This window comes from Coptis chinensis, chromosome 1 (genome assembly GCF_015680905.1).
Source record: "Coptis chinensis isolate HL-2020 chromosome 1, ASM1568090v1, whole genome shotgun sequence".
Lineage (NCBI taxonomy): Eukaryota > Viridiplantae > Streptophyta > Magnoliopsida > Ranunculales > Ranunculaceae > Coptis > Coptis chinensis.
Genome location: NC_141456.1, coordinates 78,407,930 through 78,480,018, shown reverse-complemented (window position 1 = coordinate 78,480,018; position 72,089 = coordinate 78,407,930). Strand labels below are relative to the sequence as shown.

General features: G+C 36.3%; 2 protein-coding genes, 1 long non-coding RNA gene and 1 pseudogene across 4 annotated transcripts; 3 read left to right on the top strand and 1 right to left on the bottom strand.

The window, feature by feature from the left end:
* Window positions 1-28,413: 28,413 nt before the first annotated feature.
* Window positions 28,414-33,521, top strand: LOC147525290 (putative methyltransferase PMT21). Of its 2 annotated transcripts, none has more exons than XM_086606046.1 (8): window positions 28,414-28,615; window positions 29,607-29,904; window positions 29,994-30,142; window positions 30,266-30,461; window positions 31,013-31,223; window positions 31,624-32,299; window positions 32,449-32,526; window positions 32,889-33,521. In XM_086606046.1, the coding sequence occupies exons 2-8, from the start codon at window positions 29,629-29,631 to the stop codon at window positions 33,103-33,105; spliced, it is 1,803 nt and encodes a 600-aa protein (XP_086462172.1). In that variant the 5' UTR covers window positions 28,414-28,615; window positions 29,607-29,628; the 3' UTR covers window positions 33,106-33,521. The 2 variants fall into 2 exon arrangements, with proteins under 2 accessions (XP_086462172.1, XP_086462180.1); XM_086606054.1 differs by lacking the exon at window positions 28,414-28,615 and adding an exon at window positions 29,098-29,202.
* Window positions 33,522-35,464: 1,943 nt separating this feature from the next.
* On the top strand, window positions 35,465-35,617 carry LOC147525289 (U2 spliceosomal RNA; annotated as a pseudogene).
* Window positions 35,618-35,827: 210 nt separating this feature from the next.
* Window positions 35,828-38,054, top strand: LOC147525288 (uncharacterized). Its single transcript, XR_015197924.1, has 3 exons — window positions 35,828-36,214; window positions 36,963-37,127; window positions 37,634-38,054. It is a non-coding gene; the product is annotated as an uncharacterized LOC147525288 (long non-coding RNA).
* A 582-nt stretch (window positions 38,055-38,636) lies between these two features.
* Window positions 38,637-43,241, bottom strand: LOC147525287 (uncharacterized). The gene is made up of 3 exons (XM_086578959.1): window positions 43,235-43,241; window positions 39,494-39,564; window positions 38,637-39,281 (listed from the first exon to the last, which is right to left on the bottom strand). Exons 1-3 carry the CDS (start codon window positions 43,239-43,241, stop codon window positions 38,637-38,639), a joined length of 723 nt encoding a protein of 240 aa, XP_086435085.1.
* Window positions 43,242-72,089: the final 28,848 nt, after the last annotated feature.

Sequence of the window (72,089 nt, the reverse complement as noted above, 5' to 3'; positions counted from 1 at the left end):
ATCGAGCGAGTGCCGATGCCCTCTTGGACGAAACATCGTTAACAATTAACTCTACTTAAGGTTGTTCCTATGTTTATGCTATTAATATATTCTTTTCCTTTTATGTAAGCTCGGGCAGCCATTCAATGTATTACCGAGAGCAACATCAAGGAGTACTTCCTAATAGGGCAGCCATTCAATGAATCACCACTTAAGGCAAACACAAAAAATACTTCCCCTAGGCAGCCACTCCTTGAGCTACCCCTTCTAAGGCAACACAAAGAATACTTCCCTAACTCTAAAGAACTATACTACTAGAAGAAAAGTAAAGAACACTAGCATGATATTAATATTGCAAAACATAAACCCTATTCTATACTTCCATCCCCTGGTGTGGGCAATGAAACTAATAACTAAAAACATAAAGAACTAACCTGATTGAAGAACACCATGAACCAGAAGAATCATTAAATCTTAAGCACCGGCTTCATCTCCTCCCTTGAAGGAGAAGATTAGCCTTCCATAAAGAAGGAAGAACACGAAGAACGAGAAGAAGAAGAGTCGAAGAACATAAGACTAGAAAGACTAATTTATTAATACTCGGCTAGTTAAAACCGAATATTTTATTATTAATCTCTCTCTGCCTCAAGTTCTGGAGACAAGAATATAAGTGAATTGGCAAATTACATGAGGCACTTAGGTCCTCTATTTATAAGGGTTACAATAAGTTCTAGAAGCATTCCAAACCGCCATTTGTTTCCTAATACAAATCAACTTCTTTCAGAGTCCAACTTCGTCTCCAAAACTGAGAAGGAAGTGGCTACAGTGTCATTTCATGCGTTTGGACGCACGATCTATGCGTCTCAGATGTGAGAAATGCGTCTGGACTCACGATCCATGCGTCCCAGACGCTGAAGTCTATTTTCCCTCTTTTGCTCTATCCTTCTATCCTCTTTTGTGAGCTTTGGTCCAAGCAACGAATCATTTTGCCTTGGGCTTCTAAATAGGCTTTAAAACAGGTTCAAGTCGCATCTTTAATAGCTTCAATTCCTTGACCTTCTCCATGATTGTCCACGGGATTCCCATGTGATCTTTAATGCTCCGAATTGCTCCGTTTTACCCCTTTTTTTCTAATATTCCACAAAACTCTCTTTTTCACCTGTAGAATCATAAAACATAACTTACAAACATTATTAGTCCACTAAGATGGCTAAACAAGAGGCATAATCGAGGGTTAAATTGTACTTTTTGAGCACTTATCAGTCATGTAGAACCAAAATTTTCATAAGGTAGTGTAAATAGGTTTTCACAATCCCCATACCTAATTTGGGACTAAAGGTACACTTTTGCATCTCTTTTTCACAATACAATAAGAATTCCTAGGACTCTTCTAAAAAAAGCTAGGAAAAAAAATCTATGAATTATAGAATTCTTATGGTATTTGAAATCGATACCATTTTCGAATCAACTAGGAACAAAAAATAGTTACTGTACTACAGACTTTTTGAGATTTGACAAAGTTGATGGCTAGGAACAAAGACAACACTATTGTTGATGGCTAGATGAGTTTTTATAAGTACTTTCAAATAGTGGAATTTTCACTAAGCTGAATCGACTTGATCGAGCTTAAAGTCGAGTGATGTTAAATTGCTCTTTTTTTTCCTGATAATCCTAGATGAGAAATTTAGCCTCCTAAAGTCTAACATTATTTTTTCCCACAGGACTGCAACACCTACCTATTGCATATATTGGAATGGGTATTCGCCCAGTTGCATCAAACACACGTCTCAATCAAGAATGCCCAAAAGAAATTAGTATAAGGTGTTTGCATTGGCTCGACAACAGGGTACCACCAACCTTATAGTCCATCGAATACAAGTGGATTGTGGAAATTAATGAACCTCCCAAAATAAATTGAGAAGTACGAGTAAGAGTTGACATTTTTTGGAAGATCATCACTGAAGTTTGACCTTATGGGTGGTTGAACCTTGCATGAGTTTAACTTAATGCATATTTCGTTAATACTATATTGTTGTGTATTTTATTTTCTCAAAGTTTTTTACTTTATCTGTACAAAGAGTACTAAAGTATCTAAATAAAAATATGTACTGTGTTGACCATAAGAGCTCATATTAATATAATTAAAAATTATTCAATTAAGTAAAAAACTGCAACTACATGTTAAAGTTAACATGTCTTAGGAATATATTTTTTTTTTTTTTTGTGAACATTAAACAAATGATATTGAGTAATTATATATATTAACTTTCTTTTCCTAAGAAACATAAAGACAACTGTGCCGAAGACGTACACGGGTTATACCTAGTCTATATAATAAAGCAGCTTGGTTTTTTATGCATTTATATCAAGCGGTCAAGGAGAAAGTAGTTTTGGGAAATCTAACGGTGAAATAATCTAATCATAATTATGGGCATTAAAGTCAATTTATGTTTTAGGAGTTTTAATTTTCTTAAACTATTACTAATCACTCAAAAAAGTAGTTAAAAGGAGATTGACTTTTGTTAATCTTTTCGTAGCTTTTTTGTCTTCTCTCCCTTTCTCTATCCCGAAACATCCTCTCATCTCATCTATAAAGCAAAAGGTTCTTTCTTCCCAAGCAGCAAGGGTCTATTAGTTAGTTCATCTCCAGAAAATAATATATAGATGACCACTACCGCACCCTTAAAATTTTCACAACTATAATCAACAAAAAAAAAAAATAGTATGAAAAAAAGACTAATAAAAAACATTCCAATAAACCAATGTTTTTTTTTACTTATCTTTTTGCCCTTACAAAATTATAATTTATCATTTATTTTGAGTCCAAAACCATTAAAGAGGGACAAATGTGTTTTTGAATGTTTGATGAGTTAATGAGACTAAAACAAATAGCCAAAGGATCAAAGCTCAACTATCAGTTTGTATAATTCTAATCACTCATAACAAACCCGTAAGCTTTCTCTCCTTTCTTTCACTCTCAAGCGTTAGACCTCAACCTAAAAAACAAAAAAAAAAAACAAATTCAGAAAGGACTTGCGGCGCAGCTTGTTGCATACTTGTCCTAATTATTTATAAAACTCGTTATCCTTATTAATAAACTTTCCACTTTAAAAAAAAAATAATAATAAGGTAATTTTTTACTTTCAATATTAATCTTTTATAGTTTTCTCCACATGATAGTAGAGTTATATATACTTATAATATTATAGGAAGTTAACAATTTGTTGAATTGTTGTAGATTTTTGGACTAGATTATATAGATATATATAGACATAGTAGTATAAATATAAAGTATTACCTATGAATGCACATTGTACTTTCTTAACATCCTAATTACATTTATGAATGCTATATTATGTGGATAATCAGGATCGCCACCTATTTCTTTGCTAAAAAATCTTTCAACAGGCAAAGCTTTACCAAACTTCGACAAGGCAAGAGCAGGAGTTCCTAATACAGTATCTATAAGAAAATGGGCATTGTAAGCAAAAGTCTCAATTACAGCCCGCCATCATTCCATTGGTCCCAAAAACCAAATGTGGTGATAGGGTAACCTAATTTTGTGAATAAGAAAATATAATATTAGTAACCTAATAATTTATTATTATATAGAAATGTACTGATATGAAAATATGAAAATGAACATACTAAAAAGAAATTATGACTCTAGTACACTCCATTCACCATATATATTTTTTATATATGTACAAAATGAATTATAAAAGAAAAAATCTTACTCAAAGGATCTCATAGTACATACAACATCTTCAAGCTCAACATCAAATTTTACAAAACTTGGACTAAGCTTAGACATGCTAAATATATCTTTAGTTAATTTGGCGAGACGGAGATTGTACGGTACGTTCTCTGCAACATAAAATCAATAAAATTTTATCACGTACAACACTATTAGAACATGGTACAAAAATGTCATCATTTTCAACTAGTGGGCCCAAATTAGTATTATACGTAAAAGGCGCTAGCTGTTAGTTGAGTATGGGGATGTTTATGAGAACAAAATTTTAAAATGGCTTTATACAACTTAAAAAAGAGAAGAAAAAACAAACTAGCCATAACGTACTGGAACCGTAGAAAAAATCACGATTACGGTTCCTATTTTTAGGAACCATTTAAAAATGGGTACTAAAAAACCGGACCATATAGAACAGAAACCAAATGGTTTTTTAAAAAAAAAAAAAACGGACCAGAATCGGAATCGAATGTTATCTTACTTTTAACATAAAAAATATCAAAATAAAGTATATAAAAATTCAAAATGTTTATTTTGTATATTACTAATTAATTCTATTTATTAAAGTAACATGTAGTTTTCATGGTATTTATTATTATAAATAATATAAAAATATAGTTTATAACTTTTAAATATATGGCTGTATTTAACTTATCATTGAATGACATAGTTATTTATATCAATATTTTAAAAGCAACTCATTCGTGTAGTACGTTTGTGTTTTTAGTACACATTTTTTTCATAAGACTAATAAAAAATGTGTGCAAATAATGACTCTTAAAACTGAAATGAAGAACTAGAACCGGAAATACCCGCTGACAACCGGTGGTTATGGGTAAGGTTTCCCCACATTTTTAAGAACCGCGAAGAACCGGAACCATAACCACAAAATTAAACACTTCTTGGTTCTTACAACACTAAGAACTGGACTAGAACCAGACCGTTGACACCCCTACACGCAACCTCTCCTTATAACCAATAGGATAGAATTGGTTTTGCAAGGCTATAGCAAAGTGGTTTTAAGTAGTCATAGGAGGTTCATGGTTTAGAGCAAAACCAGATGTGTGCGCTTCCCTCCAAGTGAGGGCATGACCACCAAGCTTCAGTCGTGCAAAACTTACTGTTAGTAACAATTGCTGCAACAAGAACAAACTGTGAATATAAAGAAGGCTGGCTGAAGCAAGGATCAAACGCTTTCTTGAAGGTTGTTTCACATATGTTCCTCTTTATGCAGACAAAGCGCGTCAACCTCCAGGATACAACAGCCAGTTATACTCTCATTTGTTTACTGCAGATAAACCAAAGAAGAAAAGGAAGAACCATGATACTGATCTTATGATAGCCCAAAATGTAGTATAGAAAATAGTTTTTTCGCACATACTATAGGCTGCTGATATAGGAGTATTTATAGAGGAAAAACGTGGAGCACTTAGTAGATCCGGATTGTAGGGAACTGCTCCAGTTTCCCGATAAAGATTGGATTCTACAAGTCTATCACATTTTTGTTTCCCAATCCATATCCAATTTTGTTTCCAAACTTATCCTAAAACAGTTTAAGGAAAATGGTTTACCAAAAAGAAGATAAGGGATCAAAGAAAGCCCAATCCCAAGCCAAGCCACAAGCCCAAGCCTGAGCTAGCCCGGTTCGGCGCGCGCACGCGTGTGGCTTTGTGTGAGTCTTCCCTCCTAACCCAAAAGCCTTTGTACTCTAAGGGCACGCCCTTAGTATGGGACTTTCACTTATAAACACTATTCACTAGTGTTTCCTCTCCTATGTGGGACTAAAGTTCTCTACTTAAACCACTATCCCATAAAGAGGTCAAGGGATCAAACCACCACAAAGTCACTTCAAATATAACCACTTGTTTTATTGAAAATAACTCAACAATTCCCCATTTATTTTTGATAAAAACAAAATAGAAAATATACTTAAGGGCAATCAATATCAGTATCAACATGTTATGCATATATGTAGGTGTCCAAGACTTAACCCTTTGCGTACTGAAAATTACTCAAAGTATAAGAACCATAAGTGACTAAGTGTTAAACTTAGGTCTTGAGTATACAATAAGTTATAATCACGCACAACATATCCAGTGTTCTCCTTTTATGTTCTGCACATTATAGGCCCTGTGCTATCTTTTTGGATTCGTGAAGGATCTAGAGAATCAGCCCTCATTCTCATAGAAAGCGGCCTCTACTTTCACATTCACTAGGTGAGTCTATCAAGAGTGCTCCTGTAGCTATGCACTCCGCCCATAAGGACCATATAACTCCATTAAGAGTTTTTCTCATAAAACCTCAACCTTTATTTATCGCTGCAGGATTTCATACATTTTACTATCCAATTACGGGACAGATAAGTAACAATGCATGCATGTCTCACAACCAACATTCTATGACTTGTTCTTCCCTTTAAACTTGGTTCTTGGGATCTCCATTCCCTAGGTTGGGTTACCATTATAGATGTTCATCTTTCAATTGGCTTCAGTCCCATGTTTCTAGCAGTAGTCCACAATTTTTCTTTGGCCACAACTTTGGTAAATGGATCTGCTAGATTATCATCAGATCTCACAAAATCAATAGTCACTGCACCTTTAGATATAAAATCCCTGACAGTACTATGTTTACAACAAATCTGTCATGATTTACCATTATAAAACTTATTGTGGACACGCCCGATAGCAGCAGTGCTATCACAATGTATCAAAGTGGCTGGTACCGGTTTATGCCAAATCGGAATATGAGTGGGAAGATCTCGTAACCAACCAGCCTCCTCACTTGCACTAGCCAAAGCAATCAGTTCAAACTCCATGGTAGACTATGCTATAATGGTCTGCTTCTTGGACTTCCAAGATACAACACCTCCACCAATGATAAACATATAGCCACTGATGGCCTTAGAGTCTTCTGAGAGAGTGTTGTTCAACAAGATCTCAGATACCCCTCAAGAAACGAGGATATATCTCGATAATGAATACCCAAATTAATGGTTCCCTTTAGGTATCTCATTAACCTGCCAATTGCTCGCCAATGCTCAGCGTCAGGATTACTAGTATACCTACAAAGAACACCTACTGCATAGGCAATGTCAAGTCTAGTACAATCTGTAGCATATCTCAAACTACCAATGATACTTGCATATTCATTCTGGCTCACAAGTTCACCATTATTCACAAATAATTTAACACAGTGATCAAAAGGAATACCAACAGCCACATAATCGAAGTAGTGATACTTCTTCAACATTTTCTTACTGTAATGTGAATGATCCAGCCATATGCCATTAGACGATCTTTTAATTTTGATTCCCAACATTACATCAGCCTCACCTAAGTCCTTCATATCAAAGTTAGAAGACAACAAGTTCTTGGTTTCTTTTGCAACATGTAAATTAGAACAAAAAATTAGTAGATCATCAATATATAAGCATATAATAACACATATCCCATCAGAGTATTTATAATAAATGCACTTGTCACTTTCATTTATCTTGAACCCACTAGTAATAATAAAGTTATCAAATTTCTCATGCCACTGTTTAGGTGCCTGTTTCAACCCATAACGTGACTTAAGTAATTTGCATACCTTTTTACCCTTATCTGGTTCCACGTAACCTGTTGGCTGGTCCATGTAAATCTCCTCTTCTAAATCCCCGTTTAGAAAGGATGTCTTAACATCCATCTGATGAATAACAAGATTATGAACAACAATAATAACAGAAAATAAGACTCTAATGGATGTTATCCTCGTAACAGGTGAATATGTGTCAAAGAAATCAAAGTTCTCTCTCTGTTAAAAAACCCTTGATAGCAAGCCTTGCTTTAAACTTGTCCACTGAACCATTGGTTTTAAACTTCCTTCTTAAAACCAATTTGTTTCCTATATTCTTGTAATTAAGAGGCAAATCAACAAGCTCCCAAGTTTTGTTATCCACGAGAGAATCAAGCTCACTCTGTATGGCTTCTCTCCAAAACTCAGAGTCAGAAGGTGCGAGAGCTTCTTTAATGGAGGGATCTCCTTCCAAAGCAAAAGTGACAAAATCGAGTCCCAGTTCCTTAACAACCCTTGCTCTCTTACCTCTTCTTGGTTCAGATTCTGTAACAGTGTCTTTGTCATGTAATCTAGGTATATAAGTGTCAGAAACATCAGAAGTAGGTGCCTTGGAGGAAGACGCACCCCCACTATTTCTAGATAGGTATGGAAACCTGTCTTCAAGAAATTCAACATCAGATGATTCAAACAAGACATTAGTCTTCATATCTAGAAACCTGTAGGCCTTACTGTTCATAGTATAGCCGAGAAAGACACACTCATAAGCTTTGCTCTCAAGCTTTGAGATCTTGGGATCATGCTTCCTTACAAAAGCCAAACATTCCCATGTTATGAAGTAACTCAAATTAGGCTTCCTGTTCTTCCATAGCTGATAAGGTGTAACCTTTGTCTTAGAATTAGTAATTCTATTCAGCACATAACATACAGTCTAAACAATTTCACCCCATAAATTTGAGGGTGCTCCAGAACTAAGTAACATAGCAACAGTTAATTCCTTAAGAGTTCTATTCTTACGTTCAACTACTCCATTCATTTCAGGTGAATAAGGAGATGTTGTCTCATGGATTATACCATGTGATTGTAAGAAAATGTCAAAATCAGCAGAACCATATTCAATACCTCTATCACTTCGAATTACTTTAATGTTCATGTCATGCTGATTTTGAACCTCAAGTATATAAGCTTTAAAAACATCAAACACATCACTTTTATTCTTTAGCAAATAAACATATGTAAACTTCGAGCAATCATCAATAAAAGTAATAAAATATCTTTTACCACCTCTAGTCAGAACTCCTTCAAGCTCACAGATATCAGTATGTACCAAGTTTAACATACTTGTACTTTTCTCAACTGATTTGTGAGGTTTCTTTGTGATTTTCGCCTTAGTGCAAGATTCACAGTGTGCAAAATCATCATCCAAGTTAGGAATTAAACCAAGTATGCTCATGTTCTTAACATACTTCCTATTAATATGACATAATCTTCCATGCCAAATATTAACAGAACAAGAGATCATGTAAGCAGAAGTAAAAGTTTTATTCATATCAGCTACATTCAACTTAAACATCCCATTACATGCATAACCCTTACCAATAAAAACCCCAGACTTAGTGATCACATACTGATCACTACCTATGACTTGCTGAAACCTAGGCTTGTTCAAAATAAAACCAGAAACTAAATTCTTCCTACTCTCAGGAGTATGAAGCACATCCTGTAACAGCAGTTTCTTCCCAGAAGTGAATTGTAGCTCAACATCACCAGTACCCAGAACCTCGATCGTATGATTATCACCAAGTAGGACTTCCTGATTTGTAGTTGTGGTATAACTCTTGAACCAGTTCCTATTATAGCAAACGTGCCTAGAAGCACCAGTATTATCCCACCATCCCTCACAAACATTAACAGAATTTACCTCAGTTATCATAGCAACAAAAGGTTCCTTTGTAACATTAGCCTCACTGACTTTATGAAACTTATAGTTCCTAGCATAATGCCCCTTCTTCTTGCAAGTATAACAGACAACTTTTGACATGTCAACGGGTGGTTTCTGATTTATATGCACCTGATTCTGGTTTTGATTTTGTGGAGCCTTCTTGTTAACATGTTTGTTCTTCATGGCCTTCTTATTATCTTTCAAATTAGATTTAGTCTTACTGGTTTGTTGGTTTATCACATTAACCTTAGCCTTAGCAGATGACATGATAACTTCCTCATTAAGGTCTTGTTTTCGTGATTCCTCTTCTATACGGAGTGTCATAATAAGACTCTCCATCGAAAACTCTTTAGACTTATGCCTAAGTATGTTCTTGAAATCCTTCCAAGAGGGAGGAAGCTTATCAATGACGACAGCAACCTGAAATTACCCGTCAATTTTCATCCCTTCTGAAAGTATCTCATGAACAATAATCTGTAGGTCATGGCATTGAGACACAACAAATTTGTCATCTACTATCTGAAACTTAAGATAACGACTTACTGTGTATTTTTTGGAACCAGCTTCCTCAGTATCATACTTCTTTTGAAGGGTTTCCTAAACATCAGAAGCAGATGGAAGTTCAGAGTATAAGTCGTATAGATCATCTACATCGATCCACTTATCAACAACAACAGATAGAGCAGGTTATAGCAAAACATCTTCATTTGGAATCGGTTCACTTAGAACGGTTTCCACTTTCACCAGGGTCAGATAGAACATCATCTTCACCTTCCACCGCTTGAAGTGCTCACCAGCAAATTTGAACGGTCGATTATGGCTATTGTCGTTGTGGGACCTAGACTGGTTACCTTCTTCATGTTCCATTGTTAAACAACATTAAAATTGTTAGTAATAATTGCTGCAACAAGAACAAACTGTGAATATAAAGAAGGCTGGCTGAAGCACGGATCAAACGCTTTCTTGAAGGTTGTTTCACATATGTTCCTCTTTATGCAGACAAAGTGCGTCAACCTCCAGGATACAACAACCAGTTATACTCTCATTTGTTTACTGCAGATAAACCAAATAAGAAAAGGAAGAACCACGATACTGATTTTATGATAGCCCAAAACGTAGTATAGAAAATAGTTTTTTCGCACATACTATAGGCTGCTGATATAGGAGTATTTATAGAGGAAAAACGTGGAGCACTTAGTAGATTCGGATTATAGGGAACTGCTCCAGTTTCCCTATAAGGATTGGATTCTACAAGTCTATCACGTTTCGTTTCTATTTCCCAATCCATATCCAATTTTGTTTCCAAACTTATCCGAAAACAGTTTAAGGAATTGAAAATGGTTTACCAAAAAGAAGATAAAAGATCAAAGAAAGCCCAAGCCTCAATCCCGGCCCAGTTCAGTTCGGCGCACGCGTGTGGTTTTATGTGAGTCCTCCCTCCTAACCCAAAAGCCTTTGTACCCTAAGGGTACGCCCTTAGTATGGGACTTTCACTTATAAACACTATTAACTAGTGTTTCCTCTCCTATGTGGGACTAAAGTTCTCCACTTAAACCACTATCCCACAAAGTGGTCAAGGGATCAAACCCCACAAAGTCACTCCAAACATAACCACTTGTTTTATTGAAAATAACTTAACGTTTACTTTCTAAGCTTCGGTGTAGAAGTAAACTTGTAAGGATTTCAGCCAACCATCAAGTTTCTTTGGATCTAGTTTTCTCCATTGTAAGCTGGTATTTCAATCCGAGCTTCCTACTTAAATGGAGAATTGTCCTGAAAATTAGCTTGAACATGCACGAAGTTCCTTCTGTTGGACAGCTAGTTGAAGCGAACAAGTTCAATCCTGTGATGATCTCCAAAAGTGTCGTCATGTTCTGCCTCATCTTTTTTTTTTATTAGCAAAACAATATTCAATTAATAATAATAATAATAGTGAAATAGTGTGAGAGATTCACACTACCCCAGATATAAGCATACAAAAGCTAAGCCCCAATCATGGCATCCCATCTAAATACAAGATATTTTGATTTTAATCCCCTACACATTAGTAAATACAACACCTAATCCCACATAAGTAACTTGTATTTGACTATGAGATGTTGGACATCCCTCGACTGGTCATTGAAAGTTCTGCGATTTCACTCCAACCATAACGACCAAGTAACTGCATGAGCAACAATCATAGAAAAGAGATGACTCGTCCTTGAAATCTGACCATGTGGCTGACAATTGAACCTAACCATAAGCCCTTGTGATAGATCATCATCACACTTGAGAGACTGCATGAAGTAATCCCATACCACGCGCCACTTCACAATCTAAAAATAAATGCTGAATTGTTTCCTCATCCTTCATACACATTATACACCTATTAACAAGAATCTTACCCCTCTTTCTTAGATTATCCAAAGTTAGTGTCCTACTCCAACATAGAGCCCAAACAAATAAACAAACCTTTGTAGGGACTATTTTGTTCCATACTTTTTTCCATAGGAAGCTCAGACCACTCAAATGCAATGCTTGAATTCTCCTCTCCTCAATCAGTTCATACAAAGACTTTGACGTGAACGATTGCACATTTCCCAACCACTTCCATGTATCTTTTTCTGTGTTTACTCTTTAATTAGCTAGCAAATTTAGGAATTAAGCTAATCAAATACATCTCTATCAAACAAATTCCTTCGACGTTTTAGATCCCATGATGAACCTCATTCTCTCATACAACATGTTGTTCCACGATTACCATGCTTATTTTTTGATATGGCATACAACTCCTTATAGCAGATTTTTAATGGGGTTGTGGAGCACCACCTGTCTTCCCAAAAAAGAATTCTATTCTCTCTTCCCAGCTTGAAAGATAATTCATTCCCCACCAAATCTTTATGTTTCATAATCCTTTTCCAAAGACTACACCTATATGTACTACTAACCTTCTTAGTGAACCAACCCATTTTGTCTAACCGATACTTGTCTCTAATCACATCTTTCCACAAATCACATTCTTCATTTCCAAATCACCAGATCCACTTGGATAACAATTCACATCTCTAATGCATCGAAAGCCAAGACCCACATACTCCTTAGGAAGGCAAACCCTATCCCAGGCTATCAAATGATAACGCTTGGTATCATTTTTCATACCCCATAAAAAGTCTCTCATCATTTTCTCGAGAGCATTTGCCACTGAAACTAGTGTGAATTTGATGAGTGTAATCCTACCCGCCCACTGAAACTAGATCATCATCACACTTGAGAGACTGCATGAAGTAATCCCATACCACGCGCCAATTCACAATCTAAAAATAAATGCTGAATTGTTTCCTCATCCTTCATACACATTATACACCTATTAACAAGAATCTTACCCCTCTTTCTTAGATTATCCAAAGTTAGTGTCCTACTCCAACATAGAGCCCAAACAAATAAACAAACCTTTGTAGGGACTATTTTGTTCCATACTTTTTTCCACAGGAAGCTCAGACCACTCAAATGCAATGCTTGAATTCTCCTCTCCTCAATCAGTTCATACAAAGACTTTGACGTGAACGATTGCACATTTTCCAACCACTTCCATGTATCTTTTTCTGTGTTTACTCTTTAATTAGCTAGCAAATTTAGGAATTCGCTAATCAAATACATCTCTCTATCAAACAAATTCCTTCTGACGTTTAGAACCCATGACTGAACCTCATTCTCTCATACAACATGTTGTTCCACAGTACCATGCTTATTTTTTGATATGGCATACAACTCCTTATAACAGATTTTTAATGGGGTTGTGGAGCACCACCTGTCTTCCCAAAAAAGAATTCTATTCTCTCTTCCCAGCTTGAAAGATAATTCATTCCCCACCAAATCTTTATGTTTCATAATCCTTTTCCAAAGACTACACCTATATGTACTACTAACCTTCTTAGTGAACCAACCCATTTCGTCTAACCGATACTTGTCTCTAATCACATCTTTCCACAAATCACATTCTTCATTTCCAAATCACCAGATCCACTTGGATAACAATTCACATCTCTAATGCATCGAAAGCCATGACCCACATACTCCTTAGGAAGGCAAACCCTATCCCAGGCTATCAAATGATAACGCTTGGTATCATTTTTCATACCCCATAAAAAGTCTCTCATCATTTTCTCGAGAGCATTTGCCACTGAAACTAGTGTGAATTTGATGAGTGTAATCCTACCCACCCCCCCTTCGATAGATACTTGCGCTTCCATATGCCTAGGCATTTTGTGCATCTTTCAATAACCGGATTCCACACACTCTTGACCTTGAAATCAGAAGCAAGGGGCAAATTCCATGTTCTACCTCATCTCTTGCATGTCTTGTGCAAGATTTTCCACAGACGAAGTCTCTGGTCCATCCTTCGAACTTGATATAGTGGTTTTCCTTTTGCCAATTTCAGGATTGAGTGAAACAACATCTTTACCTTTAGACCTGATTCCTTGCATGAACCAAAATGGCTAACATACAATAATCCAACCAAAAGTGGCTGTAATACCAACATGATCTAGTTCTTAGGCAGAAAATAAAGTACTAATGATATTAAAAATGAAATAATAACAAAAAAGAGCTAATACACTTGATAAATTAGCAAGAGAAGAACTTTTACAATGTTTAGCAAATTTGATTCTAATAGAACCTTGGTATTGCTAAGTTCATATAGAACTCTCTCTCACTCAAGAATACAAGAGTATTAGTTTTCCCATGTCCTTTTATGAAAGGGGAAAAAGGTCTTCATATAGGCCTCCACCATAATACTTAACTCTTAGGTATTCAAACCAGTGTTCAAGTCCAATTTGAACTCTTGGTAGGCAATTTTTAACTGGGGGAAGCAGGCAATCTTTGACTGTCCGACTTCTCTTTTGCTAGTAAAACTTGATGGCTAAGAGCCTAAGAAGACTCTATTGCTAAAGAAACTTGATGAATTCTTCATGCTAGCTTAGGTGTTTTTTTTTGCTTATTTATTTATTTATTTATTATTATTTTTTCCCTAGTTTTAAGTAGAAAATCATGATAAACACCTAAGTTTATACTTGACTCTGCTTAAAAGTAGAAAAATTCGACAATGATAAACACCTAACCTTAACACATTGATTCTTGAGATTTTCACATACTTTGTGATGGATCAGTTGTATACATTGGATAAACTTAATGGCATTGATTTCATCGGACTTCGCACCATTGAGACTATGCATGATAGACTTAGAAAACAACATCGTTGAGCATCTATGGAGTATTAGGGGTAGGTGCCTGAGACAAAGTCAGTTGTTGAAATTTAATTTAATTTCGTAAATGTCTGTTTCTTTTTAATTATGTCATCAATAAAATGCGATTACCAATTTCTATATATTCTAATTAAACTAGCAATATTCATAGAAAATAATTATAAAAACACAAGTTCATTCATATTAAAAGGCTAACACATTACATACTGACGTCCACTTTGACACATTATATCTTAACATTTTCTATTATAACACCCAAGCACTCACATTTTCCACACACTTGATATTTTAATAGATCAAGACATTTTCCTTCAAGGTTTGAAAACTTTTTCAGTTCCCTGACACTATCACAACTATATGGGCATGGTGTCTCTACATAGGGGCAATACCTATCCTAATGATCTTCTTCACCACAACATATGCACATTAACAAATTGTCTCCATATATATAACTAAAACCAGGGAATGGATCATACATGTGTTGGAAAAATTGAAATGTGAATAGAAAGTGTTCACATATAGAAAAAGTAACGTATTTTATCAATTCAATTGAGTTGGTCTAGTGGTACGTATTTTGAAACCCAAGTTGGATGTGGAGGGTTCAAACCCATTCCCAAGCAAGTAGACATAGACATATATTAAATATTATATGGTTTATGATTGGCCTCAGGGTCTTGAGCTTGATTTGTGGGACTTAGTTTTTGAAATTCATTTTGGCAGTTATTGTCTCTAGAAAATTTGAATTTCTTTTGTCTATTAGTAAAGAGGTTACCAGCAGTTACTTCTTTTCTAACAGTCATAATAAAAACCTTTTCAAACTTGTCTTGGAGAGACATGCTTGAAGAGACAAAGTGAGTCTTTGAATAGACATGATTGGCCTTGGGGGTCTTGGGCTTGATTTGTGGGACTTAGTTTTTTAAATTCGTTTTGGCAGTTATTGTTTCTAGAAAATTTGAATTTCTTTTGTCTATTAGTAAAGAGGTTACCAGTAGTTACTCTTTTCTAACAGTCGTAAAAATGTTTTCAAACTTGTCTTGGAGAGCGTTGATAGAAGTTTGCTAGTTGTTGAAGGTGAGATCATTCAATTTCGATCGATCCATATAGAGTACATGGTTGTAGTTACGGAGCTAATTAAGCATGTCTAGGATATCATGTTTATTATTGTGTCAATTGATAAGACTACTCAAGACAGAGCTGATATTATCACTCGGATTCCAATATTCAATTCAGTTCTTAGGCCAAGACTAGAATCAGACCAAATACGCTTAATCAAAAGACAATGGAAGAGAGCATGGAAAGTAGATTCCACCTGGTTATTATATCTCGGACAGGTAGATGACTGGACTATGTTCCAGTAACACAAATTTTCTTTTGTCGACAAGACATTTATTACGGCTTTCCATAAGAAGAGTTTTACTAGTTGAGCAGTGTCGAGGTGCCAGATGTAATTCTAGAAAAAAGGTGAATTTTCTTGGTAATCATTGCTAAGATACTTGCACACTGACTTAACTGTGAGTTCACCATTCTTCTCTTTTAACCATCTGATAGTGTTGTCATGAACATTATAACTGAGTCGAATCTCAAGGATTTCGTTTGCCAACTGCGGTGATGAATAACTTATTTATAATATCCAAGTTCTATACTCTATTTATCGGATCAATAAGATCAGACACAAACCTAAATTGGTTTGGCTTGGGTGGGGGCCCAAAAGGTTTATGGTCACGTATGGTAGGGATCCACGGATCCAACCAAATATCAATGATTGCACCATTACGAATATGCCAACACAATCGTTTGGAAGGATCACATTGCGAGCTTTTATTTTTTTCCAAATTTTAGAGGAATGAGGCAAACTTTTTGCTCTAAGAATGGGTGTTCTAGGAGAATACTTTTTCATAAGGCTAGATCCCCAATTCTTTTTAGGTTATAATATCAATCTCTAGAAAAGCTTAGCCAGTCAAGATGTGTTGTGATTTGAGGCAAGTCTAATGCCTAGCCCTCCCTATGATTTAGGATGACAAACTTTGTTCTAGCTAATGAAATGGGTTTTGTTTGCATTGTTCTCATTCTGGCCCCAAAAGAAATTTGCATTCATTGAGTCCAGTCTGGAACATGGGGTAGTCAGTATATCAAATATCGACATAAGATAGGACGGTATAGCTGAAGCAACTGCTTTAATGAGAGTGACTTTCCCTGCCTGAGAGAGAATCTTAGCTTTCCAACATTCCATCCTCTGGAAAACTTGAGTAGTGACCTCATTGAAGTTTTGTGTGATTCGTCTACTTATTACCAAGGGTGGTCCCAGGCATTTGTTTGAAGTGATACTTTTGCGAATCTTTAGAATCTGGTTCACTATAATCTTTGGTGTTTGTGGTGAGTGTTCTTGCTGAAGAAAATGCCATATTTTTAAAATATTATTTCCTAGCCGGAGACATTCTTGATCGAAAACATCGAGGATATCTTTGAGCTTCTAAGACTCATCGATATTAGCCCTACATAAAATAAAAACTGTCGTCGGCAAAAAGTAAATGAGATATGGGAGTATTCGATCGGCTTATATTGATCTCATAGATTTGATTCTTAATTTTAGCCTTGTCAAGGAGTCTAGAGAGGACTTTTGCGCATATGATAAAGAGGAAAGATGAAAGAAGATCTTATTGCCTAATACCTTGCTCTGGTTTAAGGATCCCAGTAGGAGAACCATTCAACTTGAAAGAGAGAGAGGTGGTTGAGACACTGCTTAACCCAATTTCTCCATTTCTCTCAGAAGCCAAAAGCTTCTAACATTTCCAACACAAAACTTCATTCAACTCTGTTGAAGGTTTGCTCATATCTAGCTTTCTGCCCATGCAACCAGAGGCGCCCTTCTTCTGCTTGAGTGTCTTGATAATCTCATGGGCCAAAATGATATTATCAAAAATTTGTCTTCCCTTGACAAAAGCACTCTAGGATGGAGATACTATCTTCTTAAGTAGAGGTTTGAGGCAGTTTGCAAGAATCTTGGTGATAACTCTAAGACAACATTGACATTGCAAAGACTGATAGGCTAAAATTGGTTAAGATTTTATGGGCCCTGGACTTTGGGTATAAGGGTAATGTTTGTGTGGTTTAGCTCAGCTAGAAAATGGTAAGAAGTTATAGGACTTTGTACAGTATGTAAGAGATCTAGGTGGATAATATCCCAATATTTTTGGTAGAATAAATGAGTACGTAAAACTATTCGATCCCGGTACTTAATGTAGGTCCATGGAGAATATGGCGACTCAAATCTCATTGATTGCAACAACCTGAGTGAGGTCAAGACTTTCTACATCAGTGATGGTAGGATCAATTATGTTTAAGTCTGCGATATGGATGTCGGGGTTTGAAGATGAGAAGAGGTTTTGAAAACGCTCAACAATGGTGGTGTTTAACAAGCCTCTAGATCAGTTAGTGAGGTGACCTGCAATTAGGGGTGGAAATTTGGCCCTAATGGCCCTAACCAGGCCTTGACTGACCCGACCCTAAGCCCTATAAAGCCTTCACAACTAAAACCCTCACATAGTTTAGGGCAGGGCCCACCCGACCCTAATGCTTGCTAAGGCAGGTCCAGGGTTAAGGTTCTGAAACATAGGCCCGACTCTAATTCAGCCCTCACTAGCCCGACCATAGATATAGTTTCACTATAAATGCACAACCATAACTGTCCAACTCCTCATTAAATATTTCCAATTAAAATAACATATTGTCCTTTGTAATTTATCACTTACCGTATGAGTACTTTTAATAACTTGTTTCATATCATAAAAACTTGTAAACCTAAATGTTTCTATCTCACAATTCACAACTCCCCATCTAACCTAGCCGCCAAGAAGAATAATGAGCATTAGGCACTAGCCTAATGAGAAATAGGTTGACGTTAATAAAAGCTCATTCCAAACTCTTATTCGTCTTTGTGCTTTTCAATGTTAAATGTCATTTTGGTGAGCTTTGAGTACAAGAAAAAGCAAATTGATGTCAGTGAAAACTTCTTCCAAAATGTGTATTGTGCATTTTAACTGTAATTTTGAAATACAAATATGAGTCTTTATGCATTTCACTTCATTAGATTGTGGATGTGCATTTTAAATTGTTGGACTTATCAGAGATTATTACTAAATTGATTGTTATTGCAATTTCAAAGTGGTAAGACTTTGAGTTTGCATATCTTTGTAAATTTTTTATAATATAAACGAGTTTTAAAATTGATATAGTAATAAGAAAATATATAGGCCCAGCCCTAAAACTCTTAAAGAGGGCTCAGGTACTGTTAGAGCTTGAGATTTAGACTTATGACCCGGCCTTATGTTGACTTTAGTCCGACCCTAATATCTGAACCGCTTGAAATGTTTAGGGCCGGTTCGTTGCAATAGACCCCTTCAATAGTTCAATATACCTATTCTCTGCCGTTCTGGTCTGTAGGATGTTTCGAATTTATGACGATAGGTAAAGTATCATACCCCATAAAATATACCTTGGACCTGGTGTTGGGCTCATGTCTTGCCCAGATTCCCAGAATACCTAAATAAGGTAGAACATTCCAACTTATGTTTTTGAATGAATATAAAATTACACACAGGTATTAAGTAGGCATGGTCTCCCTATCCACATAAATTCAATTTTATATGACAAGTTCATAAATGTCCTTGCACATTTTGTTAAATGCTAGAAGAGTAAAAGCCTTAAGATGCGCAGAAAATAACACTTTTTTTTCTTCCTTTACCAACTGATCACAACAGTGATTATCGAAAAAAAAAACTGATCACAAATTCACAACAGTAGATATATCACACATGTGATGAAAATATAAAAAAGTGAAATGGCACATTGGAAATTCTATTTTTGGCATGCTAATCCTGATGTTCGGTTACAAAGATCATTCCCAAAGCATTTTGGGGGAGGAGCCAAGGATGGTGCGTTCAGTGTTCTTGAGTTGTTAAATATTCTAATGGCTGATTATTAGCAATGACTACTCCATTCTATGTCACATGAGAAACTAACGGTTAGGTAAGATGGCTATTCGTATCATGAACATATGCTCTTTAAAAATCCAGTTAAACCACACACTACTATTTTCTACATGAGTCAGAGGTCAGAACCAAGTGACAAAGAAATAAAACAACAACTATTTCGTGGTCCTCAAAGACTATACTTGAGGATGTATTAGAAGAGCTTGTTACTTTTGATAATGTAAATATTAAGTGGATCAATAGATCTGCTAACTGTGTAGCCCATAAGTTAGCATCTGCTGGACATTTTTTACTTTCTAGTTCTGAATGGTTGTCACGGCCACCCAATTGGTTGATGCACTATCTTAAGGATGATACTCTGTCTGTAACCTCTGAACTATCAGTTTCTTATATATATATATATATATATATATATATATATATATATATATATATATATATATATATATATATATATATTAATAAAACACAATGGCAGAACAAAGAGTGGTCGGGATCGCGTGGGGATCTGCGTTTGATGGGGCATAGGTGTACACTCCATATCGTTTCGAAACACCTTTGAGTAGTTTTTAATGTGTCATTTAATTAAGGTTGTAATAAAGTGTAGAAACCATGACTCTTGGCCTCTTGGTCATAAATAACCCCAAATATTAAGATTAATTGTCATTTAATTAAGGTTGTAATAAACGGTAGAAACTATGATTCTTGGGCATAAATAACTCCAAATATTCAAATTAAGTGCCAGTAAAAATCTATACCTCGGATCAATTTTATCTTCATTAGCATGGGATTCTTCAGATTAATTACTCCATCATTTAATTTCTAACATTCAACTCTTTCTCTGATAAAGTCTCATTCTCTCCATCCCTTTTTCACCTTCTAAAACCCGCTATCCCTCTCTACAGTAGTTTGATTATCTTCTCAGGTACTCCGTATGGCCGTACACATTTTATTTTGATCATTTTTTATTTTATTTTTTTGATGATGTGAGTGTGATTCTTTGTTTTTCATGGTTCTATCATTCTATGTCATCGAAATGGTAGCATTTTTTCAAGACATTCCTAATCGGTTTTAACAAATCCGGTAAGATTCACTTATTATGATCACAATGTTTTGATCGAGTGCAGTTGGGTTAAAAGTTTTTGCTTACTATTGTTTAATTTTTTGCTTATCTTTCCTTAGTTGCGAAATTTAAGGAAACGTTTTGTATTGTTCGTATTGTAGCTTATATGCATTTTAGTGTGCTTTAAATTTCTGATTTGATTTATGGGCACACTTAATTTCTAATCCATGGATATTTGGATTGGTGTGAAAGAATCGCCATTAAAAAAGCACTAGATTGATTTATAGTTTAGTTGGGCTATTTGAATTGAAATCGATACACACTTTGATCCTAATCAATCAGGAAAAAGAAAATATTTTGTTGTTGCTAGCTATTGAGATGTAGGTAGTTTATTGGTCTCAATTTGATAACTTTTTACTGCACTAGCTTTAGATTTTTTTTTTCTTTTCCTCAACTTTTTGAAAAATGTGATGCTTCTCTTCCACTCGAATAAATGTAGGCTTTTAAAGGAGTATCAATGCACAAGGGTTCTTATTTAAACTTTCAGAGATTAAATTTATTCAATTTATGATTAAGTGAGGTTGAAGCAATAGCAAAGATTGGAAAGGCTAAGTGGTCTTTGATGCTGAATATGTACAAGCACACAAAATTATTTATGGTTCTTGAAGTAGTATGGTATACACTGAGTGAGTTGTACGTTGTATGTATGTGAATAGTTTCTTATAATGGCACTTTAGATTGTTACGTTGGATCTACTTAGGGAATTCAGTCAAAAGTTTGATGCCACGATACCATGCCCAAACAATTTTTCTTATGTTGTTTAACATGGGATATTCCAATAAGTAATCTCTTTTGTTGAACTACACATTTGAAGCTTCGAAGTTCATCATCGTATACTTACTAACATAAGCTAATATCATTACATATATACGCCTTCTTTGCTTTATAACACAATGTCCAGAAAGATCTAATATCAGAAAAGGTTGAAAAACCTTCTTGAATTGGTTGCTTAACCTTAAGGGCATTGCAGGTAGTGGGTTGCTATTCTTAGGAACGCTTCCACCCTTAACTTATTCATCGTAAGCATCTCTTTAATTGCGACTATACTTAGACATTCTACCCATTTGTCATGTTCCTAATTATTTGTGATCAAAAGTTATTCAAGCTGCAAATCGGAGAGATTTGTGTGCGTGATCTCAACCTCAATTTATTTGTGATTATATATTTGGAGATAGTATTTATTAGTGGATACAGCTCTTTACATTGTTGTGGATTACTTAGACCTTCAAACAACATGGGCAATAGCTCCTTTTATCTTAATTCTTGCATGATCAAACTTGAGCAGTTGCAGTCCATATAGAATGGGCATTGGTATTAGCATTTGTAGACGTGTTTTGAATTACTCGAGTATGTGGTGCGATTTGTTTTAACCAGCTTTTCTAAAATTTGATGATATGCTTGGTACACTTGATATGATTTATTAGTTGTTATGTTTTCTTAAGTTGTTGTTTGTCTTAGAATAATTAAAGTCAAAAATATATTACGGTTAAGGCATTTTAGCGGTCAGATACTCTACTGTTGGGATTGCACTAGAGTGAGGACAAGACAAACAAAATCAGTGGTTGAGATAGAGTCTTCACACATTTATTTGGGGCCAAGAAGTGGCCAATGACAATGTGTATGCTACATTTGAGGTTAGTATTAGACTATATTAGTGAGAGAGAACGGGTAGGTTTTCATAATGATTGAGAATTAAAACCACGTATTCTTCCCAAAACGCTTCATATTCTTAATTTGCTTAATGAAACCCACGACCCTATGCAATCCCCACTCTCCTCTCTCCTCTCTTCTTCAAACCCCCCTCCTGCACTCAGTTTGAGTGTCGTCGATATCACCATGAAAAAAAGGGAATCAAGGGAGTAGTTCACTTCCATTTCCATAAAAACAGGTGAGTTGTTTCTTCTTTTTCTTTAATGCAAAAGCCTTACTAATCGCTGAATATAGTTTTACGCCAAGTGGTACTCTTGATTTAGTATATTGTTTTCCTATCTCTAATGCAAAAAGAATTTATCTATTCATCTGCTCATGGTAGCAATTCTCCTTGCAAGTCACCTTACATCTCATCTTTTGCCTTTTCAGGTCTTGGTTCAGAGAAACAATTACACATTCATTTTTGTCATAAGCGTAAGTACATACACCATAATGTTGAACTCTATCTTGAAAAATATATTCCCCGTGCTATTATTAGAGTAGTTGTTTATTTCAAAAACATTTTGTATGGTATTAGTCTCTACATCAAGTGGCTTAGATAACCAAATAACAAAATCAATAGTGTTTTGGAGGCTAAGATTGATGAAAACAAGTTAATTTGACTAAGACCATCATAGAAGGTAAGTTATTCGGAACTTATTTATTTTTAAGCACAAGTATACACTTTATTCTTTTCTTCATTCAAAGTTCTCTTTGAGGAAGTTTCTTCTCCAACTCTACCTCCCAATCTTCATTGATCTAAAGCTTGCAACAGTAGAACTTTCTTTACTTTATTTTCTATTTGATTTCATTTTATCACCTTTTCAGTCTGCTTATAGAGGTCGCCTATCTTTTTAAAAAGGATTTGTTAGGTTTTAGGTTTCTTTAAATGTGATTGGCATTGTAAGAATGCTTACCTTAAAGGAATGATGTCTACACAAAAAGATATCTTTAATAATTCCCCCAACAATATATTAGTTAAACCCTACCAAAAGAATCATGTTTTTGACCATTGTAGTTCTTATACCATAGGATACTATGTGAAGTCTTCACTAGATTGAGCAATGTATGTCTCATCTGCCTGAGTAGGTTGAACATAGCACTACTATCTATTTAGAATTGAAAAATGCAACTTATAGTGCCGTTGGGAAAGTGCCTAAGATACTGCTTGATGGCGTTATTTCATTACAAATCGTGATTCTCCTTTCCCATTTTCTTATTTGTCGTACTTCTTTATTATTTGCCAAATTTTATCATGTAGAGTGTTTCATAGTTTGCTTTGCCTCTATTTATATTTTTGAACTATGCATTTGAAGTTGAACGTTGAGCATAAGTCTAAATTATGCCAAATCGAAGCTTCAAATGATGTAGTAATTCCTTGGGAATGGGTTGTCACCAAAATTGGTAACTTTCATACCTGAACTATTTCTTTGATCCACTTTATTGATTGTGCCTCTTTGCGGTACTCTCCTTCATTATTTTCCCATTTTTATTTTGTGGAGTTTTGATGGTCAGTCATTGATTATTTGCTTATCTTTTTGTTGAGCCATGCTTATGGGAGACCTGTGATTGGTTTGGAATGCTTAGCGATAGTGAAATTAATATATGAAAATGTAAGGTCGGTCGGCCAATCCAACCAGACCTTTGGGACATTTCAGTCCACCGTCGATAAATGTAAATTTGGTCAAGGTGTTATACAACCTTGAGCCTAGAATGGGGTGCTTACTAAGTTGTTCAATGAGGAGTTGGGTTTCATAAAAGTGTGTAGGGATTTCGAAAAGATATTCCTGGATGCATGAGTACGTGTTCTCAAACTTATACACTGTCTATCTTGATATTCTCCATTCAGTGGCCAAATCGACCCAACGTAAATGTTGCTTATACAAAATTTTTTTTATTTGTTTTAGTGCCATATGTATCATAATTCATTTTCTTCCACGTCATGAAAATTTTCAAATAATAAGCTGATGGTTTGTTTTGGATCCACGTATTATATTGATTTGTACGTAGCATATCCCGACATCAAAAATTAGTCACCCATACTTCTTTTTGTTGGGGGTTCTCCTAATTTGCTTTGTAGTTCAATTTTGTTGTTACATTATCAGTGTTTTTTTTTTGAATGGTAAGCATTGCAGGGAGGCATAGGTTGGACTACAGTGGAGTTTAACTGATCTAGCTTGGAGTTTTTATTGAGCATAGGCTACAATGCTGCATTAGACATGTTTGGATGAAAGTTGTATGGGGCAAAAGCTTTGGCAGACACATTCCTTCTAAAATATTTGAATTTTAGTTGTTTTGATCACTTGGCACACCTCATTATGGGTTTGTCTAAAATTGCTTGCTAGATCATGTTGTAACCAAATTTTAACTTTTTTTTTTCTTCTTTTTTGGTAAATGTTGAGGATTGCAGGTTGTTAAAAGTGGAATAAGGAATTCAGGGAGGTACTTGATTCAATTGACACGAAGATTTTGCACTTACAATGAAAGCCAGTGATTCAAGTTCAAATACAGCGCTAAAGAACATTTATTCATAGTAAACACCTTTATTCACCTGGCACACCACACACTGCAAGAGACCTTTCCAGTACAAGCTGATCTGGCTTGGTGAAAGTGGTACAGGCCGGCCAAAAGCTTAGGCATCACATTCCCTCTTGAGTGTGTTATCAATATCCAAGTTGCTGTTAGAAAATGGACACAATATGAAGTTGTTGTTAGAAAATGGTACTTCATGGGTGTGGTGGCGGGAATTAAACTTATAATAATATGGAAACATCAATTTTTAGACGGTCTTCGTGTGTTCAAAACAAGATATGTAAGCGTCAATGGTCAATCTTTTCAATCTATATTCCTTGGCTTTCCTTGGTAATAACAGGATTTTAGAGAGTTCTCATCAATTTATATTCTTTGGATTATTTTCTTTTGGTAACAGGATTTTAGAGTCATGTATGCATGTGCAATACTTGAGTCAACTATCTCATATGGAAGCATAAAATACAAGTTGCTTTCATTTGTTAAGTTATTTTATGGCAACACCAGTACCTTTTCTTTTGCATTAGGTATTCAATTAAAAGTTGAATTGCAGGCTACTAGAGACATAGCAGAAATAAAAACATTATTTTATCTTAACAGGTTAGTAGTGAACAAGAAAAAAAGAGACATAACATAAATAATAAGATAGTGTACCAATATTTATCTCCATCATTTTATTCTAATTAATTCTACATAATATTAATCAAGAAAGCATTAAAATAATCCGTGCCAAAGGCACGGGTAATACCTAGTATATATATATATATAAGAAACTGGGTTATATGAACTCCACTAAAACGAACTCCAAATGAACTCCACCACTTAACTCAATAAACTAGAAGTTGATTTTTGGTGGAGATGTTTTCCACACAATAGAGATCATCCTCACAAAAAATCAGCTCATTTGAAGATGTACAACCTCATTAAAAATCATTTAGAAAGTTATGAAATTATCTAACGGGCCAAGATTTTTTAATTTCGATACAATTTTTGACAATGTTAGAAATATTCAATTGAGCTGATTTTTGGTGGGGGTGTTCTCCATCATGAGATGTACACATCCACAAAAAATTAGTCTTCAGTTCATTTTGTAAGTTCATTTTTATGAGTGGAGTAACTTTGGAGTCGCTATAAGGTGGAGTTCATATAACCATCTCCTATATATATATATATATATATATTGCTTACCAAAAAAGAATAAATAAATAAATAAAATAAAAACCTAGCTTCATAGATGAAAATCAGTTTACGAGTGAGAGTTTCAGAAACCGTGTTACTCCCATTGACTAGTCGCCCATGATGTTTCACACTTGCACTCCATATCACGGTTATTCCACCAGAACAGTTGTTAAATGAAACTGGTTTAACAGTTTAAAGTTTCTTAATCAGCTTGTTTTATAGTCTGTGTTAATTTATTTGGAATGAATGCAAATATGCAAAGTGTCACCATTTGGTTTAGTGTTGCATAATATCATCTAAACTATCCAAAGTACAGTACTCATGAGCAATGTCCTTGTTTTATAAACGCATTTTGGTATCCATATCCTTCTGATGGATATCAGCCTGACGTAGTACTTGGTCGAAAATCAATCTTGATTAATTACGAGATAATTAATCTCAATAAAAAAATGCAAAAAAAAATCCCAGAATTGATTCTTCTGAAATAATATGCAATGTGTAGCCATTGCTTGTATTGGTTAGATCGATAGGTTGATCCAATGTAACATATTTAATTAAGTTCAAATAATCATAGGCCCCGTAGCCGATTTCTCTATATTCATCCAAACAAGTTAATCCATTCTTAAAAATTAAACTAGATCAATTTTATGCCACAGCTAGTTGGCACTTGGCCCAGTAACTAAAACAAATTAATCACGAAAAATAATGAAGAAAAGAGAAAACTAAACGATGTACATACCCAGATGAAAAATAGAGTCAACTCCCATTAATTGCCATGCCATGGGATGTGTTTGTTAGGCAATCAAAGAAACAAAGAACTACTAAAATTCCACCGACAAGCATCCATGTTAGTTATTGAATGAACCGACGATGTAGTGTGAGAGTGAGTACAGTATATTATTATGTGCGGCGTTGATAGACGTGTTGCCGTGTTGCCTTACCAGAGTCATTTACTGCTGCCGGTGGGGACTTCTGTTTTTGTCCTTTCTGGTCATACTTGGCATTTTGACTTTCTTGATAACGTAAATTTTTTATTTTATTTTCCTTACACTTAGAGGCTATTTGTTTTTGCCTCTTATAAAACCTAAGGTCTTATAATCTCTTTTAAGATGTGTCTGGTGATTTTGGATATTTTTTTGGTTTGTTTTTTGCCCATGTCTTATAAGAGGCTCCAATTCTATAAGTATCAAAATTGGATTTATGTCAATTCTATAAGTCTTATAACTTGAAAAATAACTGAAACACTCACGTCCATATACCCCTAACCTCATTTCTCTCTTCTTCTCTTTTCATTATCTTCTTCTTCAAATAACTCTATTGCCCTAGCCACCACCATCGCCAAACTATTAAAAGCACCATCACCACTGCCGCCACTACCACCACCACCACTGCCGCCACTACCACCACCACCACCATCATCACCACTACCACCACCATCATCACCTCCACCACCACTACTACCGTATTACTAAAACTGTCACCACCACTATCACCACCATATTATTAAGACCACCACCACTTCCACTACCACCACCACCACCACCATCACTACCATCACTACTACCATGCTATTAAGACCAATATCATCACCTCTATTGCCACCACCACCACCACTACTACCGTACTATTAAGACTATCACTGTATACTACCACTACCGTGCTATTAAGACATCCACCACTTCCATTACCACCACCACCACCACCACCACTGTACTATTAAGACCACTACCACCACCGTACTATTAAGACCACTACCACCACCACAGCCAATTAAGATAGTTTTCTAAAATCGATATTCTAATTATCAAAATTGATTTGAAACCGAAAATCAAACTATACACTTGTTTCAAATTAATCTATTCAAAATAAATATGGTGTAAAGAAGGATTATATTTGTCAAAAAACCATCTATAGGATGTCATGTATTTGTTTTTTCTATTTTTACAAATGCTTATAAGAGAAACTTAAAATGAAAAACAAACCATTTTATAATACAATCTTATAAGACCTTCTTATAACACATAGTCTTATAACATCCAGTTATAACTTAACCCAAAAAAAACAAATATCCCCTTACTGATTTGTTCATATGTTCCATTATCTAATTTCCATCAATTCATGATAATTAATTAATTAATTAATTAATGGTCTTATTGTTGTTGGGTGGTTTTAAATTCAAGCTCGATTCTAGGAAGATAAGTTAAAATCAGAGATTATCTAACTACTTGGAATCAAATTATATTTTATATATAGCTAATTTTAAGGAAAAGATCCTATACTTTCTATCAATTTATATTCCATACTTCTACTAAGCCGGCCAGTTGGGCCAGTTGGGTACACATATTTGTACTGTCGCATTCTAATAGTATACACCGGAAATAAGATTGTTAAATAACTCCCTAAACCACAAAGCACACAACTCCAATCATATAATTCTTGCCTTTTACCAGACGAAGAGAGAGAAAAAGACAGCGAGGCAAAATAGTGAAAAAGAGTAGAGAGCTCCAACGTTATTTAAGGTTATCGAGAGGGTGGGAGAGTTTGCAGCTCATATCCCATTTTTTTCTCTCTTCTTCTTCAGAGTCTTTTCATTTCTCTTCTCTTTCCAAAGAAAGACAAAAAGACCACCACTAAATTCAGGTACCACCTTCTTTTTTCTTCATCTTCTCTGCACTGTTTTTCTTATAAATGACCATGCACTGTTCCCCCCCCCCATACTGGGGTCTTTTTTTGCATAGCATTTACACAACTTATTATTATTGGATCTCTCATTTCTTTCGAGCTCATTCTTGTTAATAAAACAAGTATACACATAATTTTAACGACCATGTGTTTTGCTCTCTATATAAATTTTGTTAGTTTCACTAGACTATATTTTTGAGCAAGCGGGAATGAAAGGAATGATCATGGGTATTGGAAGGAGTTTTCTTCTGTATGAATAAAGTAATAAATTATATGTCTATGATTGATTGTTTGTAGCTTTCTCCTTTTTTTTTCCATGTACTCATGTGTTTTTTTTCTTCCTTTATGACTTTTAGTGAATGTAGTAAGCAAATGAGTGTGAAATGGACCCAAGATCTCTGAAGATGAAATGTAAAAGTTTTAATAATTAATGATTTAAGACTCTAGTTTATGACTGTCATAATCAAAACTACTGAATTATAGATGCCCCCTGCTTTTGGTTTTTGACTAATAGATCTGGGCTGATCTCCTTTTCACTAAATTTCGTATGTTGGTTAAATTTTTACTTCTAAAATTATTAGAATTACACAATTCTTGCTTTAGATCCAAGTCTGGTCGATTCGTTAACGATGTTTGATCTAGCTCTTTTTTTGATTCCTTACTTGTGTTGAATATATTTATTTCACTTTCCCACTTTGTTCTGCCACTTTTTTGTATTTTTGGTTTGGAGAATTGAAAAAAGGAGGAAATATGTAGTTACATCATTGCCATCTTTACTTGGCACAGTGAAGTGCGATTTGTTTTTTTTAGTTGAATTCTACGCCATTTCTTCTCTTGTATTGGATCATGAACTCTTCCATTTATTGTTACAAAGCGTCTTGTCAAATCTTCTTATAGAGGTGGGGAATTTAGTTTGGAACAAAGTTTACTGAATCATGTGTTGGTGCAGGTATTAGATTGTCTTTTGGAACATGAAGAGCAAAGATAAAGATGGCAAGCCATTGTCTTATCCTGATAAAAGCTCTAGAATGGTCCCAATGACAATAATGTTTTTGGTACTATGTGGCTTTTCATTCTATCTTGGTGGCATTTTCTGCTCTGAGAAGGATAGAATTAACACAAAGGATGTTGTCAGAACAGATCAATCCAATAAGGAGAGCAGTTCTTCTCCTCTTCAGATTAAGCCTGTATCTTTTTCGGAATGCAGCGCCGATTTACAAGACTTTACACCATGTACAGACCCAAAGGTATACGTTGGCTACTGGACATTCTGCTTATTCAACCTTTTTGATTTACTGCATCTCGAGCTCAAGTCCTGCCTTTCGTTTTATTGCAGAGGTGGAAGAAGTATGGAAACCACCGGCTTACCTTTCTGGAACGTCATTGCCCCCCAATTTTCGAAAGGAAAGAGTGCGTAATCCCTCCACCAGATGGTTACAAGCCACCAATCAGATGGCCCAAGAGCAAGGATCAATGCTGGTATAGGTAAGGACATGCTATATGTATTTGATTTATCATGAGAAAGATTATTTTAGCTAAAATTATATTCCTGGGTAAATATATTACTTTCGCGAGACCACTGATTGTGGCATATGTGTTTGTCTTCAGAAATGTCCCATACGATTGGATTAATAAGCAAAAATCTAATCAGAACTGGTTGAGGAAGGAAGGGGACAAATTTATTTTTCCTGGAGGAGGTACTATGTTCCCTAAAGGTGTTAGTGCCTATGTTGACCTGATGCAAGACTTGATCCCTGAAATGCAAGATGGGACAATTCGAACTGCTATTGATACTGGTTGTGGGGTGAGTAGTTGAATCTTTGGAAAACCAATACAGGGTGTGATTCCCGGAAATCTACTGTTGCACTCTTTCTTGATATACATCACTGCTATCTAATGATCTGGGTCTTCACCTTTTCTTTTCATGATTACGTGTCTTGATCACTAGCAAATGATTTTCAGAGACAATTTCATGAATACGTCCTTCGCTTTTCTTGTTTTTCTGTAGATCTTTTCTGAAAAAAAAAAAAATAATAGCAAGGCATTTATTTTATATGTTTAATCTTTATATTCTGTTTGGTCACTCTCTTTTTTTTACAAAGATATTTGCTGTGTTTGTTGGATACATCATACATCAACCTACCTCTGCCCTTTTACAAAAAACCTTTGGTCAACTCATACCTTTTCCATTTTAGTATTATTATTAATTTTTAATTTTTATCATTATTCTCACTTATTATTATTATTTTATTTTTTGTGGTTTATTTTTACCCTGCCTCTGAGTCCAAATCTGATCCTGCCATCATTGTTCATTGGCTCTCAACATTCAAGATAACTCTTCTTGTTGGTCAATAGGTTGCAAGTTGGGGTGGAGATTTGTTAGATCGTGGGATTCTTACCATTTCTCTGGCACCACGTGATAATCATGAGGCTCAAGTTCAATTTGCACTTGAACGTGGTATTCCAGCAATCTTGGGTATCATTTCGACACAGAGGCTTCCGTTCCCTTCCAATTCATTTGATATGGCTCACTGTTCAAGATGCCTTATACCATGGACAGAATTCGGTACTCTCATCTCTCTTTTCTCTTTCAAGTTTTATTCAATGAGATATATTAGCATCTCGTTCCAGAATATGGGGCTCAGATTGAATTTGGACCAGAGGGAAGGTGAAATACACCTAAACATATTCTGGCACAATGATATCCAATAAAGTGATCTGGCTTTCATGATTGCATCTTTTGGATACAGCGCATCTTAAAAAAAATTATGGTTCTCATATTTACCATTTCGAATTAGTTGTTTTTTTCCCACTACAAAGAATTGATTTGGATTGGTTGTGTTGTCTTCTGTGGATTTTTCGGTTGAAGGTCAAATTCTTATTTTCTTTTCTTCCTTTGGGCAAGAAATTATGTTACTTCATTTTAATAATTGTGTAGTTAACAACACCGAATGACTTCTTTCCAGGTGGGATTTACCTTCTTGAAATACAACGCATACTTCGGCCTGGGGGATTCTGGGTCCTCTCTGGCCCACCAGTGAACTATGAGAACCGTTGGAGGGGATGGAATACGACTGTGGAAGAACAGAAATCTGATTATGACAAATTACAGGAGTTGCTCACCTCTATGTGCTTCACATTATACAACAAGAAGGATGACATTGCTGTGTGGCAGAAGTCTCCGGATAATAGTTGCTATGATAAACTTACTAATCCTGATGCCTACCCTCCCAAGTGTGATGATGGCACGGAGCCTGATGCAGCATGGTACACCCCTCTTCGACCTTGCATCGTTGTTCCAAGTCCAAACTTCAAGAAATCTGGTTTGAACTCTGTGCCAAAGTGGCCTGAGCGACTACGGGTTGCCCCTGAACGCATTTCAAATATTCATGGTGGGAGTGCAAGTGCCTTTAAGCACGATGACAGTAAGTGGAAGGTGCGGGTGAAGCACTATAAGAGCTTACTTCCAGCAATTGGGACTGAAAAAATACGGAACGTGATGGATATGAACACAATGTACGGAGGCTTCGCAGCTGCAGTAGTCAATGATCCACTTTGGGTCATGAACGTTGTATCTTCCTATGCTGCTAATACACTGGCTGTGGTCTATGACAGGGGATTGATTGGGACATATCACGACTGGTAATTATATTCATACACACATACACATAATCATGCAATTTAGATAGGAATGCTAATGTGCATCAGTTACTTGTTTTAGTAGATAACCGATGTGTAAGCTTTGACTTTTGAACATTACAGTTCTAAGAAACTTACTATTCTCATGTTAGGTGTGAGGCATTCTCGACATATCCTCGAACATACGATCTTCTGCATCTGGATGGCCTCTTTACTGCTGAGAGCCAAAGGTAAGACCCTTTACTTGAGTTGGTATTTTTATTAATTTTACATACAGTGGTGTTGTTCTGCAACCTGTAAATGGGGACAGTGTACCATGTATGCACCATTTTCATGCAAAAAATGAAAAAAGATTAGCTTGTACTCAAGGATGATATTATTCCTTTTTGGAAACGTACTCCATGAGGAGGGAAAAATAGTATTTAAGTTTATTCTTGGCAAGATTTGAATACATTGTTGTATGGTTATATATAGATGTTGGCATGAGTAGCCATGTAGACATACATATGAAGTAGAAAGATCTTAGATGCGTTATAAAATACAACTAAGTCACGTTTGCAACAAGTCTAAATTTAGTGATTACCTTGGGCAGGTGCGATATGAAATATGTTCTGCTGGAGATGGATCGAATTCTGCGACCTAATGGGTACACAATAATCAGGGAATCTAGTTATTATGTGGATGCTATATCAACAATCGCCAAAGCAATGAGGTGGAGCTGCCGCAAAGAAGATACGGAGTATGGTGTAGAGAAGGAGAAGGTCCTGATCTGCCAAAAGAAACTCTGGTACTCCTCAAATAGCAGTTAACAAAGAAACACGGAAAGGATATAAGAAGCATGCGCTGAACGTCTCCTTGAAAAGTTTGTAGAGATATGTTTCAGCTTCAACAGCCAGAAATTTGTGGAGAACAGAAGTTTCCATACAATTTTCAAGGTGCAGACCACAATTTTTCTCAAAGAAGTCAAGAATCCTACGAAAATCTGAGTGCCTCGTCAAGATCAGATAAATTGACCAAATAATACCATTCATCATTTTTCTGTTGCTACATAAATATATTCTTTATTTAGATTTAGGTGATTTCCATGTTGGGGTTTGTTTTTTCCCTTATATTTAATTTTCTGTCTCTGCCAATTCTTCTGTAGGCAGAATTTGTACTGATTAATATAAGAGCTAAACAACCATAGCTTCTGATGGTGTTTAATGAGAATTTGTTGATTTGCACCTGTTTTGATTTCGCAAATGTAAGAGTCCTATTTCCATTTCTCTCTGTTAAGGGTCAAAATGAGTCAAAAACTGAAAATAGGCTCCCACTTGTATTAATCTTTGGTGTGCTTGGAGCCTTGGCAGAAAAAATGCCTTGAAGCATTTTTTTTTGTTTTGTTTTGTTTTTTTTTTTTTTTTTTTTTTTTTGTTGATTGGTAATCTTGTTTTAAATGAGATTAGTAACTCCTTGATGCTGGCGGGTTCGAGCCCCAGATGGCCAGACCTCTGGTATCATCACCCAAAGGTTTTACCGACTTTGCTAATCGGCACCTGCATCCCTCTACAAGTTCCTTCATGGATGGCGCAGTTTATCTGTTCTTGCTTTGTAAATGTGAGCTTGTCCTCCTCTCCGCAAGTAAGCTTCAGATTTGCAGCCTTAATTTCCAATAATGCTTGAAGCAGCCACACTAGGACCTTAACTCTCTATGGCAATAGCAGCAAACACCCCTAAAGTTTCATATATTGTGTCAAAATGTACAAAGCAAAGCTGAAACAATATGAAATAAAGCATAGTTCAGGAGTGGTCCTAAACTTTCGAACAATATGCACCAAGCAAGCAATGGTTCGATGTTCAACACATAAAGAAGCACCATTTCAGGTCTGGATAGCTAAGGAAGGTGGTGGCCTGAATATCAAAAGTATGCACAAATGGATTAAGGCTGCCTATTGTAGTTTGGTTTCTTAAGATTGTGGCAAAGGAAGATAGTTTGTGGGTGAGATGGGTCCATTTCATCCGTAGAGATTGATATAGTGTCCTAGAGACTAGAAGAATTGCAAATGGTACTAAAACTAAGCTTTGGCATAACCTCTGGGCTCCGGGGCAGCTCAAATCCATTGTGCAGGAATCTTCTAGTTACCCATGGTTGGTATCACTTGTTTGACTGAGAAGCTACTCGAGATGTTTCAGTAACTAATGGGAGAAACCAGGCTATTGATCTACTGCAAGACATGGAGATTAAACAAGCTATCCTTAGTACTTCTATTGATAGCAGACTTGAAGCTGATACAACTGTCTGGATGTCTTCACATACAGGAGTATTCCCTACTAAATCTGCCAAGCAAGCCATAAGGAGAGTCTCAAGTCTCAACCAAAGTTATTATCGCAAAAAAAGAGTCTCAACCAAAGTGAGATAGGCGAACCCAAACCTAGTGTGCGGTAAACTAATGTATCCTAGGCACTCATTTTGCACTTCAGCAATTATTTTCCTGCAGCTCGCAAACCCAAGGCAACCTCATACGTACTGCTAGGGTAAGCATTGCTTAACAGATAATTCGGCGTGCCAAATATCATCAAACTAAATTCTCATCATTGCCTAAGACTTGGACTGTCGTATAAGCCAGTAAATTCTCAACATTAAGACTTGGACTACCGTACTGCCGTATTGGCCTGTAAATTCATCATTGCGTAAGACTTGGACTTGAATACTTATTCAAGTATGTAATGGTTCTGTAGATACTGGCGTATCGGTCAGTAACTTCTCGTCATTGAGTATGACTTGGACTACCATATTGGCCTGTAAATTCATCGTTGTGTAAGACTTAGCTTGGACTTGAATACTTATTCGAGTCAAGTATGTAATGGTTCCTTCGTTTCTGAATTACAATAATTCATCTAGTACAGCTGGTTATGTAGAGCAGGAACATTGACTTGTGAGTGTAGCATGAACTTTTATGACATAAATGTCCGAGGTTTTCTAACTACATACATCTTCCCTTTGTTTACATGCACTTTCTGATGTTGATCACTCGGTTGAGATTTCTTACACAATAAAGTGATCTACTTCTCTACACGTCAATAGTCGGATTTCTACCAATAAAAGAGCAGAAGGACCTCAATTAATAGTCCCACATTGCCCCAGAAAGTAACAGTGACGGAAAGGCAAACTACAAAGTAAGGCCTCAAATATGTTTCAACCCATACTTTTGGCTAAGATCAAGTGTGGTGTCTGTTCTTATCAGTTTAATATCTGATATGTGAATATTAAATTAATTTTTCTATAAGGGGAGAGTCCACAAATTTCTGGACCGCAGACTAGCAGAAAATTTGTTTAGGTTCTTAGTTTCTCTTCTAATATGGCTCTAAACTCTCCTTTCTCTCTTACTATTTTCAACCTTTCCTCAATTTTCAAAATAATTTCTCTTCTCAATTCTTTTCTCTCTTCTCAATTCTTCATCAAACGATTGAAATTTAGTTATCATCTTCTCATCAATTATGATATTGATTGGTAGGATTATACAGATGCACTTGATCACCTCTCTACACTTGATCACCTCTCTACATCTGGAATGCTAGATTTATTTCAAAGGATATACTCCTGTTCAGTAAGGTTGTAACGGCTAGCATTCATCCAAACAGTAGAAGAAGAAGAAGAATTGTGAAGTTGTTGTGTCCGTCTGTGTCGAAGCACTATGTACAAGACGTAGTGGTGTCGGAAGATGAGAAGGTGGACATGGGGTTCATCTCTCATTTCTTCGGCCTAGCCCTACTGGTGCGGCTACTGTCAAGCTCAACAGACACTTAATCGGCAGTGTGTCGTCCTTTTCTTCTTCCCTCACTTGGAAATCCTCCTTCGGCTCCCGCGGTTTCCCCACCGACAATGATCCTATTATAGTCCATGGCGCGCAAGCTCTGCAACGAACTCCAGAACCAAGAGTAAGTACTATTGGATCATTATTGACTCTAGTTTTTGTTTCTTTTCTTATTTAATTCCTACTTGTTAATTTGGTTCTTCTGTTCCTCCAGCCTCATTGTTTACAAACATATGTTCTAGTATATTTCAGCTAATGAAGAAAGAAATACTTCCATCCATACGAACCCCCAGTATCCCACCCTAAAATTTATAAGGGACATATGGTGATTTGCACAACATGGTGGCTTCACAGTTTCATTTCTACGTGGATTATATGTGTCTGAAATCTTGAGAAAATAGTTCATGCTTATAACTTCGTAATAACTAGTTTGGGTTATTTTATATCTTTTCATCTCGTGATTTTGTTATTTCACTTATTTGGGATTGATCATGAATTATGACATGAATATTGCCTTTCCCAACTAGCAAAGTGTCATATTGTTAGTTCAATTGATGACACATTCACCTCTTGATAATTCGAGATATAGTTTAGATGGGGATCTTCTTTGCTGATTTACCACAGTCTATAAGCCTTTAGCTAGATTTTGGTGGTTATTTTGGAAGTGTTAGAGTCTTCCTTTTTCGTTTGGAGTATAATTGTAATAGTGCATTGGCAGACTGGCACCCTTCTTATTTTTTTATTTTAAAACTATTTTTTATTGCGTTCATTATCTATATTACCATTTTGGTTGAATATATGCTCTTTTTTTTTCTCTTTTTTTTTTATTACAGACATGTTTGATCATTTATTTTTTCTTTTGAAACTGCAAGTCTGGTGCCTCTTTACTAAGTAGTACGAAATGCATGTCCACAAAGCAGAGGAGGTGGCCCAAAGATATAACCTGGCACCCACATGGAGATAAGTTATTTTATGTGTATACTGCTGATGGTCGAGACTCTCAGATTTCAATCATGAATCTAAATACAACTCATAAGGTAAGGACTTGAATTCATTTTGTTAATGTTGCCTCATTAGTTGTTTAAGTCGAACAATTTTGAATTTGGAGAATTGAATAGTGCATTAACATTCTTTGATTACTTAATTAGTTAATTAGACTAAAGTACCCCATGGTGGCTTCTAGTGTTCTATTTAGTAAGTGCCATTGTTTAACCTTATAATGAGGAAATAAAAGTGTTCTCTTATTGATTTTTTTTTTTTTTTTTTTTTCCTGAAACATTCTTAGGTTCCATTTTGTTGGCTTGTTAATTCCTACATGTTGCACTTTTCTACATTTTGTGTCTTAATGAAATTCGACGACAACCTTACCGATTTTCCTTCTGTTTAGGACGGAGTGAATGTTTAGCATATTTGTGAGTACATTATTGGCGTGCTTTTATTCTTTCAAGTCATGGTCTAATGTTAATTGACTCGAAGTTAGTTTTTTTGTTTTGAATTAGGGGTATATTCCTCATATTTCATAGATATTTTTTTGTTTTTTCAGTTTGTGCTTGTCTTCGTTTATGGATCCATAAGCTCAAAAGGGCAAGTGCGCTCATTATTTGAGAGGTAGATGGTTCGAATCCATCTAGATCCGCATGCAAATTATTTAGTTTGTTTCTTCTTAAGAATTGACCATTTCATTCAATTGTATTAAAGAGAGGACGCCTTTTGAGTTTGAATGTCGTGCAATACTATTATGTAGTTTTTGTGAAGAGGCAAACCTATTTGTCATGTAACATATGGGCTTGAGGGAAGTAAGTTGTAACTAAATTTAGCTGACTTGCACTTACTTTTGCTCAATTTGCTTGTTTACCAAGGGATGCGCATACTAAGTACTCACTGCATAATAAGTACTTACTGCATAATAATGTCGTGTAGGCAGTGTTTGTTCCCATGTCAAACCCAAGCCTTATAGAGCAGTATGAATATGCAAACGAGCACAATATAAAATGCCTGATCATCATGATTGAAACTGGTCTGTCTCAAACATACTCTCTAAAGGTAATTTTAAGATATAAGAGACATAGAAGACAGAATATAAGCAGTCAAGGTGTTTTGATTTCTCTGAACTTGTTACTCATCATATGGTGAATGTTTGTCTTTGTCAATGGATCCATAAGCACATCTCAAAAGGGTAAGAGCGCTCATTATTTGAGAGGCTGATGGTTCGAATCCATCTGGATCCACTTCTAATTAATTGTTTAATCTAAAAGAGGCACAATTTTTTTTGTGTTTCTCTTTCCCCATCTATTTCATGATCATATTACAACTTAAGATAATATTACACAAGACTTTGGATTCGATAGTTTTTTACTTGTACGCATAACTAATTTAAGAGGAAGCAATAACTTGTTTCAAACAACATCCAAAATTATGAAGAACATATATTTTTTTCTACACAAATTTAAAGTGAACTCAAACAATTGCATTAAACTTGAGAAAGAACATTGGCTACGTGATTCTAAGGTCTTAAAGTCTACTGTAGCCATAATAGGGCGAAAGCTTCAACAAATGTGGCCTCCTACCAAGTCAGGGTCTCCCAAATGATCATCTCTGCAAGAGACAAGTGGAAATGCATCAAAGCGAGACATGAAATATGATTTCCACTCATCTGCGATTTCACGATGATGTTTTTCCCAAAACGTCGCGATTTTTGGCATTGGACAATTTGCTTCCAAATTCAACTTTAAAAAGTGGTTTGGAACACGCCCAATACCAATGACTTTAACGTCGCGATTGAATGCTAACTTTAACGGCATAAAAGTGTGACAACATGCCATTGAGAAATACACAATTGCAACGCTATACTTTGACGCTGCAAGATAACCATGTTCAGGTAGCAACATCCATTTCTCCTCAGGAGCATCACCCTTAAAGTGTAATAGACTTCCCTCACAACGAGTCACGTTTTCATGACTGAACATCCGTATGTAATCTTCCTTACTTGCGTGCAACTCTGAAATCAGATTAACTCGTACTTGGACCCAGCCCTCCTCCCCATACCCCAATGCCATGGCCAAGGCCCTAAATCCACAGTTGCCGTCACCCTTTGGATCTTCAATATCCAAAATTAAAGGTTGTAGAACGTCTAGGAAGTAATCTAGATAGGGATAGAAGGAGCAATCACCCATATCCTTACCAAACTCAACCTAAAACAATAACAAATGGTTATCTTGGTGCTTGTAATAAATAAAATGAGAATTATGTGAATGCACCTTTTTCGTTGTTACTATGGGGGTACTGTCTAAAGAATCTCTAACACACACCGTTTCAAGGGTATAACAACATCTCACTATGTAACTATTTTTCTTTTCATTAATATAGTTTCTACTTAATCATAAAATCCTTAGCATGAATTTACCTTCCGTTTTGCTTTCATTGTCTCCTTCATCAGCTCAGGAGTGATAGGTGAAGCATCTTTATATCTAATAACTGGCACAGGAGTATGTTTTTAAGTCAAAAGAGTACCCATCTTTGTTTCACGGTTTCACCAACATTGTTGGGGTTTATGTTACAGAATCTTTGTGGTTGATTTAGTGAAAGGATGTAGGTCCTAGGATGCTGCATTTATGAAATTAATCTAAGTAACGTGATTAGTATTGCCAACCAAGATGTAGTATGGACTATAGTATTCTATATATTCTATTGGAAATGTTTATTATCCTTTTGAAGTAGCGGTCGTTCGACTTCTCTTCTGAATGTATGATGTACATACTTTCTCCTGTAGGGTAATAACCTTATGAGGATTCTTAATGTAACATCATTTGCTGTGTCAGGATACGTATCTACTGAAGGAAGAAACTGTAAAATGTAAACTGTAAACTCTTCTTTCCAAATGTTGTTATCAAGGTACCTTATTTTTATTTGCTTATTTAGTTTATTTTTGTTACCTAGTGTTGATTGCTGTTATGGGCTTATAAACAAAGTGAAAACAAATTTGAGTGATTAGAATGTTTTGTTATTGACTTTGGGGGGAGTTCAATTGAAGGAACATGACTTGTATTTAGGGATGGAAGTGATGATGATGATGGTGTTGTATTTTATAATTTGAGATTGGTTATAAATGTCGATTTTGAGTTTGGAAGAGAATCATATCAAAGTTGAAATTTATGTTTGTTCAATTGATATAAAAAGTTTGTTTATTTACTGGATTATTCTACAGAAGTCATAGTTTGAACTAGAGAATTCCAAGGGCGTTTATTTGGATTTAGATTTTGGAACAAAGTAGTGAACTGAGCTACAGTCTTGGAATTTTGCTTTTGGAATTGTTATCTTATTACCTGTACTATGAGTTTGACTTTTGTCGTGAAAGCCAAGACCATGCATATTGGCTGACTTTATCTCTTAGTATCTCTCCGATTGGGCGTGAGCGAAGCTGCAGTCAACATTTTATTCAATTTTCTTTTCAATCCGGTTCCATATAATGTTAATCCGGTTTCTTTTATTCAACTATGAAGCCTGATTTTTTGCTTACTACATCAGTTTCTTAAACCAATGAAAGTAAGTAACCACGCCATATGATGGTTTGATAGTTTGTTTTTATAGCCAATACGCTAAAATAGTTAGAGGAGACATAAAAAAAAATGATTGAAATCACTCAAATCAGCACCACAAAATGACACTGACATAGAATTGGGCTCAGTGCTCAAGTACAAACACTACAAGAAAAATGACTTTTGGCCACAGGTACAGATTAGCTTTAGCCACGGTCATAGGCTGTTGCATAATAACCACGGGCTTTAGCCGTGGCTAAAACTTTTGACAGGTGTGGCCAAATTTCTGTGTGGTTTGAGTTTAATTGGTTTTTTAGCCACGGTCATGTTTCTATCTCTATTAACCGTTGATAGACCTGTATTTTTCTCATCCATTGATATAATGAAAATTAGATGGAGCATGAAATGAACCGGCCCAAAAATTCTACCGAATTTTACCCGCACAAATACTCTCTTGTTCATCGAAAGGTTTTTTTTTTTTTTTTCGATAATACAAAAACAAATACTCGTCTCAATTTTCTTCCCCTCTCCTCTCTCACAGCAGTGACGCAGACACGCCACCCCCCTCTCTCTCAGGTAACCCTTTCTCTTTTTTTTCTTCTTATGCTAATCTCGTTTTGAACATCTCTAAATCGTTATATTTTCGAGAAAAACTTCATCTTTAATCACTAGGTAATTGTTCTTCGTCTTTCTTCTCATGTCTCTCTATCCCCTCTCACAATTCTTGCTTTTTAAGAGTTAGTGTTTACCAATTTCGATGAAAAGGTAGTGTTTGCAAGGTTTGTTTTGTTAAAATTTAGTTTAAATGAAATAATATCACTCATGGTTTATAATATTTGTTGTGAACAGGTCCGGATTATTGGTTTTTTCATTTACATCAAGGTGAGTTTTTCTCCCATCTCTGGTTTGGTGTTAACTTTAAATGGGTTTTTTCTAGAAAAGTTGAAATTTGTTTTGTTTTACTTCTCTTGGTTATAGATATTGTTAGTACTGATTCTATCACCAAATGGGGTTGTGTTATTGTTATACTAGATAATCCCCCGTGCCTTAAGGCACTCATCAGCACGGTTTCTGAACAAAGTTGCGTAGAGGAATGGTCTTACGATTTTCCACTTCGTTTCCCTAGGGCACTCATGCTTTGGCAGGCACCAGAGCAGCACCCCACTAGAGCTACCTAGGCTCCAAGAAGAAAATGGGCCTATAAACTCCATTGTATTATCTTTTATTGCGTAATACACTAATATCTTAACTTTGAAAAAATTCCGCAAACTGGAATGACCACGCATCAGTAACAGTTTGGGTTTTAGGTTCAAGTCACCATAGTTTCATATAGAGACTATTATCAGCAGTTTTTTATTTTGATTTTAAGCTTCTGCAACTTAAAATAATAAAACAAACAAAATGGACAATGGCATGGTTCGAACCATTGACCAACTTGACGGATACAGAAGCATGCAAATGGGCCGGCCTCATTACACTTCATGAAATTTGACGGTGCACATTAAATTAGTATCTACAAACAAACATCTCGGGAAATTAAAAAACTTATTGGCCATCCGATGGGTGTTAAAATTAATCTAGGCCGTTGTTTGTATTTGCCTATTTGTTATTTTGTCTTCTAGTGCCCAAAAAACCCTAGCTTACTATATAGATGTTAGTCCTGATTCTAAGTTAAAATGGGTTTGTGTTGGTTGTTTGAGTTTTTTAGGTATAACTAAGTTCAATAAAATCATATTTGTTTGGTATATGACTTACTAGATGATAGATATTTGCTACTTGTTGACGTGATGTACTTGCATTATGTTCTCTATTTATTATATCATGCGCTTTAAGGTGTAGTTCGGATTTGTTAATTGCGATAGAAGTTGTAGTGTTGATTAGCTAAGTGTTGGGCATTTTTATGAAATTCAAATCAATGTTTTGTAAGGTTCAATATACCCATTTGTTATTCATTTTAGAAGAAATAATTTAATATATTTAATATTTTATTATATTGTAAGTGAGAGTGTCTCACATACAAATTCATTATGATTCTAAGCACCCTAAGAATCCATTTGTCGATACCAAGATTAGTAACTTGGATGCTCTTTGTTGTTATTGATACTTCTTCTAAACCAAAGCCTAGTGTTCACGGTAGTCTCAAGAAGTAATCGTTTTAATATCGAGTATGTTGTTGAAGTGTGTGGTAATTGGTAGAAGTGAGTAGGAGAACCCTTACTTGCTTCTTTTTATTTTTATGCTCCTACTCTATATTATACTGAATGCAAGTTAAGATATTGCTATTGGGTTAACTCAAATACACTGCTAATGTGGGCAGTATAATTATATTTCTTCTAGATAATATCCTACTTGGTTGCATATGATATCATCTTTGTTGTTACTGTTCTTTATCTAGTTTCAATTTTCTTTTTTTAAGTGAGAATGTAGTTTGTTTTTTTCTTATGCATGCCTCAATCAATCCATTTTTTGTGTGTTTCCAATTTATTTGAATTTATAGGTGCAACTAGGTTAGATTGATTGTTGGATGTAGTACTTGTGCTATTTTAGTCTCTCCCCAGTGTGGAGTTCATTATTTACTTATGTGGTGGTCTATTATGTGTATGGTTTACCTGCCATTGTATTTTCAGCTCTTACTATTTTTGATTTATTCGTATTGCAAGAACTACAATATGGAGGGGTTTGGGGTGATAGATAAAAGTTGGATTGATCTACCAAAAGAGGACAATCGTTTTATTCATGGTGTTAATCAATTTGTACAATTTGCAAGGGATAATTGTCACCACAAGGATGTGATCCCATGTCCATGCGATAACTGTAGAAATAGGGGTCGAGCACTAACCCATGAGGTGGTCACATTGCATTGTTACCAAAAGGGCTTCTACAAACAGTATACATTTTGGAGAATGCATGGAGAAACAAGTCAGCTACCAAGTGTGGCATTTGAAAGGGGTGGAAGGTCAAATTCCACTAATTTTGAGGTGGGAGGGGACTTCCCCTTTTTTGAGGAGAATGTTGCATTCAGTACCGTTGTAGAAGAACTTGACGGTGATAACTTGGATGCTGTTATTGAACAATGTTCAACAGATGGTGCTCGAGGAATAGTTGAGGAAGATCCTATAGTTGAGGAAGAGCTGACACAATTGAGTCCGATAATTTTCGTGAGGCTTTGAGTCCCTTATATCCTGATTGTGAGAACTTTACAGTTTTGAAATTTGTCGTCAAGTTGTTTCGGTTAAAGGTTACACATGGGTGGATAGACAAGAGTTTTACGGGACTCCTCGTATTACTTCATGTGGCTTTTCCACGTGACAACAAGAATGCTTATAGGGCAGAAAAATTAATAAAAGAGTTGGGCCTTCAATATGAGAAAATTGATGCTTGCCTGAATGATTGCATGCTATTTTGGAGAGATGATGATTGGAGGGATACTTGTACTATGTGTGGAGCGTCAAGGTACAAATATGCTGATATCGAACAAAGGAAGAAACATATTAGGATTCCAGCTGATATATGCTTGTTTAACACTACTTAGAGGTTTGAACTCTCTAAATTGATGCAAAAGCACTCAAGGTTCCTTACTCACGATCTTCGTTTCGTAGAGTTTGAATAAGGATTCGAACTAACCTAAAGTTTAGAACAACTACAAATTGGATGTTACAATTAAGGGAACTAAGGAGTAAGGTTATAATATTAAAGCTAGGATTTCCTTCCTACACAAACATTAAGAAAGACATTAAAGTTTGAAAACATGCACTAAATACCAAAATAGAGATTTGAAAGAAAAGGTGGAGAGTTAATCCTCCTCATGTGAAACTATCATTAGATGTTGATTTGAAAAAGGTTATTTGATCCTTCCTAGACTCATAGACAAGCCCCTAATGAAAGAAAAGATTTGATCCCTAGCATGTATGGCTCACTTAAGAGCTCACACATGCTAGCAAGTGGAACTAAACAATGACTTATCTCTAAGCTCATTGCTTTGATTCCTAACTAGACACTACACCAACTATCATTTTGGGATAGGGTGTAGAGCTAGTTGTTCTTCCTAACAACCTACCAAACCAACAAAAATTGATTTACCCTCACATGAGTTGGATTAACCCCCAAAAAGGAAGTTAGCTCATGATCCTTGGGACAAGGATTTATAAACTAAAAAAACACAAAAAGAGAGAGAGAAAGGAAGAAGATAAACAATCAAACTCTCGATATATTTATTTTCTAAAAGAAAACAAGTGTTTCCTCCATTAACACTATTACAAGCTTCTTACAAAAACTAAAAACTAACTTCGATTTTTTTTTCACTAAGGAACTAAAATAATGCCATGTGAGGAAAATAAGTCAAGGGAGTAAATGGAGTGTCCCCACCCTTGTCTAATTTCTTCTCCATTTGAGAGAGATCTCATTTCCTCCCGTGAATCATCAAACCACATTAATTCATTTTTATCCACCACATTAAAACAAAGTGACACCTTGCCTTTTTTTTCACTATTAACACCTAATCTAATTTATTACATGCAAGGTGTCAACTTTGCACCAATAATTTGTTATTTTTGTCTTGACATGCTCCATGATTGATGACTCATCCAATCTTGTGGCCCCCGCGATAGTGGGTCCATATGCGATCCGATGGCGGTCCGGTATTTTGGGTAGTTTTACAACTTCCCGCCTATGCGTAGAATTCATCGCCCTGATTGTCTGAGCAGCTCTCTTGTCGCATTCGGAGTCCTGGTTCGAGAGGTAGGAGCTTTGGAAGTTTGATGCTTCTGTGCGGATTTGGAAGAATTCATATATACGCCCGTTCCTCGTGCTTTATCGCAGGAGTTTAACCAATATTTCCATGTTAAGCGCAAATACCGCAATAGTATGAAAACATATTTATTTCATGATTATTAAACACATAATTAACCAAATTTATATGTCTCAATGGGGTTTCATAATACACTTTTGGGTGCTTATCACACTACCCCAAAAACAGATACTTTGCTTGTCCTTAAGCAAAGAAGAGACACTAAAATAGATAAGTGGCCAAAAATGTGTAGTCCTAAACTAATTCTCGTTTCGCAGAGTGCGGTTGCATTGACCATATGCAACAAGGCCTTAAACCACTAGGAATTCCTTAGTGGACGAGTTATAGCCTCGTGAGAGTTTTCGAGAAAAGATACTCACAAACTTCATTTATACTACAACGACTCAATGTGGCTTCGTTTCCTAAATTAATCTCGGATATCCATACATCTCCTTAGCGAGGAGCGAGGATTGATTTCTTTGAAACTCAAGTTAATATGTATTCAATAATTAAAACATCTACATATGATTATTCATGCAGTGAACTTTTCATTGAAATATACTAGCAGGGTTGTTTCTGGATCCCTTAGAGAGCGTACCTAAATGTGTTCTCGCAGGTATGTGTTGAAACACAAATTCACTCAAATTTTTTCCACTTAGGTTTTGTTAACTCCAGTGTGCAGTGGGCACACGTTTCCTCACATCTCAATGACAGTCAGAGGAGCCGATGTCGATCAATCACGTCTACTACTTATTATCACACCACCCTACTCCTAATTGAGCTAGAGGTCTTTATTAGGTATTGTGGGGCTTAGGTGGATAGTGTACAAGAAAATGGAAATAGATAATCAAAATTTACGAGTATGAGAGAATAGGGACTTCATATATTTACACTAGAGAAATCCTTGTTTTCTTTCCTTCTTCTAACTGAGCTTTATAACCTTGTTCTTAAGCCTCTAATGGATTTATTATTATATATATATATATATATATATATATATATATATATATATATATATATATATATATATATATATATATATATTAGATGGCTTAAAAACATGATTCTATTTTTCTTTCTGAAGCAAAAGTAACCGACTTTTATTGGGACAAGTCTTTCTCTTTATTCTTTCCACATTTCATCCTATTTCTCATACTCATCACTTAGGTAGGTTCTTTTATTTGGTTTAATAAATGGGTAAGGAATTTTTGGTGAAAGTGAAAGGTTTGATGAACGGTTCGATTGGAGTGACTAGCGGTAAAATTTGTAACAGTGTAAGAATTTTTAGCTATGTCGATCCAAAGAAGGCCTAAATTCTCGCCTAGGGTTGGTGGTGATCAAGTAAGTAGACGCGTGATTTTCTAATCGGAAAAAGAACTACTCCTCTGTGTCATCACACACAAATCACTAATGTCAAGGTTTTTGGTTAGATTCTCACGGGATTTATAGTTTAAGTAACTAACCGTTGGTTCGAAACTTCTCGCCATGTACAATCGATGATATTTCGATTACATGAATATTCATGAAAAGATGTATAAACTATTGCATGCGTATTATTTAAAGTTTCTTAAAACAAATCCTAATTCGGATACTAATGTGAGATTTCTAGACAATTTTCATCATTGAAAAAGAAACAAGACTTTGTCACTAAGTACAATTATTAATATGAAAATAAAAACTATATATAGGCTACAAGATGCCTAATTTTTGCTACAGGTTTAAAGCACCCCCAAACAGAATGATGCTTAGTCCTCGAAGGACCAATAATTAAAGAGAGAAAGTACCTGAGAATCGTGAGAAAAATTAGGGCTAGATTGCTGGAACAGAGAGGTTGGAGATCATAATATATTATTCAGAAAGAACAAGAAAATGTTCAATAGCACACTAAACATAGCACACGATACATAGCACACGAAATAATGAACCATAGCATACGAAACATGAAAAACAATAGCACACCAAACATAAGGTTTAGCTAGATATATGTACAATGGCAAACTCAAGTTTTACCATCAGCCAGAGGGGCGTGAAAGGGCGTCCTCTTTAAGGAAATGCATTTCCTTAGCATTGTGCCAATAGATAATAGTCGCCAAATTTCTGCCCATTCTTTGTCTCGGATTCCCTCAAATTGGTCTTCATCTTTTCGTCCTTTGGGTAACATCGAACATGCCTCGTATCGAAAAGCGGGGCGTTTCCATTAATGAAACCTTAATGAGCGAATGATTACGTTTCTTTGGGCACATGGAATCTACCTTGACCTGATCATGAAAAGTGGTTGCAAACCTGGGAAATGTGTTTTCATGATTCGCAAGCGGTGGTTGGTAAAATATACCGATCCCGAAAAGTGTGAGCTCGTTTCATTTTGGAGATAACACAACCTAAAATGTTAAATAATGCATGACCCGAGCTAGTGCTGAATCAATACAACGCGACCTCATTGGCGGTAGAAAAATGTCAATCTCCCATAATGTTTAGGAGTACAAATAACATTGCAGTCCCCATGTTCATGGTCATGCTTGCTAATGGAATGGTGATGTTAGCCATGGCACATGGCCATCTCCTTCTCGTTTGATCTCAAGACCATCACCATAAGAGTCGCAAACGCTTGCCTTTGAAAGGAGCGGTAAGAATTATGATAGATGTCGCCAAGATGCAGCGAGGTTCGTGGTATGGAAGGTCCAAAGATAGGGCAAGTTGATGTTCAGAAAAGATATGAGGTGTGTCACCAACTTCGGATTGTGAACCCGTCTAAGTAGAAACCATGCGCATGGTTGAATCTTTGGTGTGTCTTCCATATTAGCATAAAAGTATGCAGCCAAACTTCGGAGAATAAGTTTGGTCGGGTTGAAGAATTAGGGAAGACCACCCAATGTTTGTGATGTAATCATGGAAGAGATGGCCATAGGCATTGGAATCCATCATAGACTGAAAGGATTGCTTTCGGGGAATGAGTTTGGGAGGTACCATGGATGATGAAGATGCAATGTTTGATGAAGATGCCATGGTGGATGAAATAAAGAAATGGGTAACGATACCGCAATTTGGATGGAAAAATGAATATGTAAAAAAAATAGACCCTCTGTAGCACATGTTAAAATTATATTAGTCACAATGGAAATGATGACAATCCTATTAAGCATTGCATACAAAAGAAGACAAAAAGATAAGACAAAATACATAGTAAGATGGAAAACGTAATAACATAGATGATTATATACTTATTGACTTAGTAATATCATGGATTCTTATATTGATCTTGGAGATGCATATTTTGCACCAAACTGTTTAAGTCTACTATTTGTTGGCCGAGCTGCATCTGAATGTCCCTTGGTGGAGAGAGAGTTTGATTTGATTTTCCATTAGGAGAGCGTGATTTTGCAAGGATTGAGAATGATTTTCCAAGATCTCCTCCGTTCAACATCATGCGTTGCTTGGACGATCTTGGAAATCTGAAGAGTTGTGATGATGATATTCGACGAGTGTAGTTCCCTCAAACCCCGATGAAGAAGTTTAATGCCTTCCTTGGGATTAATAATATTCATGGCATTTTCATCAAATAAATGGTGAATTTGAGCTTGGGGTGTTACGCTCATCTATCAGAGTATCAGGAGTCCAAAAACCAACGGAGTAGTCTGTTTGAAGTACCTTTATATATGCTCTTTGAAGGGGTGTCTCTGGAGAAATTATTGGATAACCCCAACGCATTATAATCTGCGTTACCAAAGTGGGTAGAGGTGCTGACCTTCTTGTTTTCATGGTGATTACGTTCCAGAGGTGTTGGATAAGACAAAAGTCATCTCTTTGAGTTTGCAAAATCCAAAGTAGGTGAAGTTGAGGCTTTGTGACTTCGATTGGTGTGATGTACCTACCACATTATGTCCCAACCCGTGGAGCACAACACGTTGATTCTGTTTCAAAGAGCGTTGAAGAACCATGTGATGTGTATTTTCGACGTCGCCATGAGATACGGTAGCTCGCAGTAAAGTTTTTGCGGAATCGAATGATGACTCTTGAACAAGGGACTCCTGTGTTTTTATTGGGATTTGAAGTATGTTGGAGATCATTTCCTTATTCAATTCCAATCGTTGTCCATAGGCATTGAAGTAGAATTTTCCATCTTCATATCCGCTAAATTGGTAGAACATCAAAACCAATTCTCGGGAATAACCAGCTGCTGAATGATATAGAAGGGGCGTCCATCCGCGACGTATGATTTTGGTGTCAAAATAAGGAGAAAACCGGCCCTCTTCGAAAGTTTTCAGGTAGTCTTTCTCTACCGTTATTTTTCTTGGTTGAGCCATTACTGAGGGAAGGATAGTTAAAATTGTATGAATAAGAATGGCTGAAAAAGAAGAGATTTATAGCCAATCTATGAGGCTAGACCAATCTGGAGTCCAAGTGTAGTTAATGACCCATGTGATTATGAACAGCATCATAGGGGATCCACATTAAGTCTTTGTCATGTCAGATATCCAAATACAATTAATGAGATGGTTTAATGTTAGAAAATACGGAGGAAAGTTTCACAGGGTAGTTAGACTTACACGTAATTTCAGAAATGATGATCATAACTCAGTAATAGAATATGGATAGAATAATCGAGCTGCATGTGTGACAAGTGTTATGTGTACCTTGTAGCGTGCGCGATTTTCTCTGAACACCATGTGTATCCATTAATTATTTTGGTGAGTTTTGGATGGCCTATCTTTGTTATGGTTTGTTTATTTATTTACTTATTATTATTATTATTATTATTATTATTATTATTATTATTATTTATTTTATTATTTATTTTATTTATTATTTATTTATTTTATTTTATTTTTATTTTTTTTAGAGAGGAAAAGACAACTAATATACACAAATATTTAATACGAAACTTCTCCATTTAATACGTAACCCGTACAAATGTGTGAGAATTATTTAACACACCATTCTAATATACAAAATGAAAATCAGAAAAAAGAAAAACGGTTACATAGATCTAGATGTTCTGGATCATGTTATGCATGAGTGACAAGAGAATAATGATAAACACTGTTATCACGATTAATGTGATAGCCCATTCGCGTTGCTCCTTTTCCCATCGGTCTATTTGATTCATTATGTTCAAGGAATTGAAAATTTGTGAAGAAGAATTTGTGAAGAGTGAGAGAAGGGAATGAGTGAAAGTGGAAAGGAGAGTTGTATTTATAAGTAGATTTATGATCGTTGGGCATCTGACCGTTTGGATCAGGCCGTTGGGCTTTGTACCCGGATTTTTGATTTTTGGGTCGGGTCAAAATTTTGGCCCAAGCACAAATGAATTACAGAAATTCCCCTTATGTTCCGAAATGTTTTGAAATTTCAAACGTGGAAATTCGATTCGTTTCAACTCCAAATTGAACGGATGAGATATCGAAACGATCAACATTAAAAATGCCATCCACTAGAATATGAAAAAAAATCACATTCAAACATTTTTTTTTTTTGGTTTTATTTATTTACACTTTTATATACAAATGTACAAGTCGAGAAGAATGTGTCAACAACACCGGAAATCAAATAAAACAACACATCACAAATGACTTAACTTCGGGCAACTTTCATGTTGGCTCGGGCGAAACAATCCAGCCGGTGTGGCTTATCCTTTATGTTTTGGGGGCCTAGGGTTCAGGACGGTACCATCCTTGACCAATGTGCAATGGTCTAATAATAATATTACCCTTAGTACATATGGTATAGCCTCAAACCGCCCCGAAACAGTCACATAGAAAACTGATCGGGGTTGGCCTGGTGGAATCCATTGCCCGTACGAACTAGGAAATTCCGATGGTGCATATCACGACTTTCTTTGGGCACCATTCTGGGTGCTAAAAAAAAAATGAGTATATACATGTTGAGTCTTTTTACGTCAGATCCTCAAGACGAATGTGAGTCTTTTAACGTCAGATCCTCAAGACGATTGTGAGTCTTTTAACGTCAGATCCTCAAGACGATTGTGAGTCTTTTAACGTCAGATCCTCAAGACGATTCCCAACCTGTGGGAATAATGGGACGACGACGAAGTTTATCCTGCTGAGCTGGTGTCAGACAATAATATACCTTATACCGGCTCATCTCGGATAGAAGATCAAGACCTGGACAGAAAGGAGTTTGACAGTTCATACACCACCCCATCCTTTTCGCCCGTCGCTTTCGAGCAAAAGTACTACGACCATTTCCAATTCGAGATGGGTGAGATTTACACCAAATGATGAGTTGGAGTTCGCGAGGAAGAGAATAGAAAAGGGAAGAAAAAGAAGGATTTGAAATTTTTGGTACCCATTGTTTTCCAGAAGGCACGTTTGCTCGATTATCAGAAGACATTTATACTCAGTTCTGAAGTAGAGTTTTGTGGACTAAGGTTCCGGTACTTGCAACCACACACTCTAGGGATTTTTAGAAAAGAAAATAGAAAAGGGCCCGGCTACCCTAATGGCATACTTTTCCTGTTTAAATACATGGAAAGAAGTACACCAGCGAATCTATTAGTCTGTGTAGACTGGATCATTGAGTAGAGTCTCTTCGACATCTGGAGAGTGCAACTCATGATAATGTTTAAGGCGCTGGCCATTTACTTGAAATTCGCTACCATCATTTACGTTTTTCACAGAGATAGCCCCATAAGGGGTGACAGCAAAGACAGTGAAAGGACCAGACCATCGAGTTTTTAATTTTCCTGGAAAAATGTGTAATCTTGAGTTGTACATCAAAACTTTTTGACCGACTTTGAACTCTTTTCTCAATATGTGCTTGTCATGCACTCTTTTCATGTTGGCTTTATAGGATTTCGAGAGATCATAGGCATCACTCGAATTTCCTCAAGCTCGTTTTAACTGCAATTTTCTCTTTTTAGCACCGCCACGTTAGTGTTATAATTGAGGCTTTTGATGGCCCATAGAGCACGGTGCTCAAGTTCAACCGGCAGATGACAAGGTTTTCCAAAAACGAGGCGATACGGAGACATCCCTATAGGTGTCTTAAAAGCTGTTCTGTATGCCCACAAGGCAACAGATAATCGTAGAGACTAGTCTTTCCTAGATGGATTGACAGTTTTTTCCAAAATGGATTTGATTTCTCGATTAGAGACTTCTACTTGACCACTGGTTTGAGGATGATACGGAGTTGCCACCTTGTGCGTGACTCCATATTTCTTTACTAATGATTCAAAAATTTTATTGCAGAAATGTTTTCCCCCATCACTAATTATAGCTTTTGGAACACCAAATCGAGAGAAAATATTTTCTTTTACGAACAAAACGACCGTTTTATGATCGTTAGCACGACATGTCAATGCCTCAATCCATTTTGACACATAGTCAACTGCTACAAGTATGTATAGGAAGCCATGAGAATTTGGAAGTGGACCCATGAAGTCGATGCCCCATACATCAAAGATTTCCACAATTAGAATGGGATTTAAGGGCATCATATTGCGTTGAGTAATGCGACCTAACTGGCGGCAGCGATTGCATGCTTTGCAATGCTCATGTGCATCTCTAAACAGTGTTGGCCAATAAAACCACATTGTAGAACATTGGCGCGCAGTTTTCTTACCACTAAAATGACCACCACAAGATTGTTCATGGCGGAAGGATAACACATCGTTGTGTTCCCGGTCGGGAATGCAACGGCGGATTAGTTGGTGCGAACAATATTTGAAGAGGTAGGGATCATCCCGAAATAGAATTTCCACAGTGGATAAGAACTTTTTCCGGTCATTCTGAGACCAAGATAAAGGGACTTCCTCGGTAACTAAGTAATTTACATGTCGGTACCAAGGGGACGAAAAAATAGAGTACAAGTGTTCATCCGGAAAGGAATCACGGATAGGTTCGATGATCGATTAACAACATCAGCGACAAGTCTTGATAAATGGTGCGCAACCACATTTTCGCTACCTTTTTATCTCTAATTTCGAGAGTAAACTCTTGCAAAAGGAGAATCCATCGGATCAACCTTTGTTTTGCATCTTTTTCGCTAATAGATAGCGAAGTGCCGCATGGTCGAGTGTAGACAATAGTTGGAGAACCCACTAGGTAAGGGCCGAAACTTATCTAGCGATATATACAACGGGAGAAACTCTTTCGGTGGTGGTATAGTTACGTTAAGCTTCATTAAGGGTTTTACTCGCATAGTAAATGACAACCGGCTTATCTTCACCGGCGTTGCCCTACATGCTCCTATAGCATAGTAATTTCGCGTCACACATTAATTCAAAAGGTTTAGACCAATCAGGTGGTTGAATTATGGGAGCGGTAGTTAATGCGGTTTTTAATATCTCAAAGGCTTGTTTGCAACTGAAACTGAAATAAAAAACGGCATCTTTAAGCAGGAGATTGGTTAAAGGTCTAGCAACCTTCGAGAAATCTTGAATAAATCTCCTATAGAAACCTGCGTGTCCTAAGAATGCGCGAATGTCTCAAACTGTTTTTGGTATAGGAAGTGAAACAATATTTTCTATCTTAGCTTTGTCGACTTCGATTTCGTCCTTTGAAACGATGTGTCCTAAAACTATTCCTTTAGTAACCATGAAATCACATTTTTCCCAATTAAGAACAAAGGTTTTCTCTTCTGGCGTGTAAAGACCTTTTCAAGATTTGATAGGCGACTATCGAAAAAATCTCCATAAATTGAGAAGTCGTCCATGAATACTTCCATAAACCGTTCAACCATATCGAAAATATGAAGCATGCGGCGTTGGAAAGTACGGGTGCATTGCAAAGGCCGAAAGGCATTCGATCTATATGCAAATGTACCAAATGGGACGGTGAATGTTGTCTTTTCTTGATCGCGGGGTCTATGAGTATCTGAAAATAACCTGAATAACCATCAAGAAAGCGATAAATAGGCATGACCGGCTAAACGTTCGAAAGCATCGATTGATGAATGGAAGTGGAAAGTGATCCTTATGAGTGGCGACATTAAGTTTCGCGATAGTCAATGCATATTAAGCCATTTCTTTGGGATCTGGCGGAAATGCATTCATCTTTATCGGTTCGCACAACTGTAATGCCGATTTCTTTGGAACCACGTGTATGGGGGACTCACCCAAACACTATCGAGATAGGGTAAATAATATCCGCATCTAGTAATTTTAACACTTCCTCTCGGACCACATCTTTCATTGTAGGGTTTAGGCGCGGTTGTGGTTCACGCGACGTCTTAGCATTTTCTTCGGTGTATCGCGATGGGTGCACACATTAGGTTCAATGCCTTTAATGTCATCAAGGGACCATCCAATAGCGAGCGATGTTGTTGAATGACATTAATTAAACGTGCTTCCTGATCGTCAGTCAATTGTGAAGAAATAATAACTGGGTGACGACCATCGGCATCAAGCTGTACGTATTTTAATTTCGAAGGAAGAGGTTTTAAATCAGGGGTGGGTGGAATGGGTATTAAAGATTCTTGAGGGAGGTCATCATCCATGCGAAAGCAGATTGATGATCATCAAGTTACTTGACATCATTTGTTGTAGGGTCAAATAAATGTAATACCGACTTTAATAACTCATTTACTTCTTGTGTATAATCATCCTCCTCAAACTCAGATTAAGCTAAAGGAAAGAAATTGGTACACCTCATCTTCGGAAAGAGTTTGTGAAATACTCTTGTGGAATCTTTGTCAACCCCATTTGACTTCACCATCAATGTCGCTCGGAAGTTGTTTCATCAACTTGAACACATTCACCTCGACCGAAAGATTTCGAAGGACATGGTCATGGAACCATCTCTACGGTTAATAAGAGCATTAGCGATTGGCAAGGAGCGGACGTCCTAAAATGATAGGAATGGAATCACATGCCCTTACGTATCCAAAATAACAAAGTCTACGGGATAGAAGAAATCTTGGACTTTTACGGGGCGTTTTCCACAATTCCTTTTGGATACTTTATGGAGCGATCCGCTAAGCTGTAGAGTCATGGTGGTAGGTTTGAGCTCATGAAGACCTAGTTGTTTAAATAAATAATATGGAAGTAAGTTCACACTAGCTCCTAGGTCTAATAAAGCGATGGCCGTGTATTTGTCACCTAAGGTGCATGGAACCGTTGGTCTACCGAGGGTCCTTGTATTTTACTATACCATTGTGTTGGTGATGGAGGAAACTGTTTGGTGAGGAGCGGCTTGTTGAGGAACATTAGTTCTCTTTTTGTGGTGCACATATCTTTCAGAAATTTTGCATGTTTTGGTAATAATTTTAAGGCATCGAGAAAAGGTAAGTTGATTGTTAAATTTTGAAAAGTCTCTCGAATTTCAGCAAAATTCTCATCAGGTTTATTCTTTGCCAAGCGTGCAGGAAACGGTGCCTTAGGGAATGAATTTGGCAAAGGGTCTACTTGCTTGTTTCCTACATTCGGAGGTGTTGACTTTGTTGAATCTGGGGAATCTTCCGTAGGTTCATTATTAGAAATAGATTCCTTGGAACCCTCTTTTTCCTTTGGTTGATCATCTGGCATACGTATCTGATTGTCTACAGTTTTTCCAGATCGTAGAGTAGTGATTGCATGCACCTCACCTTGGTTGGGGTGCTTGTACCGAGGGCATTGGTGAGTTCAAAGTCGTGTTGTTTTTGGTTTAGGGTTTGGGGCTGCTTGTGCGAGGAAAACGCCTTTCGATTCTTTTCTTGCACCAATTCTTTGAAGTGATTGTTGGATAGACGTTAAAATTTGAGATTGTTGGTTCATGTAAGCCAAGAAAGTCTCATTTGTCCTATCCGTAATGGTTGGCGCAGGTTGTGCAACAAGTAGTAGTTCTCGATTATTGCTTAGAAGTTGTTGATTATAGTTGGGATTTGGATTAGCTGGAACAAGGCTGCGGTTGGTTTGATAATTAGCATTGGAATTATTTGGAAATTGACCTTGTTGGTATTGTTGATTATTTCCTTGGCGGTATGAAATAAAATTGTTGGTAGGCGAAGCGGTGGATTAAGCGAAACACGGAGGAGCCCCCATTTGTTGGTTATTTTTGGAAAAGCCGAAATTCGGATGTTGTCTCCACGGTGCATTGGGAATGTTGAATGCACATGCCTCCTCCGATTGTTGAGTAGGGGAAGCATATAACAAAGGGTCAATATGCATCGGGATGGTCGGGACTAAGACAAAGGACCAAGGGGCGGTGTCAACGCGTTCATGACTAGTTTTGGTAGTTGATCGTTTACTTGAGCTAAGGGCATCTACTTTTTAGTTAGGGATTCTATCAAATTTTTATTTCGGGATCGGGTTTTACCAAAAATAGATGTGGCCTTTGTAACATTCTCCTTTGATGACCGAGGCGACTTCGGTGTTACCCGGTGTGTACTTTTTTTCGCTTGTTTTTCAAGAAAAGTATAAAGCTACGTAGCTCCTTTGTCCATGAAGCAACCGCCGTTCATTATATCAAGAGTTTCTTTTTGATGATCGAAAGACCATTAAAGAATGAGCGAACAAGGACGGCTTTGTCGGTTGGTGATGAGGACATTCTAACGAGAAGATCGATAAAAGCGACTCCATGCTTACGTAAAAGGATTCATGAGGATTTTGACGAAAAGAATTGAATTTTCTGAAGCATTTCAGTTGTTTTCTTCTGAGTGTAAAATTGAAGCATAAAAGCTTGAACTAGTTTATTCCATGTGTCTATGGACTGTGGTTGTTGTCCTGCTAGCCAGATTGACGCTTTTTCCGCTAAAGTGAATGGAAACAGTCGAAGCAAGAGTTGTTCCTTAGATTTGTTGGATGGTGAAATGTTGTTGCCACTTGTTGAAGCCGGCGAAGATGATTGATTAAGGTTTTTCGTGCTCCAAACCATGATATATAGGTAACAAACTGAAAACGTTTGGTGGGATCTGAAAATCACCGACAATGTCCTCAAGTTTGATGCGGGGAAGAAGGTCATTCTGTGTCACGATATAGAAATCCGAGAGGGGCTTCTCTGGCGGTGGTGGAGGATCGTCGGCCATAATGACGAGAAGTTGATAGCGGCGAAGGATTGTGATGAAGGTAATTAGCGATTAGAAGAACAATTTTTAGGTGAAAACTTACTTGAATTGCTTATCGTATTTTTTTTCGGACGATAGGTATGTTCAATTTCTTTAGTGGAACCGGACCTTAATCTCATGCAAGCATAAAATTAGATCTAACTAACAGAAGGAATTTAGTAGGACTCGAATTTTATTATTATCTTAAGCATTGGAGTTTAACAACATATGCCTAAGCTGTTGCTAACGTAGCAGTGAAGCTAGGAATACGTGTGCATAAACCAACAGCCAGGTCACAAAGAGATATGAGGGAGGCTTTTCGCGTGCAACCGCGGTTCTAATTAAGTAACCTCAATCTTTCAAGTTTCCTAGACACCATTGGAATATGATTTAAGATTTATGGAATTAAAATTTATGCAAAGGCGGTATTAAATTTAATTTTTTTTTTAATTTTTTTTTAATTTTTTTAATTTTTTTTAAAATTTAATTTAATTTAATTTATTTTATTTTATTTTTTTTTAATTTTTTAATTTTTTTTAAGAGATTTATGCAAGGGTTAAAATACAAACATGCAAATACGATATACTCATACAATACTAGGTGCAGTAGCATGTGAAGATACTCTACTGCATTATAGCTATACGAATAGGCAAGCTTGTGTCATCGATAAATATTTCCATATCGTGATAGGCAAATATACATCAAGAATAACGATATATGTATATGCGCTAATTTGTAAATCGATATTACGTAAGCGATATATCAGCGAATAAGCTTAATTTGAATCACTCATAATGCGTTATCTAAATACATTAGCATACTGAATATAGTATACATCACATGAGAATAGGCGACAAAACTAAACATGCAAAGTATTATACCTAAACTAAAAATCGACTCTTGTATTGTATAATAAATCGATTTCGACAATACTCATTGAGATTGCGAATGTCCTATAGAGAGCGACTTTACCCCGTAGGGTTTAGAAACAACTACCCAACTCGATTTTAACCCTCGTTGTAATGTTCTCCTCTTTCTTGACAAAATCGACTTATTAAACAACACCATTTTCTAAAATGATGATTTTGGAGGGAAAACAGTTGATTTTGACCTCGAAAATGACCGCTTCGGTGGAGCAATTGTCTTGGCGCCGTCGCCGAGATCGTTCGAATTGAGCACACACAGCGTGATTGAGAGAACCGTAGCCAAAGTTATGGCCAAAATACCAAAATACATCCTAATTACTATGTATAACTCCTAAGTTATAGATGCTAACATGCAAATAATCACTCATTCGGTAATATATATGCTAAACATGTGACTTAGATATAGATATATAGATAACCATGCAAAAGCAGTTCCATTTGTATGTATATATACATTAATATGTAATTCATGACCGATTAACCGCGATATATATATTCCGGGCATATTCACATGATTTATGCATAATTCTAGGCTAATCGTAAATAATAATCCATAAATTCTTCCTAATACTATATACATGGCATACATGCAGAAAAAACATAAAAAAATTACAATAATATCTGAAAATTTGGAACAGTAGCTTCCGCTTTTTGCCCTTGAATCAAAACAAAGCGTTTCAATTGCCGACGCGATTAATCCCAAAGGATTATCGAATTTTTCAGTCTGAGGGCGGATATTTAGCTGCTGCGCGCGACGCTGACTTCGATCTGACGCGCGTGTCAGTTAATTCAGAATGATTTCAATTTTGTACAGCACTCTTATAATCGCCTGAATTGTTGTTTCCCAGTCCTAACTTTTGGTACCTGGAAGTGGAACGAAAAATTTGTGAGATTACAGGTCTATTTCGAGGGAAAAATACGAATTTTAATAAAAAAAAACGTAAACGAACGAAAAGGAAATGAAGGAAGAGAATGCGGGTTCCCCCTTGATGCAACTTCCGATCTGTAGCACAAGTTCTATGGCTTTTCCCCGGCAGCGGTGCCATTTGATATATGCTTGTTTAACACTACTTAGAGGTTTGAACTCTCTAAATTGATGCAAAAGCACTCAAGGTTCCTTTATTCACGATCTTCGTTTCGTAGAGTTTGAATAAAGATTGAACTAACCTAAAGTTTAGAACAACTACAAATTGGATGTTACAATTAAGGGAACTAAGGAGTAAGGTTATAATATTAAAGCTAGGATTTCCTTCCTACACAAACATTAAGAATGACATTAAAGTTTGAAAACATACACTAAATACCAAAATAGAGATTTGAAAGAAAAGGTGGAGAGTTAATCCTCCTCATGTGAAACTATCATTAGATGTTGATTTGAAAAAGGTTATTTGATCCTTCCTAGACTCATAGACAAGCCCCTAATGGAAGAAAAGATTTGATCCCTAGCATGTATGGCTCACTTAAGAGCTCACACATGCTAGCAAGTGGAACTAAACAATGACTTATCTCTAAGCTCATTGCTTTGATTCCTAACTAGACACTACACCAACTATCATTTTGGGATAGGGTGTAGAGCTAGTTGTTCTTCCTAACAACCTACCAAACCAACAAAAATTGATTTACCCTCACATGAGTTGGATTAACTCCCCAAAAGGGAAGTTAGCTCATGATCCTTGGGACAAGGATTTATAAACTAAAAAAAAAACAAAAAAGAGAGAGAGAAAGGAAGAAGATAAACAATCAAACTCACTGATATATTTATTTTCTAGAAGAAAACAAGTGTTTCCTCCATTAAAACTATTACAAGCTTCTACAAAAACTAAAAACTAACTTATGATTTTTTTTTAAGCTAAGGAACTAAAATAATGCTATGTGAGGAAAATAAGTCAAGGGAGTAAATGGAGTGTCCCCCACCCTTGTCTAATTTCTTCTCCATTTGAGAGAAATCTCATTTCCTCCCACGTGAATCATCAAACCACATTAATTCATTTTTATCCACCACATTAAAACAAAATGACACCTTGCCTTTTTTTCACTATTAACACCTAATCTAATTTATTACATGCAAGGTGTCAACTTTGCACCAATAATTTGTTATTTTTATCTTGACATGCTCCATGATTAATGACTCATCCAATCTTGTGGCCCCGCATAGTGGGTCCATATGCGATCGATGGCGGTCCGGTATTTTTGGGCGTTTTACAACTTCCCGCCTATCGTAGAATTCATCGCATACGATTATGCGGCAGACTCTCTTGTCGCATTCGGAGTCCTGGTTCGAGAGGTAGGAGCTTTGGAAGTTTGATGCTTCTGTGCGAATTTGGAAGAATTCATATATACGCCGTTCCTCGTGCTTTATCGCAGGTTTAACCAATATTTCCATGTTTCGCAAAACACCGCAATAAAGTATGAAAACATATTTATTTCATGATTATTAAACACATAATTAACCAAATTTATATGTCTCAATGGGGTTTCATAATACACTTTTGGGTGTTTTTCACCAGCAAAGATACTCCGATACTTTCCAATTACGGAGAGGTTAAAGAGGTTGTATAGTGTACCATGGGTGGCAAAGGAGATGTGTTGGCACTCGGAAAATCGATTGAAAGGTGGAGAGATGGGCATCCGGTTGACTCATCTAATTGGAAATTAATTGATTGGAAGTATAAAGACTTTTCAATTTGAAGCTCGTAATGTTCGATTAGGACTAGCTCTGAGATGGTTTCAATCCTTTGGAACTTGTGGCACATTATCTGACTCTTGGCCTTTTGTAATGTGTGTTGCCTATAACCTTCCTCCGTGGCTTTGCATGAAACCCAAATTTACCATGCTCTCTTTACTCATCAAAGGGCCACGACAATCAGGAAAGGATATCGACATATATTTATAGCCTCTTGTTCGTGAATTGCAATCTTTGTGGAATACCGGGGTGACTGTGAAGGACGCAAATAGAGGCAAGATGTTCAATATGCGCGCAGTTTTGTTATGGACTATCCATGACTTTCCTACATTAGGTAACATATCTGGTTGTAGAACCCATGGAAAATATGCTTGTCCCATTTGTGGTCCAAATACCTCCTCATTGAGACTCCAACATAGCCAGAAATTTGCTTACATGGATAGTAGACGATTCTTGCCCTTGTCAGATGCTAGTAGGATGGACACTAGACCAAGCACCTTTAACAAGACTAAAGAGCTTAGAGAACAGCCTTTGAGATTGACCGGATTGCAAGTTGAACAAATGACACAGAATCTGAAAGTGCAATGGGGTAAGGGCAAAGAGAAGGAAAAGGGGAATGGAGAAAGGAAAAAAAAAGGGAAGGGCGGTAGAAAACAAAAAGAGGACAACGGGGATGGGACATGTTTTTTCAAACAGTCGATATTATTTAGGCTTCCATATTGGGCAGAGCTTCTTATCCATCACAACTTGGACGTTATGCACATTGAAAAAAATGTTTGTGAACTCGATTGCTATGATGTTGAACACAAAAGGAAAAACAAAAAGATAATGCCAATGCACGCAAAGATTTGCAACTTCTTGGGATTAAAAGGAAGTATTGGTTGAGTGATCAAAATGGTAAGAAGGTTATGAAGCCTGGGGGGTGTTTTGGCTTCGGAGGGAAAAAAGTTGTTCCTTACGAGCTTAAGAGATCTCAAAGTACCTGTTGGGTTTAGTGGTAACTGGAAGAATATTGTCCAAGGCGGTGCGAAGGATTTGAGTGGAATGAAGTCTCATGATTATCACATTTTGATGCAACATTTGCTTCCAATGCTAATCCAACATGCATATCGAGATAGGAAGGAAGTCCGACATGTGATCTTGAGTATTTGCACATTTTTTCGTGCGTTATGTTCGAGGAGACTTGATGTTGACACTTTGCATGCACTTGAGAGGGGTATGGTCAGGACTTTATGTGAGCTTGAAAAAATTTGTCCTCCATCGGTATTTGTAATAATGATGCATCTACCTATTCACTTAGCATATGAGGCTCGTATGTGTGGACCAGTATTATATCGTTGGATGTATTTGTTTGAGAGGTAATTCTAACTAATAAGATTGTTTGCTTAGCTTCATGGTTGGTTTGTGTTAAGTTATTATGTTATAAAATTCTTAATTTTTTGAAGGATGATGAAGGTTTACAAGGATTATGTTACAAACAAGGCATGTCCTGAAGGTTGTATCGCGGAGTGATACTTGAAAGAGGAAACCATGAACTATTGCACTGGTTACAAAGGAAGGAATAGTCTTCTCCAGAAGCTTGAGCAAGAGTCTAGTGGTGAAGAAGTAATACCATCAGATGTGTTTGATAGTGAATTTGATGGGGCTGATGAAGTTGGCCCAGTTGGTTTGGGTCATACTTATCATTTGGTAGGTGTTGAATATGAGCAAGCATGCAATTGGGTACTAAAAAGCCATCCAAGATATGATTGGTGGTACACGTATGTATTTCTAAATTTTAAAAGTTGAAATTATAACTTCTATATACTTAAACAGACTATTGCTTTAACTAATACATATATTTATAAATGTAATATCTTATTTAGGGAGTACACTGCAGATTTGGAAGCTCGTAGGCAATGTGCAGGGAGGAAGGCAGGCCAATATAAGGTGTCCATGGACGATGAGTTCATTCCTTGGTTGAGAAGACAGCCTGAGTTTGAAGACATAGAGGAGGATTCTTTCAAAAATATAGTGGCGGGACCAGTGAGCTGTGCCATGGTGTACAAGAAGTATTGTGTCAATGGTTTCCTCTTTATTACAAAAAGACTATCGGGGAGAATAAGAGGAACCAAAATAGTGGTGTTTGCACAGAGTGTCCAACTACATTCCGGGCTAGCGCGAAGGATAAGAACCCAGTAGAAGATGTTGCAGAATATTACGGTGTTCTTACGAATATCATTCAGTTGAAGTATCGAGATGGGTACCAGCCTGTTTTGTTCAAGTGTGAATGGGTTAAACTTAGACATGGTGTGAAGCTAGATGTGGAAGCGAACCTTAAATTGGTAAATTTGTCAAATCAAATTAGTTCGGATAATATGAGTGACGAACCATTCATTCTTGCAGATAAAGCTTCTCAGGTTTTCTACTCTAAAGATCCAAAAGATCCCGACTGGCATGTGGTTTTGGAAGTCCCAAGAAAGGTGTATTGTGATCAAGATGAAACATGTCTTCTATCTGATGACCCAATTGAAGTTGATCCTTCTTATGCGGAGCCTAGTAACCTTGAACCATCCACAGATGATCTGATTTTTAACGATCCAGACGATATGTTTCATCGATCTTTCATTGGTCAAACCATGACCCAATAGACGCTAGGGGTTCAATTTTTCATTGGTAAAAGACTAAAAGCATGAAAAACTACTTAATATTTACGCGTTAAAGTGTCCTTCTCATTGACTTTGTAATTCTAATTCGCTGGAAAATGCAAGGGATGGAACTGATCCTACATCAGGCTTCTAATTTGATCGTGTGGTTCAAAGGGGTGATAGCCCCAAGTGCAGCAGGCAAGTATATATTCTATATCCCTTGAATTTCATGGCAGTCATATTTTTCATAACTACATTTTCCATAGAGTATTAAATTATAAACATGTAACTGTAGATCTTCTTCTTATTCTTTCAAGATGAGACCTGAGGTAAAAAAAGGGGTGAAACAGAAGAGAGTGCATGAACTAATTTATAAGAACCGATTATTTTTCAAAGCGTCAATTAAAGGTTCATCTCTTCAGGTAAATTGAAGTATTTTTCAGTTGTTCACAAAACATGGGTGATAGTTGACGTCCACAAAATTTTCATTACCATTTACCTCTTTTATTTAAATGTGTTCTTTCTAGTGCCTTGTTAGCGTATTAAAATCACTGGTTGACTGGGAAACGTCACATAGAGAACATGGAAAGCAGAATAGTAGCACTTTCGGTTCATGAAGAAGATGTGTTTGCCAAAGATTATATGGAGTTGAGAAGTTACAATAGGGCACCCTTCACTGGTTTTCACTTAGGCGTCTACTCAGCACATATATGTTTGACTTCAAGTTCATCCAGTATAAGCACTTGATGCTCTTTCACCATTTTTTGTCCAATGCACTTGGAATTACATAAGTTAGTTTCAAGATCGGGGACTTCACTCTTAATTCACGTGACATCCTAATATTTATGTTATGGCATGAAGCTTTTTAGTACACTAATGAGATATGCATCGCCGGGATTCTCTTTTGATCTCATTGTTACTTTGTTTGTCTCTCTTACCGGGTTCTTCTTTGGTAGCTACTTCTCGATGGCGAGGAGCTCTTGTGGGTTTCTTGAAACCTAGTAATGCGATGAGCATGTTTGGGACACTTCTTGTCATATGGGGCCTTGTCAAGGAAGGGCTTCTTGGAAAACACGTGAATCTGAGATCCCGCAAAAGCATGTTGATTGGCGCTTAGTATGTGCTTTCACTTGTATAAAGTATGATGTCAATAAAATTGTTAAAAGTAGTCCGGCTCGACCCTTGACCCTTGGTAAAACCATCGCAAAGATTCTTGTGGGTTTGATTGAAATGATAGAATTTTGTATGACCTGCAGGTGTGATGCGAATTGTATGAATTTAGTATGGCGCTAGAATCAATTTTTTTTATCCAATTCAATACATTTGCCACGCCCATAAACTGTGGCTAAACATTAGATACAGTCCAATAAAAGGCATTTGCCACGGCCTAGACCTGTGGCTAAATTATAGATCCATTCTACAAAAGGTAGGGGCACGGGGTCGTGTGAGCAATAGCCATGGTTTAGTGCTGTGGCAAGTGGGAATATTCACCACGACCCATGTAACGGTTTATAACCGTGGCATAAAATGAAGCTTTACCCACGGTCTTTAGCTGTGGCCAAAGATTAGCCACAGGTGCATTGGCAACGGTCGTGTAACGGCTTATAACCGTGGCAAAAGGTCTTTAGCCACGGTCAATGACCGTGGCAAATGCTCAGTATTCTTGTAGTGAAAAATTGATTAACCAACCATTTGAACTTCTCACTGAAGCGCATTCTCTGTAGTCTGTACTCTGTACATCAATTAAAACAAACATGAACATATGAAAGAAATTTAAAAAAAAAAAGAAAAAGGAAAAAAAGGAATAACAATAATATGGATGCTGGGAAAGGGGATGTGGCCCTAACACTTTTAGAGTGCATCTCAAATACAATCTGAGCGAAAGAACAACTTATTCAGTTGAAGCTTTGTGTTTGGGATATTGATCTATGCAATCGTATGCAATTAAAAGCAGCTAAACAGTCTATGCAGTAGTGCACTTCTAGGTGCAAAGCCTCTTTGCAGGTTCATCACCAAGTTGTTTATGCAACAGTGTACTTTTGGTGCAAGGCCTCTTTGCAAGTCCATCTCCACATTTTCAGATTCCAAATTTGACACCACAACAATAATTCCAAATTTAGCTTCATCATTGTACCGAACAATTGATGTTCACTTGCTCCTTCTTACTTGCAGAAAAACTATCTTGAAATGCTTAAGACCTATATAAACAAATCAACCATTAAAGAGACTAGATGATTTTTAAAGAGTTGTATTGCCACTGAGGCATGAATCCTTTAAATCTGAATTACACTCAGATTATTGCTCAACCATGTTCAACTCTGAAAGACAAAAGAAAAGTTGGCACAACCTAAATTTTCACATGAAAACCTCACAAAACAAATTAACCATTGTGGTTCATAAGCATGTCGTCCCTAAAACGTAATGTCGTTCTACTTTAAGTCAATCCCAGTGCGTGCTCACATAAGAAAAATCAATTCCTTGTGTGGTGCAAATGCTACTAACTGCTCATGCCTTCTAGGTCATACAAATTATACCACGGTGGACATATAATCAAATTTCGACCATCACTAAGCTAATTCACTATACAGCACAGGATACAAAACCTATTATGTTAATTTCAAGGGTAATGTGCATGGGATCTTACTGTTGTAAGACAAAAAATAACAACAATAATCACTAACAAAATAACAGGTTGTCTTAGCTAGTTTATCAGGTCCTTCAAAATGGATATAAAATTTTTCTAATAAGTATTAGGTGCCTAAAGATAAGATATACTTCAAATATATGCATTGCAGCATGCTCCCTCTCATGTTAATAAATTACGGAGGAGTAGTTCACAGTATAACAATCTAGAATAGGCGATACTGGATATTCAGTAAATTCAGAGTTAGTGAGTCATTGTTAGACCTGTTTGGGCACTTGCGTACATATAGCTGATGCTTCATACAATCAAGTGCTAGATGTAGCAATGATTCCCAAAAGAAGGCCATTCACTGCAATCAAATGGAATTTATCTCAGAAAATGGACTTTCAATTGAAAGCTTACCAATCTTCTTCAACCTCTAGCTAGAAATAGAAAGAACCCACGACAAGCAGCAACGGGGATTGACAGTGGCTAATGTTATTGAAAATTGTTTTAGAGTAAACTCTTCATAGGGTTCACAAGACTGCTTACGAACAATATCCCATAAATGTACCTAGAGGTTTAGATCATTGTATGCATGGTAGCAGTCACTAATAAGTCTAACATCTATGAAGAGAATAACAATCCCATTACTAAACACAAGGGATACCTAGCGAATGACATTGCTTATAATCACGAATGGCATAGACTCATGCTAATCCCATTATTAAACACAAAAAGATAGTATAGAGGACGCTACTACAATCGACTAAAACTAGATACATACTACCGTAGATCTACATTTACAAAAGTGCATCTATCATTTAATGCCATAGCGCTATACTTTTATTTAACTCTAGAGGATGTGTGTGACATATGGGTGTAGCAAACTCATCAGTTGGAAGAAAAGAAGGATCATCACTCTTCGTCGATGAGTTTTCTTTTTTGAAGGAGAGTGATCAACTGACTTAGATCCTTATGCCGCAGACTTACCTTAGACTTGATGTCCTTGTCTGTTCTTTCCCATGGTTCCTGCATGACACCCTAAGATCAGATATATCTCACACACACACACACACACACACACACACACAAGTATTTTCAGACATCCATGGTAACCCTCAACCAATAGCCAATCATATCAATACTGCAATCAAGAAACAGTGCAAGTACAAGAAACGAGTCCTAAAATAGATGTGTACCCAGATAAAAAATCTCACAAACAGTAGTATTATATACTAAGTTATTAACTATTTTATGTATTGAATAAATAAGTAGAATTATATATGTACTAAAATGCAGATATAAGTAGTTGCCTATCGAGAAGTTTACCCTGCAAACAGGTGGTATATATTGAGATAAAGGTGGTATATGGTGAATATGGATGAATGATAAATAAAGAAATTAACAATAAAAGAGGGTAAAGAAAATGAATATAACTACTCAATATGCTTTAACCACCTCAGTGCATGTTCCTTCTATATACCACTCGATACAGTACCTACCTTGTGATTGAGGTTTAGGCCATGTACACGTAGTCTTCGTATGCCCTGTTTCACTGCAATTTCCACACCTGCTAATTCGAGATCTTCCTTTCATTTTATAAGAATTCTCCGTAGTAACAAAACCACATGCACCTATATTAGAACAAAAATTGAGAATTATATTGAGCTTTGGAAACCAAAATTGAGCAAAAGGCAGTATCTACCACTCGTAGAATGTATCTTATTTTCTTCGCTCAAATTGGCTGATCGAGCATATTTCCTCACACATTTTGAGTTTGTACTTGGACCTATTACACACACATAACATTGTAGTTATTAAAAAAAATAGAAGTACTAGCAACACAACACGTTTAAAAATTATAGTTCTTCAAAAATATAGATACTTGTATTGGAAAAACTAAAGCGGTGAACATAACTAGTTACCCCCAATTTCTTGATGTAATTATGGGCATGTGGGTTTTGTATGCCCAATAACACCACATTCGCTACAACTTTTCTTCCTTGTCTCATTGTGTCCTTTAAGTCTTTTTGGTTGACCCTTAGGTGTTACCTGGGGTGGATCACGAATCAGTTCTAAGTGGGCCGCATCTCCGTGAGTATCTGATGACTCCTCAACGGGAACTTGAGGATTTTATTCAACAGTTGATGGGATCTCTTTTGACATAAAATAAGAATGTAGGAAATCTTTGAACTCTTCACTAGCTTCTTCAGTTTTGGAGGCCTTCAAACAAATATTCTTGCAAATCCCCATAAGCTCACTATAACAAATATCAGAAGTTGCTTCATTATGAACATTAACCGAAGTAACAATAGGAATGACCGTTTTCACATGTCACTCCACCTCAATAAAATGCAACTAGAGGGTATTTCAGCGGCGTTTTCATTTTTTAAGACGGAAATTATGTGTCAGCATGGAAAACCAAATGACTAAAATAGACCACAAGAACACTTAGCGTTTTGATCAACACATTATATTCTACAATAGACTTGCAGTGCGTATACAAATGACGACACAAAGTGTAGTAATGAATATTGTCACCTTGATGATCCTTCATTGAATCAACAATGTACAATACCTCTTGCTGCAATTGCATCCTAAACACATTAAACGCCACCAGTGTATAAATGGAGTTCGCCTGATTTTCATACTTAGTCAGGTGGGTCACAATTACCGACTTGGTTGTTAGAGTAATAACTTCTTCTTCATGCTCACGGTGCCGGATCTTCTCAAGTGCTAGCTCCATTTTTCCATAGAGCTCAACCATTTTTAAACCAGGCTTTACATGAAGCCGAATAATAGAGTTCATGCTTTCACAACGTTAGTTGGTTCTACAACCACCAAAGAATGCGCCTCGAAGATATGCCTCTGCCTACCTCATCCTTTTTTTGTATATCTTTTTCACCCACTCATGGTCATGGACCTGGTGTGCTTCTAACAAATGTTCCCACATTTGGTCAAAATCTTCTTCTGAACATTTCATAAACATGAGTGAACAAAAGTCCCTTTGAAACCCAGAGACACGGACATTGTCAATACAATTTTTCATAACGTGCTAAGCACATAAGCGATGTCTAGCACTAGGTAAGGTAGCTTTAATAGCCTTGCGAATTGCATGATCACCATCTGTTATGACCGACTTAGGTGTCTTACCACCCATCGCTCTAAGAAAACGCTCTAACGCCCAAATGTAAAACTGCTCTGACTCATTAGTCATAACTGCAAAACCAAATACAATAGTTTGTCTATGATTGTTCACTCCAGCAAATGCGACAATTGGCATTTTGTATTGATTTGTCTAGTATGTTGAATCAAACAATAACACATCACCAAAACAACTGTAATATGCACTAGTCGTCGAATCTACCCAGAACAATCTGACCAATTGGCTAAGTTCATTCAACTCATATGAGTAGTAAAATTATGGATCAATCTTTGACTTGTTTTTCATGTAGGAAACAAGTGTGCTAGCATCTCCATTCATATAATAAATTTTCCTCATCCTGGTCATATAATTATACAAATCCTTTCTTATGTAACCAACTTTACAAAACTGGCCAGCCCTATAAACAAGAAAATCCATCACTTGACATTGTCTAATGCTCACATAAATTAGACTCTTTGCCAAAGCCGCATATTCACTGCCCATCTTTCTATGTGAGCGACCAAATATCAAACTAGGATAAGGCACAAGTGGATGAGTGTGTTCAGCAACAAACTTATTAACAACCCACATATTGCATTTAAAATAAAATATCACTTCAAAAATTGCAAGACACTTGCATCTAGACAACTCACATTGTTTCCTTTTGTGTTCCATATTCAAATATTTCGCCTCTCTCTCACCTTGGAACGAGCACACAAAATTTCTTTTAACCAGGATATCTTTATGAAATCGGTAGACACCCTTGCGTACACTAAACCCAACAACCTTGGTATACTCATTGTAGAACTCAAATGCCTCATTGCTGGTTTTAAAACGCAATGAAAACATGATTGCATTTTCATCTAGATCTTCCCCTCCCAACTTACCACTGAATAGATTGAAATAATTCTCATTAGTTTGTTCACTTCTTGCATCTGCTTCATTTAACTGTCCTTCAAAACCTTTAATTTCACTAACGCTATGGTCATCTGATTCATCTTCGTCTTCCAAACTCACATTGGTTGAACCTTCGCCAACATTTATTTCGGTGTCTGAAGAATCACTTTTCTCATATGGACATGCGTCATTACTCATATTTGTAGCCCAATCTCTGTCTTCATTAGAGATATCCACCATCACTTGATCACTATCATAATATAAATATGCATTCATTAGTTCTTGCACTATAAGTGGAAAATAAAATGAACAACAAATAAAGAGCATACACGTGAAGCAACATTAATTTGAAGTTAAAATTTCATTTTAAAATAAAAAATAAAATAGACAATAGCATTTTAGGTTCACAAATAAACAATTAAAAGATTCACCTTTGTGTCATGAAAGGACAAAAGGTGAAGGTGAGTAATGTGTAACGATAACTTAAGCAACAGAAGCAAGTAAAAAGAAACTAGCAGTAAAATGAAGAACAACAAGATTATGCTCATATTAAAACCATAAATTATTGAGGTAAATTATTATAGAAATTTAACAAGAAGCTAAAATTTTTTAACACCTACTCTATAGAAACCAATATCCAAACCTGAAGGAGTATTTGAGAGATGCCCAATCCAGAGTTTGAAATGCAGATGATTTCTCTTGGAAGATAGTGAGAAAGGGAAACAATGGAGATGAACTCTATAGTTTAGTGGAGATATCATAATTGCTAGCCCAAAAAGAGTGTGACAGGTTGGCGCTAAGTGTTTTTTTTTTTTTTTTTTTTTTCCGAACTAGCGAAGTTTTATTTCACTTTCCACTTTCCATTTTCGATACTTTTCATTTTCGATGATTATTAGGTTGGATGAGTTTTTGGGTAAATTTGGTATTTCATGTACTCGTTCATTTTCCAAGCCAATTTCTCCGGTTAACAAGTTTGTTTTAGATTTTGGATTTTAAAGTAAAAATCAGATGTGTGGTTGAGATTAGCGCACATTGTAATTTATTGGAGGGCCTGCGCATTGAGGAAAACCTCTTAATTAATAAGCGTTTTGTTACAAAAATTTAGAAGTAAAAAATTTGTGATATTATAATAGCTGTCATTATTTACAACATAACAAACTAGGGCTGTCAACACAGGACACACTTAGGTCCAGGCTCCGCCCAAATCATATTTGATATTTTGAGTCCAAGCCCGGCTTAGGTCCTATTGGGCAAGTTCAGATTCGGGCCAGGCCTAGGTCTATTAGCAATACATGGAAACTGTTATATTTTTCTAAAATTTAATCAAATTTGTAAGTGGCAAGAATCAAACCCACATCTCCTGTGTGGCAGACACAATACTAACCAATATGGCTTCCAATTTTCTATTTCAACTTTCAATAAATATAATAGATATATTAATAATATTAAATATAAAACACATAAAACTATTATAGATTTCGAGTCGGGCCATTATCAGATCGGACATAGGTATGTCTAGACTTGGCCCAATAATCTTATCGGGCTAAATTTAAAGTCTAAGTCCTTATCTTATCGGTTCGGATTCAATCGGGATTTGGGCCTGGCCTAGCTCATTGACATCCCTATAACAAACACATCCAAACAATTTAGCTACAAAAACATTGAAACCAATTGAACGGTCTACATAGGTGCCTTTATTTATTTGTTATTGGATTGAAATTACAGTTCAAACTTCAAAATACACACACCATGACATGACAATTTAAATATTGCCCAAAAAGTGTAAAAGTAAAGCTTT

Coding starts and splice junctions, on each gene's coding strand:
- LOC147525287 (XM_086578959.1), bottom strand. Junction 39,282..39,493: donor CAATGAAAGCAAAACGGAAG/GTAAATTCATGC, acceptor TTATTGTTTTAG/GTTGAGTTTGGTAAGGATAT.
- LOC147525290 (XM_086606046.1), top strand. CDS start 29,629: ATGAAGAGCAAAGATAAAGATGGCAAGCCATTGTCTTATCCTGATAAA. Junction 30,143..30,265: donor AAGGATCAATGCTGGTATAG/GTAAGGACATGC, acceptor GTTTGTCTTCAG/AAATGTCCCATACGATTGGA. Junction 31,224..31,623: donor TATACCATGGACAGAATTCG/GTACTCTCATCT, acceptor ACTTCTTTCCAG/GTGGGATTTACCTTCTTGAA.